Genomic DNA, 72,089 nt, shown 5'->3' with positions numbered 1-72,089 from the left:
ATACTTACTTGTATACACCCTCAAACAATTTTCCAAATTCTTCTCTAGTTTGTTTCTTGTCTTTGATTTCAAGTACCCCAATGCATTGAAAGCTCTCTCATCCTCAACAAATACCAATATCATGGTTTGACATAAATTAGCAAGTTTCACAAATTATGATAGTGCATCAAACAATACTGTGCTTTGAGTTATTTTTCGCCAAACCGTTGTTATTGATCCCGGTCGATGGGGACTTTCCAATGCCTTATCCTGCTCCATCATTGTTGTTGAATATTTGGATGATTGGTGTGAGAGCTTACATTTATCTAAAATTTCTTCTATTTCTATTTCCTTTCCATCGACATTGCATATGGATTTCTTACAAAAATGATCATTCAAGCACTGTAACTTGTTAAAATAATCCATTTTACTTCAATTGAGCCAATAATTAGGATACACAATAGACATGGCATCTAATAGTTCATCTCAAAGGAATTGACTTACAATCTCATCTGAAACCTCTTTTGCAATACTCTTTAAAGTATCTTTTACAGAACTGGCGATTTGGTTAAAAGCGTCCCTAGTAACAGGTACATTTCTCATTCAACTTGAGCATCCACAACCACTACTGGCATACTGGTGCATTGGTATCTCATATACATGTACACATATACATAACTCTCCACTAGTCTTAAACTTTAAAAAATTATCAGGATTTTCTAGATTCGTCATCAAATGCTAGCTAGCAAATTCTTCCTTTATAAAAGACTCTTGTGATAGATGCATATTATCAAGGGTTATTATTAACCTTCTGTGCAGACTAGTATATTCTTGAATATATAAAGTTCTTTCTTGAGCTACTTTCATAAGCTTGCTCATTTCATTCAAAAGGGGGAGAATACCAGCCAATGTTAAGAGTGTCTCGACATCACTTAACCAGTGTAAATTCTCAAAAGCTTTGTCTACTGACCCTTGTTGTTTGTACATTAGTCCAATCAGGGATTTATATTAGAGAAAACTCTTTCTGTTGGTCCTCGCAAGGAGATTCATCTAGTATCAACATCCTTAAGAAGCTTGTTTCCATCTATTATTCCCTCAACAAATTTTTCATATTCTACAAATCATTTGGGACTTCGACAAAAGAATGACTATAGCTCGTGAACCAGATTGTCAACTCTACCTACTCAATCAAATTTACTCACAATTCTAAAAGATAAATTTAGTATGTGGGCCATGCAGTGAATGCCAATCACGTATGGTGAAATAGAAGTTTGTACCTTTGCGTAAAGACCATTCCTATGACCTTGAAACACTGCAACTCCATCAGCTCCTACACATACCAACTTTTTGGTAATTAATGTGTCATTCATACTGGAAAACTATTTTAAATATTTATTAACTAACTCAAATACATTTTGCGTTGTGGAATTCTCCTTCACTTTAACAACAAAGAGTAAATGAGATTGGCGGACATGTTTCATTATGGTATACACATGCATACATATCTAAGAAGTATTATCTATTGTTGTAACTTCATCTAAAGATAATGCAATAAAGTTTGATTGCTTAATATTTTCTTTTAAATCATCTTTTTCCACATCAGCAAGACAACTTGCCCATTCCCATCCAATATTTTTTTACCAATGCGTTTGAGGAAATCTAGGAACATTCAAAAATCTTAATAAAGTAGCAAATTCGGGGTATTCTGACATAGGACAACCATTTTTCAAAAGATGGAAAACAACACTCAACTGAACAATTTTTGACTTGAATGTTTCTGATATCATATGTTTGAATTCGGCCTCAATCTAACCTCGATGTTTAGCATTATTCTCCTCTCTTTGCATATGCTCTTTATACTCTTCTTCATACTTAACATGTTAACATTCTTTCTTTGTTTTCCATCTAATCACAGGTCGTTCTTTTTCATCTATGATTTGTTTTTCATACACTTTACTAATATGCTTCTCTATAGTGTCCAGGTTTAGCTGCAACTTCTTGTCCCTTTTTAGTTTCCAACTACATATCGTACACTTGCAGTATGTTGAAGGCTCATCTTTGTTTGGATTTGGCACTTTTTCAAAGAATGGGTACCTTAACACCCAATCCAACTAAAAATTCCTTGTCATTTCCCACTCACAGCCCAATTTTGATTTTCCTTTTCTTTTTCCCTTTCATGTACTTCCAGGAACATCATCTCCACCTTTCTCAGCAACATCATTTGGGTCATTCACATCAACATTTCCTACAGCATTAACATCAACTTATTCCGACTATTTTGGGAATCCAATTCCATTGGAATAACAAATGTGGCATTGGGATCTATCTCAATTATCTCATTTCGCTCTTTCTTCAACGTTTCTCCTTCAACAATATTTTTGGTGCGTCTACAAGTACGAATGTTGTACCTCCATCTAATGGACTACCAATATTAACATTACTGAAGTATGACCTTACGCTTCTATTTATGCACTTTGACAGCCTCCCTTCAACACTTTCAGGACTTTGGTTGCTTGACATCTCTCAATAAATACAAACTGAAAAAAATAGAATCTAAGAACTAAGAAGATAGACCCTTGTATCCTTATTACTCGGGCAATGAATGAAACCCTACTAAAAAAAAAATTTAAATGAACTAAAATTTGCAAACTCTACGGATAAATAATCTTATAATATTGAAAAAGAAATTTTCTCTCACTTACAGATTGGTTTTGTCGAAGTTCGTTATACAGCAATGTTTGTAGTAGCAAATTTTCTATGATTTGAATCGACTATAGAGAGCTCTGAACAGAACAAATTGTGACAATAAAGTACCAACTTTTGACTGTATTTATACCAATCTAGATTTGGCGAATTTCGTGGGGCATTTTAAAATTAATCTTAAATTTTGGCGAATTTAAGCGAGCTATTGGCATCATTGAGTGAAAATGGGTGAATCTCCCCAGATAAAGAAATGATAAGTTTTGATTTCCAAGACATTCATGGACCTATAATTACCATTAACTTACAACACGGTTGGAAAAAAGGGTCCTCCTAAAGGATAACTTACAAAACGATTGGCGAAATGGGTCCTCCTAAATGATTGTTGTATTGAACTACTTAGCTGGAATTGGCGAATTAATAGGCACATGTAGATTGGACCTTTTTAAGCTGTTGGCAAAAAAAAGCAAAAAGTATGAATGGACCCCAAAAGACGATGGTGAACCACCTTACTTATGGCTAAAAACACAGAAAAATCAAGTGAATGGGAGATAGACCCTTGATCATCATATTCGCCAACATCAAAATCGACTATTCTCCAATTGGCGAAAATTCGTCACTAAAAATTACTCTGGTCCTTAAACAAAGTGTCACTGGGTTACATCAAAGAGCCTTGGTGACACGTTTAGTTTCATCTAAGGGGTACCTAACATTCTTAGACTCTGTACAAGATCTCAAGGGGAGAGGTTGATTAGTGAGTCCCTGATAGGTGTTCACCCGCCTGTCGAAGTGGTTCACTTTTTCCCCTCTACAAAAACACATACCAACAATTTTTCATGATACAAAAGTGGAATTATGAAAGTCACACAACACAACTAAATATAATGAATGCATATAACAACTAATACCAAGATACTCAAGGAATCTGGATTGTTAAATTAATTTATAATTGCACTCGAGGTGTTTAAGGACACTTTCCAAAAGTGTTGGAGATACATGAATTATGCATAATATTGCAAGGAAATGGTACCTTGATCCTAACATGTAATTTGGAATGATGTTTTTTTCTTGTGGAATGAAACTTTTTTCTTGTGTTATGATTAAGTTGAAATCACTGGTATGATGTGGTATTCTCAACATATGATTAGGAGATAAAATCACACTCATTTTTTTTAATATTACATTAGTTGAAAAGGCATATATTTTCTCATGAATAATAATTATAATTTTGGTTAAATAAATTTATGTTTCTATGGGTTTTAGAAATGATAAATTGAATTTTATATCTACTGGAAATTATTGGCTCAAATCATTTTATAACAACATATATATTGAGGCGTTTACATATGACTTGTTTAGTCTTAAAGTTTGTAAGATTGGCATTATCCTATCCATGCTCTTGCATTCTCAATTTTTTATCTTGGTTCATGCCATCAATAATTTAATCCTTGTTGTTAACATTAATTGATTCATTACTCCCATTGAGGAGTCTCTTAATGCCTTGGGAATCAATTTTAATGACTTTAAGAACCTTGCAATGCATTTACGCAATGATCCAAACCCTAAAGTGGCTATTTGTATTGGTTAAAGGGGTGATCCTAAGATAGTGAGCATTTCTCAACCTTTTTCAAAAAATAATTCTATGAAAAAGTTACCTATTGAGGTTTACACATTGTAGACACCTATTTATGTCCACTTGATTAAATGAATTTTACATTTGTTTAATTATCATTTATCCAACTATTAATTAAATTCACATTTAATTAATCATTTCTCCTTTAACAATTATTAATTAAATTACTATTTAATTAATTCATCCCAACCCTCTTCTCCTATTAATTAAATAAATTATTCATTTTTTTATTTAATTCACTTAACCAAATTCAGACCATTAATTAAATAAATAAATCATATTTGTTTAATTAAATCCTCCTTCACATTTAAATAAATTAGTATTTATTTAAAATCCCCAATCCCATCTCTCACATTTAAATAAATTAATGTTTATTTAAATCCCTAAAATCCCCTTTCTCACATTTAAATAAATTAACATTTATTTAAATTCCTAAAATCCCTCCCCCACTTGCACTTTCTAGAAAATGCAAGTTGCAAGTTAACCTTCCTCCTAATCATGTCTAAACCCCTATTATTAGCCTAATTACCCTTTAATGGTTTGCACACTCCTAAACCAAAGGTTAATGCAAAACCCATCAACTCAAACCTTTAATGACTTCCTTTAAAGTCTTAAAACCTTTAATGGTTTCATTTTAGAGACTTCTCAAGCCTTTAATGGTTTCACTCAAAGTCTTCAAACCTTTAATGATTTCATTCTAGAGACTTCTCAAGCCTTTAATGACTCCCTTCAAGTCTTCAAGCATTTAATGCTTCATCCCCCTTTTTCTCATTTAAATAAATTAAGATTTATTTAAATAAAATCCAAAATTCACATTCACATTTACATAAATCAATATTTATCCAAATACAAATTGCACCAATAAATTGAAATAAATAAATTTTATTCCAATTAAAATCCTAAAATACCTCCCCCTTGCATTCTCCTACAAAATCCACTTGCACACTAATCCTCCTTCTAGATTCTTCTAAACCCTTCTAATTAAGCCTAATCCTCTCCTAAACATTTGCACAATCCTAAACAAAGGAATTAGGAATGAGTCACTTCTCAAATCATTAAAGGCTTTATTTCTTCAACAAGTTAACCCTCAAAGTCTTCATAAACCATTAAAGGCTTAAATCTAACTAACCCACCTTTGACCCTTGCTTAGAGACTTTCTCTCTAACTCAACCATCCATTTAACCCTCAAGTCTCTTCAAGCATTCAATGCTTTGACCATGGTTATCCTTAACTCTTGCACATTCTTTTATCCCTTGGATAAAATAATTATCCATTAACTCAACCCTAACCAAACCCCCTAGGGTAACCCTCACGTCTCTTCAAGCATTTAATGTCTCTTCTCTCTCCTCTCAAGCCTCCTCATGGTGACACTTGTCAACATGGGATTGAGTTGAAAGTATCACATGGATTGAGTATCATGCAATCCTAGCCCTTGTTAAGATAATTCAATCTTAACCATCCAATTCCCTATTTCTTCTATAAATAGTACTCACTTCTTCCTTGTGAGGGATCACCAAGTCTTAGTCTTAGAATCCAGATTTTGCTTCTCTTTGTCTCAATCATAAGCTTAAGAATTTAGAAGCATGTTATCATTAGCATAGCATATATCATGTTAGCATAGCATAATATCAATATCATAACATGTTTAGTTTCATTATCATAGCATAATCTTCATCATAGCTAGCTTTGTTACAATCTTATAGATCTAGAATGCATTGCATATAGATCATTTCCATCACATATCACTCGTTCTTGGAGTTGTCATTCTAAAGGTCGGTTGCTTAATGATCTGGGAGCAACCATGAATTGAGAAATCCTATGAGATAGAGAACAATGGGACGTCTTACTAGGATTGTTTATTTAACTTGTGTTATCTATTAGATCCTCTACATATAATGTTTCATTAGAATGCTTGTTATTCTGCTCTTTATTGACCTTAACTACATTTCAGGTATACACACATTATACTTCTATTAACTTGATTCGAAGGTGTTTTATTTTTTTTGTTAGTTATTTTTTTTGTATAGTTTGTGCTTCTCAGCAATAATGACTATTCAATTATATGAATAAGTGAGGTCGTGGATCTCCCATTTGTTCTAACTTGTGAGTGAGTAAGCCTAAAGTTTGGATGTTATTTCCACTTCATTGGGGATGTTGTTTACATTTGTTTTATTCAAGAGATGAAATATTACATCTCTCTCACACACATTATATTCTTTCTATTTGCAAGAGAAGGAAATTGTGACCTAAATATACCCAATCACCAAGTTAGGAGGAAATTATACCCTATTGTATAGTCATTACAGCAAGATTGTCATGCAAAAAGGATAAGATTTTCATTTGTATAGGTATGCTTTGGGCATTGATGTCTCATGCTATGAGTTTCATTATGATGTTTCATGGCGTTTCTAATGCATAGGTGTACATTGTGGTATGCTTAAACTTATCTTAATTTTTCCAAATTTCTTAATATATAATAGTTCAAGGACTAACAAATAGAGTTGAATATACTTTCAAACTCTAAAATTCCCTCTTTTTATCATCATACAACAATTTAGACATATGTCCTCGGATTGGTGATGTTGATGGTGAAACTGTTGTAGGTGTTAATGCTCTGCATAGACCTTCCTTTGCTGGGAAGCATAGCTTTTCTCGTGTGGCCAGGTCTGTTGTCCAGCCTTCCAAGGGGGTTCATCCTCTTCCATGTGCCAAGTCCTCCCCTGTGGTGGTTTGTGGTCAGGACGTTGCGGACAACATCGAGTTCTCCCAACGTTGTGCTTTGGTGTGCAGATTCTTTGGCCTTTGGCCTTCCTTACCTAATCTCTATTGTTGGGTGAGTGACTCTTGGATGCCTCTGGTTGCTGAGATCCTCCCCTGTGCTAAAGAATTTCTCATTTCTTCCTTCACTTCTTCATCTGATCATGACCTAATTTTGGGCAAGATGTGGGCTTCAGGAGTTCACTCCACTCAATGTGCGTCTAGTTTGGGTTCGCCTTCCGAATCTTCCTCTTCATTTTCGGGAGCACTCTAGCTACAAGGCAATCGGCAACTCTATTGGTCGTTTCTTGTTGGTTGATGATGCCACATCTTCCATGGACCACTCCACCTGGGGATGTGGTCCTTATGGTTGAGGATAGGCCTTGGTCTCAACTACTGGATTTTGAGGGCTTCCCCTTTCGCTGCAGAAAATGCTTTGCCACGAGTCATTTATCATTGGATTGCTCCCTCTCGCGTCACAAGGGTGTGGCTACTTGGTGGAAGGATGCCACTTTGGATCACCTGACTATCTATGCTACTGACTCAGGTGGCGAGCCACTCAATGTTGATGATGATGTTGTTGTTGTTGTTACCCATGAGGATTCAACTCCTATTGCTCCTGATTAGCAACCTCACTCCACCCCTACTGAACCTCCTCCTGATGTCGCCACTTCTACTGTCTCTGCTCCTGATGCTATTCCTCTGCAGCAATCTATCGTTGTTTCACAACATGTTGTGGTTCTACAATAACACTCCATTGTTGCTCCTGATTACAACCCTACGAAGTCACTCTCGCTTGATCTCTCTCTTGACAGTCCTAATGATTGTATCGCCTGGGTTGTGGTTCATCGAAGGTGAAAGGGGAAATCCTTCCCCATTGCTCAAACCCATCCTTGTCAAGGCTTGGGTGTCTCTACCCCTCCTTGAGTTGGGCCTAATTAGTTTTTTGGTCTTATAGGCTTTCTGGTTTGCCTCTCTGACCTAGTTGGTGGGGGCTTGTCCCCTTGGTTAATTTTTCTCATTGCCTATGGGTTGTTGTATGAAGGGTGAGCACCCTTGTTTTTGTTGCTATTAATATCAAAATAATTTCGACATATTTATAAACTTTGTAGTTCTTCTTTTTCATCATCATTTAGTAATAAAATAAAGCTCATATTTGAAACTTAGATAGTATTTATTTTGAAATAAAGTTGAATATAATTCCAAACATTATTTCCCCCTTTTCATCATCATACAACATATTTATACACTTTGCAATTCTTCTTTTTTTAATCATATAGTACTAAGCTAGAACCAATATTTTAAACTTGATTAATATTTCTCTTCAATACCTTCAAACAAAAAATTAAGAATTTCTTCCATTTAACAAATTAAATAACATGTCTACATCGTAAGTTTGATCTCCTCAATATGACTTGCCTACAAGTTCTCTCCAATGTCCCATCTTAACACATCTTTAAAATTCTTGATATACTCTTGATAATGATGTTTTAGACAAGCAGCTCTAGCCTTAAAGGCATGTTTTACTATTACCCTCAGAGTGGTTTAGGGCATCGATTAAGGAAATTCCATGTTAAAATTCTAACCATAATGCTAAGACTCGCTCCCTAAGGAAACACTATCACAAATAAGATACTAGGCACTATGAAGGTCCAATGTCGAGTGAAAAAGGGATAGGCACAAAACCCACATATAAGTTGGGATACCCTTGGTTAGATTGGCTAAAGCATTCTTTTGCAGGTAAGAGATCATGAAATCTAGTCTCCCCTAATCTATATGATAGCAGAAGGCATGTCTATACTAGTGTCACTGAACATGAGAAAATTTTAAAGACGCACTAAAAATTACCAAATTATAACACACTCACACCATTACATTCCACCTTGTACTACTACCATTATAAAATACCTCTCAACATTAACAAATCCTCTTTTACCAAAATTCTATTATTAACCATTCCAACCCACAGGAAGACTTGACAAGTAATGTGTCGTTAGCTGTGGAAGAGCATTTCACAGATGTGGGTACAAAGTCACAAGAAACGACAGCAAAGTCTCTGTTGAGTACCATCATTCACCTCTTTCTGTGGAATTTGATAAATAACATTGTTCCACGTCATGCTTTTCCTCCAAACGCCATTAAGGATTGTGTGGAGGCATATTCTCAAGCATGAAAAATCATAAATTTCGTTGAGAAGACAGATCAGAAGCTGACGGTATCACCGGCCAAGCAATATCTTGTGAGGAAAGTGAAGAATGGGTCCCTTTCATTTGCTACGTTCAAAGATAAGAAAGAACAAAGAAAAAAATGCCCATCAAAAAGATGGAAGAGAATTGGACGCAATGATTCCTTGGATTGATAAGCAGCAGCGCCATGGGGCAATGCCGTGTACAAGTTATATAACAGTATTGAGTGCAATGATGGAACAATTGTGCATGAAGTGATGAAAGAATAAGAAAAGTTTTTTGGTAGATATAATCAACGAATAGATGGGGAAAAACCAGTATCTACTAGAGTTCTTGAACTGCAAGAAATGGGCCCAAAACAGAGAATATGAAAGAACTATGCAGAAAAAGCCAAGCTTTCCAATCTGGATAATTTGGATATGGAAGGCAGGAAGAATCATGGGTAAGTTAAATGTGAAAAGGCAAGAGCATTATTGAAGAGAGGAGAGATTCAGGAGTGGTTCCAATATGGTAAATAGTTTATCTTCTTTTGTAATGATGTCATTGCTATCATTTCTTAGGCATGGCTTTCCAATCTAAGAAATTGTTGCGTTCAACTCTCTTCCATTGGTTTGATTGGTATTATTCTTATATGGTGGTTCCAATGAAGTGGATAGCTTTGTCTTCTTTTATCATGGATGTAACAGTTTCCATTTCTTAGGGGTGCCTTGAAAAGAAGGTACCATGCAATTCTGGAATGATTTTGAATTTTGATTAATGAATGAATAACATTAAGTGTACATTCAGAATATTGAATATGGGTGTTTATTTTTCATGGTTTTTCTAATAAAAATTATTTTTCTAAGTATTGGTTTAAGAATTTTATATTCTGCAAGAGTAGGATTTCATGGTGTAGTTAGTGGAGAAAAACTATGATGAATTTTTCAAGTAAGAAAATATAATTAGATTTAACGAAAGTTGTGAATTTGTCTAGATCAAATCATGAAGTTTATATGCAACACATAAAAGATCCATTTAAATTTATCATTTGCAATCATAAAATTAAATTACATGAAAACATCTGTCATTGAATTGTTAGAACATACCAATTGATGTGATGAAGTAATTTGATTAGAAAGATTTGATTAAAAGAAGACAATATCTTTAGAACAACAAAATATTTATTTTAACATTTTATTTTATAAACAAAAAGTTATAAACTACTTTTTGCATGAATACTGATAATATTTAAGTGATACGATATCAATCTCATCTCTTAATTAAATGTTTATAAATATAATATTTATTAAATTCAATAGAGAATATTTTAGGCCTTATCAAACAAAGAATGTTAATATGACAACATGATTAGATATTACATTAATGAGTGAAAAATAGTATGATGTATGAAGTATACAATGATAATAAAAACAATTTAAGATACAATAAATATGTGTTTCTTTTTTTTTGTGTATGTATGGTTTGTAAGCACTATGGCAATTATAAGCATCATCGATATATCTTAGCAATCATTGTAAAATATCATACAAATCAATCTAAGAATATTACCAAATCCATTCTAATGGTATGTTATTTATATATATATAGAGACCAATGTGACAAAACAGGTCCACACCCAATTTAACTCCACAATGCTTGATAGCGCTTGATAGCAGAGATTTACCAACTAGTTCACAAATAGGACAAAACAAATCCCCTTGGCATCCTTACCAAAAACACCAGACTAGAGACACCAAATTTGTTTGTTTGTGTCACTTATTGTTATTGCAAGTCGCAAAACAAATCATTCAATTGTATTGTTGTAAATATTAAGTATTATTTATAAGTGCCAAATACATTTTCTATCCTTTATCCCCAAATGCAAGTAATAGTTGACTAGAAATGATTTCTAAGTTCGTAATAATAGTACAAACAAAAGCTCTAAGAAAACATTAATTGATCACTACATTATTAATCATATTAGGAAAGTATGATGTACAAATAAGAAGAATCTAAGATATCATATTTTTCAACCTAAAATAATATAATATTTTTTATTAAAATAAGCAGCAAAACAAGGGTGTTCGCCCTATATACAAACAGCCTGTAGGCGGAAAAAAAAATAAGGAAAAAAAGAAAGACAACAAAACAAGGGTGATGACCCTAAACAATCTCAAGTTAGACAAGCTTTTAATAGAAAGTCAAAAGACCATTGTTAAAGGCTTGACAAACCAACAATGGCCCAAAAGAACTCCACTAAAGAGTGGGGAGAAACACCCAAAACTCAATTCAAAGGAGTTTAGGGGGAGGGTAGGGTGAGGGAAAGACTTCCCTTCGTGCTTGTGACAAACAACAGTCCAAGCAATACTATTATTGGGAACATCTTAAGAAGGATCAAGCGGTGAGATCCCCTTAGCGTTTCTATTCGCAAAGGGAAGTCTTTAGAGTAATAGTTGTTTTAATCAATTATGAATATAATTACTTGTGTGCATGAACCATGACATTGATAAGGGTTTATAATTGTGTTTCTTCTATTCCATCATAATGGAGTTCCTCATGGGAAAAGGGATATAGCACTGAAACTTATTATAGTTCTATTGATTTTATTGAATACTAAGAAACTTAGTCCCCCTAACAAAGTGTTCTAACAGATTATAGTTCCAACTCATTCAACTATAGATATAGATAGATGTGATATAAATAGTTATTAAAATAGACAATAGTAGTAATGACAGTGTATTAAGTCACAAATCCTCTATTTCATTAAATAAATAAGTTCCTTAAGAAAACATAAGGTTCATTATGAGCTTATAAATATGGTTCTAGCCCCAAACTTTCATAGTTACACCACTCTATGCCATGTACAGTCCATTGTTTATGTGCACTATTCAAAGAAAATGAATTGAAGCATATAAGAAAAACTATTTCTCAACATGCACAATTATTTAAGGTACTTTATGCCCTCATTCAAAGGCTCAATACTTGTCCAAGAGATCACAATATAGAACTTCTATTAGGTTCTTTATAATAACAATGATGTTTAAAACCTTCTCATATTTTCATCTTGAACTACTTATTAGAATTGGGGTTATACATAGAATTTGTAGCTTATTGTCATGTATTATGTATTCATTAATAAGTACCAATAGACAAATATTTGTATTGAAAATATAAAGAGAGGTAGCCATTATCTTGTGGATTGTTCTAGTCTAAAAGATTGAAAAACCTAAGTGTTAACAAACAAAAGAAGGGTGGATTCTTTATCACACCTCTTCACTCCTTGATTCCTTTAACAAGAGCCATCTACCAAAAATCAATAACCTATTATCCGGACACTATTAAGCCTTCATCAACCACATGCACTTCATCTAATAGCCTCTTAAGTTTCAAGTCATTTACCAAACCAACAAAAGAGTTTACATCACCCAAAGCGTAATAGTTGATTGATAATTTTTACCAAATATTCAATTATCTATGCAAAAGAATCATTTCCTTTTACTTAAACTAGCACTTTTCTATGCAAAACCTAAAGAGCTTGCCCTTACCAAATTCTCCCCCTTATATTTAGCATCTTCTACCTAAAAAATACCTTCAAACTAGCTAAAGGTGTGCTTCTTCCTCCACACTCAAAAAATTTATTTTGGAATGGCAAGTGATTACATTTACAACAAATAAAGATGTCTCGACACCTTCCCCAATTAAATTCTAATTTAAAAACATTATTTACAATCATTTTCCTTCTAATTAAATTTTTTTTGTTCCATGGCATGACACATGATGCTAGTTTGAAGGTATTTTTTAAGTAAGGTGTTAGAAAATTTATATCATTCTTTTAAGTGGTGGTAAGGGCAAGCTAGGGGTAGGAGGAAGATGCATCTATATCATTCTTTGTTTCAAGTAAGGTGTTAGAAAATTTAAAACCCCTTCCTCACGTGCTCCTTGTTCATTCATATATTTGTCATGAAGCTTACCATCCAAGACTCAATCTACCTAAACTTATTGTTTTAATTATTACATTCAATAATAATCTTTACTTATCTACCAATGTTTGCAATTTCTTTCAATTGCTTGATTGTATTTGAAAATATTCTACATTCATCTCTTCCTTATTGTTTTGTCTTGCCAAAAGCCTTTACTTCTACCACATTATTGAAGTATCCTACCACTTATGACCTTTAAATACCTCACCCCTTATCATATTCCTTCGACATATAATGTCAAAATCCAACATCATTTTAAAAGATAACCCATTTTAACAAATTTGATAAATTAATTCATTAATATTTATTTTTGAATATAATGTAATATACATTCTACAATACTATTGTTTTTATATTTATGAAAAATTACTACATAAACTATTATACATAAAACAGTCCATATCAGTACCAATTGATACCCCCAATAAGTTTATTTACAGCCTTAAGGCCAAGTAAGTTTGTCTTCCTTAACCCTAACCCTATCTTCCTAAACTCCAATATCCCAACCACACGAATAACCATTTCCTCCCTACCCACCTATTCATTACACCTTCAAAAGGAGATTACTAAAATAGCCAGATAAACCCTTTTAAGCCATACTTTAGAAGCAAATTCAAATTTCACCCTTGTGAAGCAAATCCAATACTACCCTTTTACCGTCAATATCATAATTGACTGATTTTTCAATTAAGTCATACTAAACTCATTTCTTAGTCTAGTTATAACAAGTAGATCCACTACAATATTATTGAAGGATGGATCACCCTATTGCCACTGTCGCTGCCCTCAATGGCTCACCCGTGTAGGGTTTTTTGAAATCTCTTGTCCTTGCAGCATCCGTCGGTGCCCTTCTTGTGCCTCATTCTGTTGTGGAGTCCCCTCCTACTATGGTTCCCCTCCCTGGTGGTGTGGATGTCGTGGTTGTTGTGGGTGGCTTGTGAACACCCTCCCCTGTGGGTTGTGTGGGTGCCTCTAATTTGAGGTGTTCTACTAAGAGTGATGTCGTTGGTACTGGAGCTGCTATGTCTGGTTCCGTTGTTGTTGCCATTGGCGATCATGTTGCAGGTTCTAAGGTCACTTCCAAACGTTTTGCAGGTGGGCTTATTTTTTCTCGTGTAGCCAAATCTGTTGCTCACCCTGCCAAGGGGATTCGCTCTTTTCCTTGTGCTAGGAACTCTCTTGTGGTGGTTTGTGGACTGGAGATTACTAAGAATATTGATTACTACCAACGCTCAACGTTGGTATGTGAATTTACAGGTTTATGGCCTTCTCTCCCAGATCTCCATCATTGAGTGATTCCTGGAAACCTCAGGTTGCTTGTAGCATTGAGTTTTTCTCTTGTGCTAAAGGCTTTTTCATTTTTGTTTCTGCTTCTTCATGCGATCTTGATTTGGTGTTGGGCAAGTTGTGGGCTTGGGGAGATCACTCCCTCTCTATCAAACCCTAGACAACTTCCTTCAACCCCCTTACTAAACCACTTAATGTGCATCTAGTTTGGGTTCGCTTACCTAATCTTCCTCTTCATTTTTGGGAGCACTCATATTATGAGGCCATTGGTAACTCTATTGGCCGATTTTTTTAGATTGATGATGTTACGTCTTCCATGGGTCATTCTACCTTTGCCTGCATTTTAATCGACATTAACATTTCCAAGCCTCTCCATGGGTATGTGTTTCTAATGGTTGGGGACAAGCCATGGACTCAATCATTGGATTATGAGGGCCTTCTTGTCGAAGGTGTTTCTCTCTGAGTCACTTAGCTTCAGATTGTTCTCTCTTGCCACAAAGGCTCTACTACTTGGTGGAAGGATGCTACTATTGATCACTTGACGGTCATTACTGTTGATTCTGACGACTCCTCCCAAGTTGAAGTTGTGTCTCTTACTGTTGTTGAAGCTCCTACTGAACCCCTTGGTGCTACTGACTTGGCCTCCTTTGGCCCTAAGGCTCCTCCACCTGCTGCTCCTATTCTACAACATCGATCTACTCTTGCTGAAACTACTCCTGATGCTGCTATGTTGCAGCAACTTCTTGTTGTTCTGCTGCAACAGCTTCTTCTTGTTCTACTGCAACAACATGCTGTCGATGCTGACTGTAACTCTGCGGGCCCTCCCCGCTCGATTTTTCTTTTGATGGTCTTAATGATAGTATTGCTTGGACCGTGGTTTGTCACAAGCAGAAAGGAAAGTCTTCCCCCCTCCCTCAAACCCCTTTTTTTCTTGGCTCAAATGACTCCCCCCATTCTTGAGTTGGGTTTCAAGTTGTTGTAGGTTTGATAGGTTCTTTTCACCTGTCTGACCTTTGTTTCTCCGAAGTTTGTACCCTGTTTTGTAGTTTCTTTTTACTACCTATAGGTTGTTGTATTAAAGGTCAGCACCCTTGTCTGTTGTTGATGTGTTATTGATAGTCTCTGACTATGTTAAGGGTTAGCGCCCTAATTAACGTTGCTTTTATTATCAAAAACAAGTAGATCCATTATCATTATGACAGCTCAAGAATTGTGGCCCACAAAATTAAGATTCTCTCATATTAGATACCCACAACTTACTTTCATACTCTCTTCAAATAACTATAAACTATAAACGCTTACAATCATTATTAACTGCCAATCATTCAAGTAGTCAAAAAGCTTGTGGACATTTTTTGCAATCTTTAAGTTCATCTCGTCAAAATATCAAACGAATGATGACTACTTGTATCCTAACTTAATGATGTCCATACTGCCACATCCTGTAGCTTTACATTATTTTTAGAGTTCTTTAGGTTAGTGCTAGAGTCCTATAAAGAAAAAACGTTGCAAATGTTGCACCAAAACTCTGACACATGGTTCGTATTTATTTATATATACAAAACAGCTGAGTAATAGCAATGGTTCAATACATTCAGAGCAATTCTTCGTATTAAAGAAAAAATAAATATCAATGCACGTGTATATCAATAAAAAATAAACGTAATGATATCGACCTTTTGACTTCTCGAATATTGTCCAATATGCATGTTGCCAATTATTCATGACTGCTAACAAACCTAGCAGGGCATTTGGAGTGTAAGGAAACAACTAAGAGACAAGTGTTGACGACAAAAGGGAGAAGGTTAAATGAGCTGCAAGTTATTGCGAATGTGCTGATTCAAAATCTTATGGTATTAAGAAGAAATTCAACAAATGCAGATTTATAAATCTTAACTTCAATAGTGACAGACATGCCTCCCATGTTAATAGTCACTCTTTAGAAAATTACCATTTTTATCGGACAAGTGCACTACAAATCAGATTTATCTGAATGAGGGTAAAAGTCATCATCCTTTGAGATCAAAAGAGCAAACGTTTTCAATAAATCAATCCATAAAGCTTTCTATTCTCATAATGGTCATGGTCAATGCAGATTCTTTCTCACTGCCTCTTTTAATTAGCAGCAGATTTACAAATCAGATTTATCTGAATGAGGGCAAAAGTCATCATCCTTTGAGATCAAACGAAACAAAGGTTTTCAATAAATCAATCCATAAAGCTTTCTATCCCCATAATGGTCAATGCAGATTCTTTCTCACTGCCTCTTTTGATTAGCAGCAGATCATGTCACCATATAACTGCTATGTTTATGTCATGTGGGCTGGATCTAAAAGTTCATCTTTGAATGATATTCATTTGCTTATTTCCCAGAAGCAAACCTTCATCGATATAATCTTTCCCTCCCACAGTGCAACAAGAAAATATTGACAGAGAAGTGAAAATGCTTATTTAGAATACAATGATACCTAAAAGCTTACAAAATTTGCAAAACCTTCTATGAATGGTAACTTCAAGTGCATTACACTTAAATTTTATATTGGCACGTAATTAGAATTTTGCACAATAATTCACCAAAATTGATTTCATTAAAACCAACTGCCATGATTGTGTCACAGAGAAATGAGTATTATCAACAAATTTGTAGAGGACATTTATGAGAAACACGGGAGTTCCACATTAGACTTTTTTCATTATTAGAGACTTGTATACAGAAGCAGAGAATTTGTTAAGAAGCTCAACAGCCCGACAGGAGGGGCTAAGGCATACAATCAATTTCTTATGCAAAATAATACCAAGTAAAGAATAACAACAGAAGACAAAATCTAAAAAAAACTATTGTACATGGCCGCAAACCCATAAATTAAAACATTCTACACATCTCCTCAAGTAGCCTCAACTTCAGGATATCCAGAACTGAATACCGCGTATAGCCAGAAATAGCTTACAGCAGTGTCTAGGTGGTTGCATTACCAAAAATAATCCTTGACAATAGCCAAAATCTTTTGAGAAACTACAACACAGTCAATATCTAATCAATTCCCTGCATGACTACCTTAGAAACATACATGCAAAATCCATCAAGCTCGAAGCAAAATTGGACCAACCCATGAACTCAACATCTCACTCAATGCTGATAGTACTTCTCCCGAACCATGCTCGCAACTGATTAAACTTGCCAATAATGGGAAAAATCGAGATAAGGATTTATCAAATGATGAGTCCTTCAGTCCACTGATGACTTGTAAAGTTGCAACTACTAAAGGAGCACGGGATGCTAATTCTCTTCTCCTTGCAGAGCCCAATGGTATTATCCAATGAGGCTTCAAATGTCCATTATGAGATTCAGGAATAGATACAGAGCTTGCAGTGTCAATATACACGTGCAAAACTTCTTCACACAACTGTACAAGACAAGCCTCTACATCTACCTCTTTACTGAGTACAGACTTATCAACAATTACATTCTGCAGCAAATTCAGACATGCCTGGTATGACTCACTTTCAAGTCTCAGTAAAGGGGGATCCGGCATCTGTGTCAATGAACCAACTTCTTGCAGCTTTGAACGTAATGTGTGGTCACTATTAACTTTGTGTGCATGGACTGCCACAGCATGAAGTGTCTCAACAAGAACCATCATGTTAGATGCTGACAGCTGTTCTCTGTGCATATTATAAATCTCCATCATAGCCTACAAGGAATGTAATAAATCTCAGAATTTTGAGAAAAATCATACAAAAATCAAATTAAATCTTAACATATATGTAACTGGCGCAAACTTAGAATTTAATCAGTAAGCAAAGAATCTTCTTGGACAATCTCCTACCATAGACAACACATAATTGCATGTGGCTGTGTAATAACATTATTGCACTGCCTTTCTATTTTTATATTTCAATAATCCTATGTTTAAAGCGCCTCTACTTTAAAAATAACAAAACAATATGGGAAACTTATACTTGAAAAAACCACCTTTCATTTCTCAAATCTTGAGATTTGAGAGGCAAATCACTATGAACAATCATATGGGTTGCCCAATTGTATTAAATTTATAATACTGATACGAATATTTGATCAAGTTGACTTGGCTACATTATTTAGGATTTGTGATATTTCTGCCCTCTTTAGATGTGCTTCCCTACAAAGCATGGTCTGATAAAAAGTTGGAATGATTTTGCATAACTTGATCATTCTTAAATGTATATTCTTCAATGAATAGATCTGCAATAAATGCATATACACAACTCCTGGGTGGAGTTTTTCTATAAGTTCAAAAAGATGGATTGTGTCTGAATTTTATATTATTTCAGTTAATCCTCTTTGTGACATGCTTCACCAAAAAGCATGGTCTGATAATTTAAATAACTTTGCATAAATTGTTCTTTCTTGCATGTAGATTCTCCAATGGGTTAAGTATTTAACAACTTTGGCATTCGTTTTTTTGATATGTTTATCGAAAACAGATTTTGTCTCTTAAGTACACTCTTCATCAGAAGATATAACTGTGACCTTTCCAACCATAGTTTTTCAAACATTATACATGAAAAACTTCCCAATCTTTGCGGCACTTTATAGGACCAATCAAATCTTGGTGACAGCTTTTTGCTATCTTCCATCTTGAGAGAAGTTTTCTTTTAGGGTTGCAATATTTAATCTCCTGGTGCACACTCCATTTCACTTTTCTTATGGTCCGCTTCTTGCTTCATACTATTTTCAGGGATCTACAGATTGCCCATAAGTAATTGGACAACATCTTGCATCCAAGTCTCATCAAGCAATTCTACCTTGTGAGGTCAGGAACGTATCACTTCCTACTAGAAAGAGTGTATCCTTTAGTTTCTTGCATATTGTAGACCATGTGGAGCAATTACAATACCCAGACACTGTGTTGCAGGTCTGTCTGTGCATTGGGAGTATGGTGATTAATATAGCATCGATTGGGAATGCAAGAGGGTTTTGTGTGGGCTCCATCGGCATATCAGGGTGTATTCTGAAGAGTGCTGAGACTGATTCTGAATCATTTGTAAACCAAGACCATTGGTGCGATCTATCTCTGCACATTAAGGACAGTTTCTAAAATTGCTTCCAAAGTCTGATACATATTGTTATTGTTCCATTTCTGCCAAATATTGTTGTATTGTCTGGGTTCTTTCTGGCAGTATTGATAACAGACACAGTGTAGTGTATACTTGAACTGAATTTCAGAAATTTCAAGTTGTATGTCTGAAATTGAGACTGTAAGTTTGAGAATTAATTACTTTTGGGTTTGCAATCACCATTGACCTTATTATTTGAGGGAAATTTGGTTATAAATATCTAGTATCCCTGGTTTAAGATACTTCATATACAGAGAAGGAAGAGGTGTTTAGCAAATGGATTTAACTGGAATATGTGCAAAATACAAGGAACAAATGGTAATGCTGTTTGAAGTTCAAATAGGACTCAAGTAATCTCAAATACACCATTTTAACTGATTCTGTTTCAAGGACAGAATCTAAGGAATAAAAATAATGAACTGTGATTTTGGTCAAAGGTAGCTATCAAACTTGACATTAGAGAGCAGTGATGAGAACCTAGTTGGTATAGATTTGATCTAATGGGGAAAGAAATTGATAGATATACTCATGCAATGCAATGGACCGTAACTCATTATCTACTAAATACAAAAAAAAATCATTTTATGCATATGCCTCTGAAATTATTCTGCAGGTAAACTACAAGAAGAATACTTAATTATTTAAATCAAGAGAATGAAAGCTCAGCTTGATTAAATTCACTTCCTCAAAAATCTAAATAAAATATAAATATGCTTGACCCTTCAGACAAAAGAAGATACTAAACAAATGAGGGAGTAAAGATAACAATGCTCTTGATGTGAACAAAATAAATGATACCTGGATCAGAAGAAGTTGCACTGCAGTGCGACATTTGGTATCGGAGATCGCAAGTTCTAACTTGCTATGCCTCTGTGCTTCCATTTCTTCAGTAGTAATTGATGCATCAGACGAAGCTCCATAAGTTGGTGTTAGAGAATCTGCAGCACTTCCAATATCAATATCCTCCATGCTATGGACAATTGTAGCAAAGTCAGGTAGTGTTTCTATAGCTGCTTCTTTTAATGATAATACAACTTCCTGCCATTTTTCGTCTGAGAATAAGCCTCCAGCATTGCTCATCAAACGAACAAAGGCAGCAACACCAATTCCTGCCAAACTTTGATGAGGTCGCTTTATAAAACTGATCAGGAGTGTCAATACTTTCTTTAGTATAGGATTTACTGTATTGTAAAACTTGACAAAGAGATCTACAGCAAGTTGCAGAGCTACTGTGCATGTTTCATAAAGCCAAGCATCTTCTTCTATATCTTTGAGTTCATGTTCTGATCCATCTCCATGTACTTTGAATCCAGCCGGATCAATGGCATGCCGAACGTAATCAAATAATGGAAAGAGAACTGAGTCATACACACGCTCCCAAAGAGCTGGTGAGAATAAATGCCCATGATAGCGAAGTGTGTCAAAAAGCACCTGCAATGCACTTTTTCTAATATCCGCCCTGGGATCAAATGTAAGTTCTGATAATCCTGTCATACGTAAAAATAAACAATGAGTGTTATTAGGAAATTTTATTTGCCAGAGTAATATGGTTTCCTCGGTGCATCAAACCAAGACTGCAAAAACAAACTATTTAAAGTGTTTTTCTATAATGTAATAAGGACACTGTAGTAAACTCAATACCTGCCAATAAAGGGAACCAAAAATACAAATGATCTTCTCTATCAGTAAATGTTGGACCAACTGAATTTTCATCCTTTGCTGTACTAGATGATGAGGAAACTGGCTTCCCAGCCTTTTCTTTTTCCTTGTTCTTTGCAGAACAGCCAAGTTCCCCTTCAGCAAGTTTTAGAGCACAGAATCGAAGGAATGCAATTGCATTCAAGCTAACATCTTTGTTGAACCTGCTGTTCGTAAACGCAATCAAACAGTTAACACAATCTGTAAAGGTTGTTGTCTCTGTCTCAGTTATATAAGGAAAGTAGTCTCGCACTATCTTTTCAATGGTCTCAAAGGCTAAAAGCACAATATTCTTGTGCTCATCCGATGCTGCTGTTGTGAAAACCTGAAACATGAGTTAAGATTAGGCAACATAACAGAAGAAATAACATAAGAGTATATTATTGTTTCTCAACTAAAAATTTAATTCTGGATAACAATTCTTAAACACCAAAGTATTTTTTAGTGATCACAAATGAATCCATGAAATTGAAGGTAATAGTAAAAGATGCATACCATGAACATAATTTTCCAACCTGACTTCACATTATTGACACGAGCAAAAACCATTTGAGAAACACATCTAATGATCAGCTCTCTAATTTCAACAGAATTTGTCTTCCGCATGACAATGACAAATGGCTTCATGAATTCATTCTGGAAATTATAATTAACCAACTCTTCACGTTCTAAGAACTTCATAGCAAGTTGTCGCAGAGAATCCATTGCAAAAATAGCAATGGATAAATTTTCAGAGCATCCAATTGTAACAAAGAAATCAGAAAGCACACTCCAAATCCGAGACCAGATTAGTCTGATTCGGTTCATGTTGTAATGTCTGCATAATCAAAATGCAGTATTACTCACCATTTATCACAATATCTCAACATACACCTAAAAGTAAGCAGAAAGAATTTGACAATTCACATAACACTATAGCCTTACGCAATCTCCACAATTTTAGTGAGGCTAAAAACTCGAGGATCTGCAGGAGAGCGGAGCTCCTCCATAGAAACTTTACAAAGAGCCTTTACAAAATCAACTATTGCCTCACTGTTCAGCTTTTGGCTTCGTGTGAATATGCGATTCATTTCGAAGCTTCCAACCTGTTCAAGCATGTTCAAATTGGTAACCAGATTATTCATCTGCTCTGTTGTAACTACTCCTGAAGCATGACCCCCAACACCAGCACTGTCATATGAACCGCGCCGAGCAGCAGCAGCTGCATATTGCAACCGACCAGGGCCCTTCTTCTTTAGGACAGGAAGAATACTCGACTTTGACTGTTTTGCCTTTTCCAATTCATTCTGAGGTAAAGCAAAGAAGGTTGCATCTGGAGGAGCGCCCTCACCTAGCAGATGCAAATGTTCAAATCGTGAAACACATGTTAAAATGTGTTCCCATGCTTCTTGCAAATAGTTACCATCTTCATCGGCTATTGAGACAATTGCCTACAAAGCAAATCATTTCCAAATGAAATGAGACATAATTATCACATCTATGTGTGAAAAATACCCAATATATTGAGAGCTATGCATAGAACAGAATCCTTCTCACATAATGTTGGATCAAAATTACATTGATAAACAAGGGAAGATATTATTACATGCATTCCATATATCTTTATGTGAGCATATGTGTATGTAAAATGTATATGCATGTCTATGTACATATGCATAGATGTACCTCTATGTGTGTGCCTTGCATGTCTAGGTACCTACCTGTATCTATATGTGTGTGTGTTGGTGCCTGTGTGTGCAAGCCCATGTGTAAGTGTGTGCACCTGCATGCATGTGTGTGTGGGTGCATGTGTATGCTTCTGTGTTAATGTGCATATGCATATACATTTGTATGTATGTGTACACAAATGTGCATGTATAAACACATACATACATAAATTATTAAATATATATACACCTATATGCAAATGTAAAATAAAATATACATGTACATATATGTGTGTGTGTACAGAGGAAGAGGGAAGAGGGAAGGGGAGGGGGGGAGAGAGAGAGAGAGAGAGAGAGAGAGAGAGAGAGAGAATATATACACTTTATGTACATGTAAAATAATATATACATGTATACATATATGTGTGTGTACACAGGGCGAGGGAGAGAGGGAGAGAGAGAGGATATCATTAACAGAAACAGGAGAGGTCTTTGCAAAGGATACTAACACTCATATTTTCAAGCAAAATAGATAAAAAGGAACTTGCCAAGCCAACTAACCAAGATGAGCTTTTCCTACAAAGATTATAACCTGGATATGTTTGGTATGCTTTCTAAGGCAAAGGCACCCAAAAAAACATTAAAGCAACGAGTGGTTGGAGCAAGGAGTCAGCAATAGTTGACCTTAACACTAACTATGGTATATTAAAGAACAAAGTCAACATTTGCTTTAAATGCCATGATTATGAGATCTCTGTATTTCTGTAGGAATGGATTTTCTTTAATCAACAAATAAATAATAGCTGTTCTATGTTTTTATGTTCATCTTGTACATAATCATCAATTAAAGAATCTGGAAGGTCAATTCGATATAGCATAGCACTTCTTTAAGTGGGAAAGTTGGGCTATTATTATGTATCACACAATGAAGCAGTGTATACAATGTAATCCATGAGCAGGGAATGGATGTCAAACTGAGAAAGTGTTAGACAAATAACCTATATGAGGACCCTTGAAGAAAATAAAACAGCAGTTTCAATATCAGTAAAAAGCCCCAATGCACAAAAATCTCTTACATTTCGTGCAGATTTATGACTCTTGTTCATCAATTATATCATACAAGTCTAATAGGTAAATTTCACCATATTTGCGATACTCTTAAAGAGTTCTTGCCAAAAACTGTGTCATGTACCAATACTCTTACAGAGTTCAGCTTGTTGAGTTATTGATTTCAATTTAATTATTATACGCTCCATAGACCAATCAAATAAAGAAAGCAAATGCCTTTATATTGCTGATGAGCATTGAATCTTAATGACTTTAATCATTTTAAATTTTACATATCTGGATTTTATCTTTTTAATTTCCATCTAGAATCTAATCCATGGTCAAACCTCATAAGGCAACAGTAATGATAATTGGGAAATTGAACTGAAAACTGGTCCACCAAGAGGGAGGGAGACCACATTATCCAAAGCTTTTGCAATGTTGTATGGGATATGTAAGCAAGGAAAAAAACCAGGACCCTCAATTTCCCAACTCATAATAGTACCATTAACACATACTTCAGGCTTAGTAGGCTTAGCACTATACATTTCAATTTTACATCAGCATATTTTTACCATAGAATTTGTGCTTAGTAGTACTTAGCAGTGGCTTTAGCAGTCTAGACTCTAGAGAATGCAAATTCTCAAGTCTCGACATTTATAGAATCTTGGAATTGCTATTTGATTAAAAAGCTAAGCGTGCACATATGGTATATGATGGCTATGCATTTTACTAAAATGTTGTGTCATATCTCAGTTACCGGTTCTTGCCAAAAATGTCCGGGTCCTGGTCCTGGTTCATGCCCAGTCCTGGTCCGAGCCGCTTGGGCAGGACCCGAGTGGGACCCAGGTCGAACCAAGGGGGACCCGGGTGAACCCAAGCCTGTGGGTTCCCAAAAACGGGGCCCACGGGTTAGAAAACAAAGAAAAACAATTAAAAACAAATTTTTTAATCTCATTTTAACATTTTGAAACTTGAATATTATCTTTTTTGCAAATTATGAATATGATATTACATTTATGATTTATGATATATCAATATCAGAATATTTATTGGCATTGGCAATTATGGATTTATGATTTATGATTTATGATTTATCTGTTATCATTTATGTATCATTGTATGGGAAAGTTACATTGTATGTTTCATATTTGTATGTTTGAACTGTGAACAAATATAATTTTGATGTTTGAAGTTTGAACATATATATATAAAAAACAAACTAAAATATATATATATGTGTGTGTGTGTGAGTGTGTACAGACGAACCCGTACCCTTACCCAAAAAAAAGAAAAAAATTTGCTGAATCTGCGAATCCGAACCTGAATCCGAACCGGAACTGGTAACTTAGTGTCATATCCCTCTCATAGCTTTTTGGGTTAATCATAAAAGTTGAGGATGAATTTGATGATTATGTTGATTTGTTGGAGATCTAGACATCAGATTCCATTTAATTATTATATTATTTTGTTGGAGAACAGATGTGCCAGTGCCATCTGTGGTTTCAGGTATAGGTGATGCAAATGAAGGCTAGTTGAGGTCATGAGATGATGGGGAAGATGTCAACTGGAAGTTGACACCATTCCAATCCAACACTCAGGTGACAACAGTGTTATATTCTCTTTAGCAACAAATACCCTCGCATTCAATGTTGTGTGTCATGTAGGTTTATGTGATCAATTGATTAATGTCCCTCCATCTGACAGTAATTTTGGATCTTTAATACAGAATGGTCATTATCATGTTGATTTCTTGTTGGCATCAGTTGGGTCATTGGCCACTGTTTTGATAAAGGATTTATCATAGAAGCAAATATTTTCTTGGGAATATCTCAGCCATAGCTTAAAAACCCTCGGAGTGCTCACAGGACTTGAAAGTACTTGAGCAGGAAACTGGTGGACCAGTAATCACCTGAAAAGCTCACGGCCAACTTATTGTTGAAAACAAGTCATTTTTTTTTCCAAAAAGATCACCCAAAATCACTACAACTCACAGAAAATTGCAATGGAAAAATACTCTTGCCAGAATTAGAGGAAAAAAAAGGTAACTAAAAATTTTTGTTTTTCATTCATTTTTGTGTGATGAACTCTTCAAGCAAATGGAAAAAAAAATTGGTGGCTAGAACACAATTTTGACTGCGTTTGCTTTGGATTTTCATGAATGTACTTGGCTTCACAGGTCTAGTGTCTACTGTCTACAGATGCGAAGGTATGTATAAATCATATACTGTATGTGTTAAGCTTGACTGTCAAATATGGTGAAAGTATAAAGCTCAAGACTTAAACCTTGATGATGGTAGGTGAGCATTTGATGCCTTTTCAGTTTTTTTGAGCCACATCATCTATTCAGCTCGTAGATGTAGATAAGGACACCATGAGTGTTATTTATTATTTATGATAAGAACTTTGTTGTAATCACTGTTGCAATCGTTGCAAATTTTGTAGCGGTTATCATAGTTCCTCACATGGTAGTATTTGCTGATGATCTGTATAAATTTTCCCCATGTTTTGACCAGTGAATCCTTCTAAATCTAGTATTAGATCATCTTCATCCTTTGCTTTACTCTTTCCAAGGCAGTATGATTAGCATCATAAGATAAACAGCAAACAAGACAGATAACAATAATAATATAGCAAGATCCTTAGACACATTTTGCAATTTAGCAAAGAACATTCTCATGAAAAAAATGTAAAATATAAAAAGAGCACCCAATTGCATCTTCTAGCGCTTTCAATAAATCCTAAATTTTATATAGTTGATATACACGAAATACAAGGTAAGCAGCTAGTCTATGAGAACACAAAAAGTTGAAGATAGATATAATAAGGCATTGAGAAAAATACTTTCAGATGTGCATACAACATCTAAGGTTTGTAATAAATTTAGGATTTTGTAGCTTCACAAGGTTGCATGAGGGATTTTGAAGCTTTTATTAGAAGAGTCTGGATCTTGTGTTGTGGTAACACTTAAATGATCAAATATCTGCATGCCCCTAACTTGTAACCATTCATGTATTTCCACAATTATGTGATGCCATAACTTCTACATTTCTTCTTTTTTAGACTGCCAATTTTAATTTAAAATTTTTGACCACCTTTCCCTCCAAAAGAGTTCATAATTGACATAAGATCAGTATTACTTTGGAACAATTATACCACAAAATCAGCCATCTTTGGAAGACAAAACCTGCCATTATTTAGAAAAAAAGCCTTGCAGTTTGTAACTGAAAACCACCATTTTGAGAGGGCGCTTACACAAGTTAGTAATTATTGTTTTCTGTTTTTTTGGCAGGCTTTATTTTTAATTTTTCAAAAAGAATGTGGCATCCATGACTACGAGTAAAAAAGGTAGCAAGCCTAAGGACCCTTGTTGGAAAACACGGGACAGATGGTCCAAAAAAGGGAATGCTTATTTGCAACCATCGTACTAAGGATATGAGAGGAGGTATAAATCATCTGAAATATCATCTTGCAGAGGTCATTTGCCGAGATGTTATGCCATGTAATGAAGCACCTCCAGAGGCTTAGAATGAAATGAGAGCTCTCTTTTCTGTATTTGAGCTGAACTAAGCAAAGAAAAATAGGACAACATAGGCAGTGGGAGACTCAACCACATTTCACAATTCAACAAAGTCAAACATTGGGGGAGATATGGGGGGCTTTTCTTCCATTGGACTGGAATACAAGAATTAGACAGTGTGAGCAGCCACAATTCCATTTTCTTTTGTTCCTCATAACACTCCCGGTGCGCAACCTTCATAGGAAGGTACTTGTGGAATAGGGAATTGCACCATGAGGCAAAGTTGGCATGTGTGAATTTTTGGTACTATAATAGTATTCCCTTAATGTTGTTTCAAATCCTCATTGGAAGCAGCTACACCACATTGAACATGGCAGGTAAGGATTTCAAGACTCCACAAAGTTAAAAAATGAGTGACCCATTATTGGACGATGCGATCCAAAAACCATATAATCTAATACATAAACAAAAATAGGTTTGAATAAGCAATGGTTGCAACATTCATCTGATAGGTTTGGATAAGAAGAGGGCACTTGTTAATTTTTTAGTGGCTTCAAAAGGATAAATGGTCTTTTTGAAGTCAATTGGTGCCTCCAATGATGTAAAAAAAATTGTAAAGACTACGTGTAGCTTGTTGGATGAGATGGTGATGGAGGTGAACTTGGATGAAGTTATCCAAATAGTGATGGTCCATGCATTTACATATGTGGCAACTAGTATGTTAAAGTTTGGATCAGATTAGATATGTGAGTAGTTTTAATTTATTTCTAATACTTGGTTCACAACTATACTATATGACAATGAACTCTTAAGTGCAGGTTGCTGCTTATATGAAGGGAACACAACTTAATTCATAAAGTATTTGCAGGACTGCAAATGAAGGAGATCAATATCTAATGGCTTGCACTTTCGATTACTGTACTTACCTATTAGAATCGAACTCCATCATAATATATATCTTACGGTATAGGCATGTCAATGAACAGACATGCCTCCACGTCTTAGTTACCAGAAACGAGAAACGAGAAACGAAAAACGCAACCGCAATGGCAACGTGACGAGAAACGGAATATTTAAAGGTTGCATATAAGAAACGTATATATATATATAAAATTATAAAAAATTATTTTACATAAATGAAAAAACATGGAGTTTTATATATATTTTCATTAAAAAAATTTATTTCACATAAATAAAAAATATGAAGTTAAAGTTTCTAAAATAAAAAACAATAGATATATACGCATGCAAGTTTAAAACATGACATAGAAAACTATAATCTGCATCTACTAGTTAATCCAAAGTTAAGCCATGAAACATGCAATTTCACATGCCAAAAAAAATCAGTATGTCAATGTTAAATCAATAAAAAACAATTACTTTACTGTCAAATCTGTTTAAAACATTTACTTTACTATCAAACCTGTTAAAAACAATTACTTTACCATTTAAAACATTTACTTTACTGTTAAAAACAATTACTTTACCCCACTTATAATGGAAAACAATTATTTGACTGACAAATCAAAACAATGGAAAACATATTACAAACAAATTTCGCTGCAGAAACGGCCGTTAGAAACGAGAAACGCGTTTCTCCCGTTGAAACGCGAAACGACGGGAGACCGTCGCGTTTCTGGCAACTAAGCTCCACGTACATGGAGACATGTCTCTTCATTGAGATGCCTCTCAACATACCGAAACAATTAACCGATTTGCAAGACAACGATTCTCCTAATCGTTTGTTATCGATTAACAATAGTTAACGATTCTCATAATCATTGGTTATCATTGTTATCTGCAAGTAACGATTCACATAATCGTTTTTGGAAGGAGATCGACTATTGCCGATATACACAGCAATAAATGATATCGAACTATTAATGTGGAGAATCGATTTATATTGATCATTCCATTTGATCAATATAATCGATACTTATGATAATATAGATACGGTGCTCATATTCGATTTGGTATAAACAATGTGATTAATATAAATCGATATTACTTATCGATTTAACATGAATTTAATCTTAATGATTTATCAACAGCATGATTAATGATTTAATATTTCAATCATAAATTATGTATATATATAAATATTCATATATATAATAATAATAAGAACACTTACTATTATTTACATATATTAATATGTATATGTTCATATCAACAAATCATAATCATACTAATGATATAATCAGCATTACTTATACATATGATTTTATGAGAAAACTCCGACCGAAGCTATAAATCATCAACATAGTAGACTATTAAAAGCAAGACACCCTACATTGCTTTGGAGCCCTCGTGCCACTCATTATCTTGACCTTCTCCTTGAGGAAATAGGGAAAATTCAAAATAAGTTCAATGAAGAATGCAATGGAAGATGTAAGGAATATTATCAAATACATCTAAAATCACGTGTTCTGAATTTTTATGAGAGAGTAAACAATGGCAAGGAGATCATGCATACAAGAGTCACATGCTTTGATACTAATTTTCTCACCTTGTAGAGTATAGCAATTGCATTGCTCAACATTAAGCCCATGTTTGTGAGCAAAAGGTGTTTGGAGAGTCCTAACAAGAAGGTTAAGTAAAGTATCATGAACGCCATTTTTGATGATCCATGTGTCAAAACAGTGGAGGAGATCGTCGAGGTAAGCTTTTTATCCAAACTTTCTCTCCTTAATTTGGCAATGTTAAAAGTAGTTATTTTTCTTAAAAAATTAATATTTTATTTGTTGATTTCAATACATTCCTTAATTTTTATTTACGTTAAGTTTAGTTAAGTGTCAAATGTGTTTGTTAGAGTTCTACGATTTGGAGGATGGAGATAAAAACTCTATTGGTCTATAAGAGGTCATGGATAAGGCCATAGAAACGATTTAGCATTTGTATTGGTCAAATAGAACCAAATATGAACTCACATAGCACATTATTGTTCATAGTTGAAACCAACAACTTCACCAATACATATTCATGTTATTGCCTACTATTTGAGCCCCAAGTTTTCCTTCTCTCCTTCATTTAGAGTAGATGTGAAGGTTAGGCTTGGCCTCGACACATATATCGAGAGATTGGTTCCAAATGACAACCTTCAAGACCTTCTCCATGATGAGTTTTAGGGTTTTACGAGGGTGGAGTGGGGCATTATTTTCTTGAATTTTATGCATTCATAGGAGAGCCAATCTGCCACCAAGTAAAAAGAAACATTTTTGTTTAATTTTAGTTACAATTTATTTCAGCTTTTAAGTTTACAAAAGTTCTTACAAGATTATAAACATTGTCCTTGCATATTTGTGGTTGGAAAATTTTGGTGCCATAACATCTAATCTTCAATAGCTTTCCATTTACATTCTATTCCAGCCCTACAATGTTTTTGGTTGTGATTACAAGTGGAGTGCTTATTAGGTCATTCATACAAAAATGCAGAAAAGATTGACTCATAAGCACTTGAATGATCTTGTCTTTGTGCAATGCATGCTTCAACTACATGAAAAGAACATAAAAGGATAGGATAGACATCAATGCTTGACTTCAATGATATTGATCCATATTTAAATTGGGTTGCTGAGGATGCAAATACATTGTTTACTATTGATAAAATTGTTCATTTGGAGAAGGATGCAGCCAAATGGCAAACAAATGTGGCAGCATATGAGTAGGTATATGGTGAGTTTGGTGAGACATCAAGGGCAGATTCACCACATACACAACTTGAGCCTATGCTTGAGGCTTCTATTGAGGATACTACAATTATACCATTAAACTCCACGATACCCCCACAAAAGCAAGACTTTTCTAAGCTTTAGTCGTAGAAGAAAATTATCATTTGTTACTTTTGTTGATGTTGAAAAACAAAGTTTATATGTATTGAAACATTGAAAGTTTGAACACATTTTTTGGTCTATGAAGTATATTAAACACTAGTTTTAATCTATATATGAAGGAAATAAGTAATATGGTCCATAAAGTCAAAATATGCATGTTTTTAGAGCATATTTTTAAAAATTAAAACATCCTTTGATGTTCAATAAATTTGTTGAGTTCTTGCAAAGTCTTGAGTTTTTTTAAATTGCTAGTCCAAATTTTTAAACTATGATCTCAGCAAACCAAAGATAAAGATATTTTCAATCTCTTAGCACATTTCTAGGAAATTTCTCAAAAGCCTACCTATTTTATTGCAGAATAAAATCTAAATGAGCAAATAAATCACAATTTACAACCTAAAAAGAGAAAAAAATAGATAATATCAAAAAATACAGGAAACAAGTAACATTGTCCAATATATCAATTAATCTCAATTAAAATAGCAGTTAATGAGATTTTCCAAAAAAAATGCAATCTACTTCAATGGGTTTTATCAAGATTGTTTTTTGCAACAAGCTCTTCTTCAAACATGGCTCATCATCTCTATGACCACGTTTCAACAAAACCTTGCATATTATTAAGTTCTATTCAACCCCAAGCCTAGTGTTCTATGCCATTTCAACCTTGTGGTCGTGCACTTGACTCTTTCAAATCCTAGTTGTCTTTTAACTTCAAGTATCTTTTTGGCTCACTGATCGAGTGAACCAACTCTTCTAAATTTGAGACTCCAACATAGCATGGGAGATCAATTCTCAACTTACAACTGAAATGACCCTTACAAGATCACCTTCAAATTCAACAATTTTCAGTTCTAATTATTGTGTAATATCATACCACTGCTAGGTTTGTTTATCAGTCTTATTGTTGTCTATGCTAAGTTTCAAATTGCAAATTAAATGCACAAATGAATAACCAGAAAGAAGTTGTATCCATATGCCACATGTTTCTGTTGATTGTAATTAGGGAATGGTGGATTCCAATTGCCTTGGGCAACATTGGAATCCGCCCAAAGGGCTGGCCCCTTTCTTCAACGTGTAGGGCTGGGCCCTATACCTCACGGCAACTTAAACCTCATGCCTATACCTCACGGCAACTTAAACCTCACGCCACACTCAACGTGTTCCTAAATAGGGCCAACCCTACCCTATTCAACAAGGCAATTCGCTAAAAAGGGAAAATAATAAATAAAGTTAATTATAAAGTAAAGCTGACCTAACTAAGACTTCGCTCCACATATAAATAAATGTCAACCTCACATTATTATTCACTCACAAGATCTCTCCATGCGAAATATACATCTGCTCTATGCGAAGGTTAAAGAAGCAATTACATTCATACTTCGGTATCCTACAGCAAAGCATCTCTGTGTTTAGCGAATCATATTCAGAAGACAGCAAATCATCATTAGAAGTCAGCAAACCTTAGTAGATGCACAGTGAATCCCTTGAAAGCACAGCAAACTCTCTTGAAGGACTGTGAACTAGTTTAAAGGGGCAGCGAACATCATCCAAGTGGCAGCAATCATCATCTCTGTGACAGAGAGCTAATCTTGAAGACAACTACCTCAATCTGCCATCCTTCTTGTGACAGCAACATCTGCATCTTCAAGTACTTGAGATAAGTGTTGTAATGATTATATGACTATAATCCATAATCAGATCTGAGGATCTTTTCTGGCTGGGTTTTTCCTCCTAGGAGGTTTTCTCAGGGTAACCGTGTCTTGTTCTCATTTTTGTTCATTTCTATGTTATCACTAAATCTAGAAATCTCTAAATCTTTTAGCTAATCAAACTAGTTAGAAACTAAATTCTGATTTCTGAGTTTATATCAATCTGAAAGTATTAAAAATAACAGTTTCAAGTTTGTCAACACCATCATATCCGATTATAAATAGTTCAAGTAATTACACAGTTTATTCAAAGATAGCGAACAAAGTAGTCAACTTGCACCTGAACCAATCTGCACAGCAACAATAGGGGATTGCTCTTCAATGAATGCTGATATAAATATATGTAGCATGCATTGGAAGCGAAGAACCGGTCACCAAACAATCCACCCAAATCAGATACAAAGTTCACAATCCTTCACAGCACCTAGTTCTTCTTGCAGATGTGATTTAATACCAGCCACGACACACCAAACAGAAGAGTTGTACCAAAACGACGCCACTCCCAATCTCAATTGATCAACAGATGCCTCATGGTAGTATTGCAGGTTTACTCTCTCAGATCATAATATGAATCCATGTGAATTTAGCTGCTTCTCAAAGTCCTTGGATAGACATACTCCAAGCATTAAGATGATCAAAAATCTTCTATAGTTGCTCCGTTAAAATGATCATTATCAAACTCTCATGTCTATGTGGTGTTTAAAAGGAAACATATGCTTATTTTCTCCACCTGCTAAAATATATTGCTTCTGCTGCCATCAAGCTACTTTAGAAATCAATGGTATATTTCAATGATTTAAATCTTCATTAGGTTGCGCTCATAATATAAGTGTTCACGGAAATATTATTTATTTTTTACCTACCCTCTATGAAACATTCCAATCTTTATTGATTCGACAACTTAGAGACCTGCAAGCATAACCAATCTACAGTTCCGTCATATCAATCGCTAAGACCCACTGCCCCTATTTGCCTTCATAATGAATTCATAGAATAAGCATGAACCACCAATGATATAATATCAAACCTCCAAAATCTGTAAAATTTTTATTCTGAGACTTATCTAATATCAAAAAGACAACATCCCTTGACTTACAAACCTGTCAACAGAACTTATGTACAAATTTGTCTCCAATAGAGACTTCACAAATTGATCCCAGCTGTGAACTCCATTACGAATCCACCCCTTTGGAAGTGCTAGGTTATCGTCCAAATCTTCTATGGAACTCCTGAAGGTTTCCGTCTTGAGAAAGCATAAATCGCTATATTGAATCCATAAGATTGCCAAACTTTCTCCCAACCAGCTTCCTTATAAAGAGCTCCAAGAAAAATCTAGAAGATTAGGCCACCTTACATATTTGACATAATTGGAGAACTTTACTTAATAAAGTGACCATAAATATTATTTTAAAATTTTCACTTTATTTTATAACTAAACTAATTAATTAAAGTTGTCCTTTAGAAATAACATTAATTTTTTAACAACTTAATCAATTAATTCAATTAAGCCACTTTATTAAAACTTGGGGACATTACAGTCCTCCTGACCCAAACATTGCTTGCCCTCAAGCAATTCTCTGTTACACCACTAGGATCCCAGACCAGACGTATGAAGAGCACTACATCACTCTGTTGCCCACTCTAATGCAATCAGCACTACTGAAACCTGCAACTTTGTCATGTTGAAGTATACCCACCATTATACAGTTATACTGAACAATGGTTCCCAATTGTTGGAACTATCATGACTCCTGATAGGAAAAGGATGATTGTCCCTTATCCATTCTCCTTACAACAATGTCTCATCATAATTCCACCACTCCATACTCATGCTATAGACTGAAATTTGATTAACAACATGCTGCATACTCATGAGTGTTTGTATACTCATCCATTCTACATACTCCAAATTACCCACCATAGATGCAAATGAGATGGAAACTCGTCATGAAATGTCATACCTGAAAAATCTCTTGCATTAATGTCATATCCATACGTTGGAAAATCTACTCATAAGGTTGTTTCCTCATTCACATCATGATTGTTTATCGTTGTAATCATCCTTACTACTGCTATCTATGGTGCTTCATCCACCAATGCCATGAGTATTATCTTCTTTCCATCCACCATGAACTCCAACTCCATCTGCTAGAGGTCCTAAATGTATTGTCCAAGAGAATGCAACCATTGAATTCCTAATATGATATCAAAATCAACAATCTCGATCATGTAGAAATCATCAATGATTGTGTAATCATCAAACTCAATGCTCATTTGTGGTACTCTCTTGTTGCATTTCCTCTTAAATACATCAGCCATCATGACACGAAATCTTGAAAAATCATCTAATGGCAAACCTCCTTTTCCTATCGAGCTATCACTCACAGAATTGTGAGTTGCACCACTATCAACCAAACATGTCACTTGTTGTCCATTAACAATTCCTCTTACTCTAAATAGTTGATATTTGGGGGTACCTAGAAGTAAAACTGTAGCACCATGTACTAAGGCCTAAGTCACCGCGTTCGAATTCGAGTTCACCAACAATAAAATTCGGATGAAATTCGGCAAGAGGAAAAAATTCGAAAAAAAAATTCGTCATTAAATTCGCTTATATAAATTTGATTGTTTAAAAAATATGAATAATATATCTATAAAAAAATTAGAATAAACAATATTAAATTTGCTTAATTTAATTTATACAGCCTAAGTTGGCCTAGTGGTGGAGAACTTGTACTCTTAAAAGAGAGGTCACAAGTTCAAATACCACAAGGGGGTAGGGTATGTACACCTTATTGGCTTCGGCCCATTACCTATCAAAAAAAAAAAATTGCTTAATTTAATTTATATATTTTAATTTAAATTTGTCAAAGTTTATATATAAATATTTAAAATTTAAATTAATTATTCTAAAATATTTAATTTTTAATATATTAAATGTTAAATCCTACGAATTTAATGTTAATTCTCATTTAAGTTTTGCTTTAATTTTTTTATTTTAGTTAACATATATATTGCACAACAACTTTACATTTATCGTTCAACTTTATAAAGTATATCGTGCAATTTATATCGGGCAACAACTTTAATATTAATCTATGTTAAGTTCTAGCAGAGTGTTTCTATTATTTATTTTAATATATCCCATTCTCATTCAACTTTATAAAGTATGGTTTATGAAGTCTTTATAAAGTATCTATTGGAGAAAAGCACGACAAATTATTTATATCGAGCAACTCTTATATCCTGTCTCCTAACACGACACGGCTATCTACAAACCCTACCGGTGGCCAGGCATTGTGTCAACCTGCAACCCTTATGCAGCCCTCATTCTTCAATGGCAACTTCGAACTGGTCATTCGTTGAAGGAAAAAACCTGCCTATTATCCTGCGAATTTTAGATGAATTTTTATGAATTTCATTCCGATTTTATGGGTTCGCCGAATTTCAAACTTGAAGCCGAAAATTCGGCAAACGCGGTGACTAAGACTAAGGCTATAGTGTCTTGCTCCTCATTGTCACATTCTAAGGTATCGTCAATTGCATCATCAGCATCGGATGTAACTTCAATATAATATTATAATGCAATTGAACTTTCCCACAACATCTATGACTGTACCTTTTCCACAACATCTATGACCAAGCACCCATGGCTCCTTACAAATGAAGCACAATTTCTTCCTATGCAGCTCATTCTTGCTCTCAAAATCCAGCTTCTTATCATCTTCCTTACTTAGCTTGGATGGGACTTTGGGCTCCTCTTGTGATACCTTCTTGTGCTTGGTACTAGTGTCCTCATGATTGTGCTTTAACTTAGAGGTATAGCTGTTCCTAGTCACTGACTCCTCCAAATTAAGGGCTCTTCTGATGGCATCCTGCAAGGTATTTGGATTAAATGCCCTTAGTAAACCCTTGAGAGGTTCAACCAAGCCTTCAACAAATAGTACAATGAGTCTTCTTTATGTTACATCTGGAACCATTACCGCAAGCCTTTGAAATTCTGCTACAAAGTCCTCCACTTTACCTTCTTGTTTCAGCTGTGATAAATCCCTGAAGTGAATTTTTGTGTCCTTCCTATCAAATCTTTAAGTCAACATTTTGTTGAAGTCCTCCATTGTGGTTATAGAATCATCCCCTTGAGTTATCATGCCATGATACCACCATTCATGGGCTATCCCTTCAAGGTGTAAAGTAGCAAACTTGATGATCTCCTCTTCAAACATAGGATTCAATGAAAAGTAGGTGTCTAATTTATGTAGCCATGACCTTGCTGATGTACTGCTTGTCCCACCAATGTTGGGTGTTTGTAATCTTCCCCATACGATGCTGCACATCCTTTCTTTCATCATAACTCTTCCTATGCCCACTTTTTGTTTTCAGCTCATAGAACTCCGTGAAAGTCATATATTTGTGAATTGCAGCACTCAAAGCATTGTATTCATCATGAAATTTGTCCATTTCATTAACCTGGTCAGACTACTCTTCGTCTATATCTTTTTGCAAGAACTTGACCGTAAAGGATCTGGTGTTTACTAAGGCTCTTTCTCCATCAGCAGAAGTTTTATCCCCATTAGAAGTACTACCTTCAGTCCTATTATGTGCAGGCTTGTCAACACTTGGTTGCTGATTTAAGCCTCTCAATAGCTAAACCATTTCCCTCAATGTCTCAGACATATTACTGTGGAATTCTTCAGTCCTTTTGAAGAATGCTTCAGCAGCATCACCTTCTTTATCTCCCATGGCAGTTCCCTTCTTCTTTTCACACAAATGGCATCGCTGCTCTCTGTCACTCATCAATTTCTCCCCTCAGGCTGGCATGTTCATTGCTCTGATACCACTGAAATGACCCTTACAAGATCTCCCTCAAATTTAACAATTTTCAGTTCTGATTATTGTATAATATCATAACACTGCTAGGTTTGTTTATTAGTCTTATTTTTGTCTATGCTAGGTTAATTTGCAAATTGAATACACAAATGAATAACCAGAAATAAGTTCTATCAATATGCCACATGTTTCAGATTTGTCAACACCATTATATCCGATTATAAATAGTTCAAGTAATCACACAGTTTTATCAAAGATAAAAAAACAAAATAGTCAACTTGCACCTGAACCAATCAGCACAACGGCAATAGGAGATTGCTCTTCAAAAAATGCTGATATAAATTGATGTAGCCTACGTTGGAAATCACAATGCACAACCAATCACCAAACAATACGCCCAAATCAGATACGAAGTTCACAATCCTTCACAGCTCCTACTTCTGCTTGCAAATGCGATTTAATACCAGCCATAGCACACCTAACAAAAGAGTTGTATCACACAGACACCACTCCCAATCTCAATTGATCAACAGATGCCTCACGGTAGTAACACAGGTTTACTCTCTCAGTATGATAATATGAATCCATGTGAATTTACCTGCTTCTCAAAGTCCTTCGCTGGAAATACTCCATGCATTAAGATGATTGAAAATCTTCTATAGTTGCTCCATTGAAATTATCATTATCCGACTCTCCTGTCTATGCGGCGTGCAAAGGAACCATATGTTTATTTTCTCCACCGGCTAAAATATATTGCTTCCGTCGCCATCAAGCTACTTTAAAAGTCAATGGTATATTTCAAGGATTCCAATCTTCTTTAGGTTGCGCTCATCATAGAAGTGTTCACAAAAAAATTATTTATTTTTTACTTATCATCTATGAAACATTCCAATATTTATTGATTCGGCATCTTAAAGACCCGCAAGCATAACCAATCTACAATTCCGTCATATTAATCGTTGAGACCCACCACCACTATTTGCCTTCATTATGAATTCATAGAATAAATATGACCCACCAAAGATATAATATTGAACCTCCAAAATCTGTAATAATTTTATTCTGAGACTTATCTAATATCAAGAAGACAACATCCCTTGACTTACAAATCTGTCAATAGAACTTATCTCCAAAATTGTCTCCAATGGAGACTCCGCAAATTTGGCCCAGCTGTGAACTCCGTCGCAAATACACCCCTTTGGAAGAGCTTGGTTTTTGTCCAACCCTTCTGTAGAACTCCTGAAGGTTTCCATCTCGAGAAAGCATAAATTGTTATATTGAATCCATAAGCATGCCTTACTTTCCACCAGCCAGCCTCCTTAAAAAGAGCTCTAGTAAACATCTAGAAGATTAGGCCGACTTAAATATTTGACATAATTGGAGAGCTTTATTTTATAATTAAATCTAAGTTACCGGTTCGGGTTCGGGTACCGGTTCGGGTTCGAAGAACCCGGTACGCCGGTACGGCAAAATTTTGAAAAGGGGTTTGGGTTCGTTTGGGTTCGTTAGTACAAAAACATGTAAATTATATATATATGCAACCTATAAGCATGAATTAAGATTAGCATGTCACATAGCATCATATAAACAACAAAACCAACATAAACTTGTAATCGTAGCATCATGATCATACCATAACAGCATCATATACATCAAGTCTAATATCAAAATGATAAAATATTCAAGTATCATTGTTTCAACTTTCAACAATTTAAAGTTTGATCATTAAATGGATTCAAACTAAGAACATCCAAGTTTAATTTTTCAAACTGAGGACCTGGATTTTGCCGGCAACGCCCCCAACGGGGTCAAGGGGCAGCGCCCCTTGCGGGGGTCTGGGGGTAGCGCCCCCAACGGGGTCAAGGGGCAGCGCCCCTTGCGGGGGTCTGGGGGCAGCACCCCCAGCGGGGTCAAGGGGCAGAGCCCCTTGCGGGGTCGAGGGGCAGCGCCCCTCGCAGGGTCCATTGAACTTATATATATAATATATAATTTACATGTTTTTGACCATTGAACTTAAAAGTGACATTCACTTAGATTTTGCATGGGTCTCATATTAAGAAAAATGATGATTTGAATGTATTGTGTTTAAATGATGTATTGTACAAGGTCAACAAATAATACGATCTAAAGTTTATGTTCAATGTTTGTTGGGATATTTATGATGTAATGTAATTTTGCATGTCTTGTATGAATGCACACAAAGTATATTGCATGCATTATTTAAGATTGTTCAGACTCATTTACAAATTATGTACTTGCATAAAAATGTCAATGCTCTCATACACGACATTATGGAAAGTCATCTACACAATGTTTGGTAATAAGTTGTGATCATGTGGCTTAAGTGAATGTTCGTATCCTCACCTCCTTGGATCTTGATGATTGCCTCTTTCAGTTTGCACCCTTAGGTGGGGTCTAGGCAATACAACTCATTGCTTGGGCCCATCTTACCCTAGACCTAAGTTCAAGGATTTGATGGATCATCTGTGTACCAGAAGCTGTCATTCATGATTGAGCTTGTCATGTTTTGTTGAAACCTGACAAGACAACCTGCTATGAAAGTTCTAACCTTCACTTATCAATGTTGAAATCATTCTTGTTGGAACCTGAATTCAGATCACTGTTATAACAGAATCTTGAAGAGTGAACTTACGCAGTATGCACTTGTTAGTATCTTCAATGAAGATACATAAGCTGTAAGGTAAGAGACAACCCAATGTATTGTTAGTAATAAGGATACATATTGTTGATGTCTCGGAGTTTTCAGATTTACATAAAGATATGTTTGTAGATTCAAAAGATACATAAATGTGTCTCAATAATGTATTCACATAAAATTTGAAGAAATTCTGATTGGGAAATTTCAAATTTCCTAGACTGATTTGACAGTTTTCCTAGTTCTACAATTGCTGTTTAACAATTACAAAGCACACAACTAAGGTTAGAATGCGGTAATTGTTTAAAGAAATTTATGTTTTGATTCAAGTTCTAGTCAAACCTATGCTCTTATCTTTTGTTTTGCTAAATGCACATTGCTTACTCAAATACAGTGAGGATACACAATTCAACGTCATATTGTGAGGTTGAGTTATCAAAGTAAGTATGTATTTATCATGGATACATAAGTCAGTTAAATCTGAAATATGCTTGCCAAAGTGTAACAATGAATGTGAGAACAATGTGAACTCCATAATACCAACACTTTTTTATAAGTCATGAAATGAGAGTATGGGAAACGATTAGCAATACTATGTAAATGACCCAGGAGACCTAACAATTCAATTCTTTTTTTATTTGCATCCAACTTTTTTACTGTATTCAAGCATTTTAAATCATGAAACAAAACGATTTGCAAAAAATCATAAGGAAAAAGAATAGTAAAAGATTCATCTTTTTTATTCTCATTAGGTAATGAACGAATAGTTCCCTTACTCAGTAATTTACTTTGATCATTCAAATTAGTGTGACCTAATTTGTTATGAAACAAAAATGGAGAACTTGCTATATTTTCCCTTTTTGCGATATTGAAAAAAGGGTATTTCAGCAAGCTAATTTGAATCATATTGATAATGATCTCATTTGTTCCTACTGAAATAAGAGAAGCATAAAGTCTTTTTTATTTTTAATCTGGGCCCTCCGTCTAATTGATTTTCAAGAGAATTCCTTTTTTTTTCAATTGAATAACCTCCGAGAATATTCCCATATTTTATCATTTTTGAACGGGGGTCATTCAAAAAAGCAAAAATGTGCTTTTTATTTAGTAAAATACCTTGTCCTCTGGGTATTCTAAAAATGAAATCAGGACAAGGAATTCTTCGCTTTCCCCATTGTTTATCACACCATAATGGTACGATGAGTTTATTTTTTTCCTTTTTTACACTCATATGGGTATTTTCAAAAAGAATGGCGGAATAGATAGAGTCTTTATGTTCGTTAGGTATGGTTCGATCAGTTTCGAAATAATTCAAGATTTTTTTTCCTTCTTCAAAACAGTTTGAGTCAACTGATTCGTGTTCCACAGCATGGAAGAAAAAAAAATTGGTTAGGTTTGGGGGTGTTTACATGTTATTGGAGAGGTGTTAACAATATCTATTAAATACATGTTAGATATTTTCTTTGGAATCTATGAACCCTATGTGTAGGTGATAACTACTATGCTTCTCACAAAAGCAATAGGCAAAGAAAGAGGTAATCGTGAAATTAAGCAAGTGCGGAGCTGTAAACCAATTGATGAAGTTGTTGCCATTCGTTTGTAGATTCAAGAAAATAGCATTTTACTTCTGGAAAAAGAAGTTTTACAATCCATCTTATCCAGCTCACACTGAATTCACTTTTAAAAGTTTAATAAATTTTCCTTAATCTATCGGCTGCTTTTAACTTAATTTGGGTATCACAAATAACTTACAATAAAAGGTAAAAAATATTTGGCTCTGTTCAAAACTCATCCTTTTCAAACTCTGCTACAAAATAAACACAGCACCATTGTCAAACGTAGGGTCATCTATAAATAAAAGTGACTTGCTAACCTTGATTGCATCAATGTTTTTCTGTCTTATGTCCGCAGCAGAGTGAAGGGATGTAAATTTTGCTAATGAGGTCACAAAAGCATCTCGTTGCGTTTGCATACACATGACAGAGGTGACATGAACTGCATAACGAAAACCTTGAAGACATTGATAAGTAATAACTTCATCGTCACTTTGGTCAAGAGGAACACTGAATGCTGCCAGCATCGGAGCCCAGCACACCTCCACCATGAATTTTAAGATCACCACATCTGTAGCAGCATAATAGACAGACCTGAACAGATCAAGGCAAGAAACTTAGTAACAATAGATTATAAAAGAACTGCATCTAGAATATTGCATTCAAATAATGTAAATAACACTTACTCAGATTTGCTAGCCTTTGCCTTGAACTGCTCTTGCATATGCCTAATAAGATCATCACTAGTTTCCAGATCTTTTCCTTCACCTCGTTTGCGAATTACAATATTGAGTATGCTATCTAAACCTAAAATTTTGTTTGAATTTGTCGGAAGTTTACTTTGAGGAATCAAAGTATCATCTTTCATCTTAATTTCTATTTTCACAATACGATCATACAAGGATCCCAGATAGTCTTCAGGTAAATCTTGCCCATCATCAATACCTCGATTATTTCGTATGAAATCTGCCTTTGACATCTGAAATAAAATCGTATGTTACAAAAGACGCAGCTGGTACAAAACTGTCTGAAACTACTTAGTGATCTGCCAATGCATGAGAATTGGCAATAAGCCTAGAAGACCAATAAAAAACTAGGAAACAAACCTTATTTTTCACCATTGGATTGTGTGCATCTGTATTGAGCATTATTACAGAATAAGCAAGTACATAAGCTGTGTCTGCACTAGTAAATGCCTTTGGGTTGCATTTGCAATAGCGCTCTGCAAACTTTTCTGTAATGCGATCAATTTTCTGGGCCTCTCCAGGCAATCTGAACCCTTGTAAGAAGAGCCTAAGTGCCTCATCAAATTGCATATCTTGAAAATTAAAAGAGTCAACATATGCATGCATGACCCTGAGTGAAAAATCATCCCTTTCCCCCAAATAGTCACCAATCAAAGTCTTGTCCAAACCAGATACATTTTTAAGAAATGCAGCTATCTCCTCTGGCGAGTCTCCCACCTTCTTTGCATTAACAAGGAACTCAATGCCTTTGCGAGGCTTCCGATTGAAAAGAGAGATTCCTTCCTGTTTCCAGTCAATTCATTAGTTTCTAAGATGAGAAAAAATTCAACAAAGTATAGGAGGATTTTTGGAAGAGATGAAACAAGTAAAAAGAGAGCAGATAGGATAAAGACATTTACCTGAAGTTCTAGCTTATATGCACGTCGTTGCTCAAATGAAGCAGCTTCAGATGTTTCCGTCCCTGTTTCAGGATGGGAATCCCCACCATCCACAGATTCCTCCCCTACTTCATTGGATAAATGTGAATTATTAGCATACTCTGTATTTCCATCATCAACTTCAACATTTTTCAAAAGATGAGAATCTGGAATACGCAATTGTCTGTTCATCCAATCTCCCATTGATCTCAACACCCCTACCAGACACTTGAGGGCTTCAAGTTTCATGGTGGCATCCTGGGCAGGCAACAATGTAGTGGCAGCACCAGGGGGAACTCCTTGAGCAGTTTTTAACAGCCCATTGACCATCCTGTAATAATCTAGCGTGTCAGTTGATGAGTTACATTGTTTGTCATAACTTCAAAAACACATCCAATAACTTCAAGATAGACATGAGCTAACAAATACACCATAAAACAGAATGTGTGAGCATGTGCTGACATTCACATATATAATACAAGATCAGTGTGAAATACAGTATTATTTATCTGGAAAGAAGAAACTCAACAAGTTGATGGATTGAAAGAAATGGCCAACAAATGATATAAAGGTGAAAATGCATACCTCTCAAATATATTAGATGACTCCACATCGCAATCATAATTGATAAAAACATCCACTAAAATTTGTGAATCAACACAGAGTTTCTCCAAGAAACGAAGAACTATCATTTTCTGCTGGAAATTTGGCTGGGCCACATTTTCCAGAACCCGAAGTACAATCATCGGAAAGAAAACACCAATCTCAGCCTTTAATCCTGCCCTAAATCTTGACACCAAGCTCATGAAAATAGAGCATGAAAGTTGAAAAATGTTCATGAGAGATGACGCACTGTTTTTCAAAAGTGATAGACAAAGATACTGTTTGATGGCACCAAGAAACCTGTGCAGTTCAAAAGTGAACAGAGAAAACAACAAGCAGTGTCATTGATTAGAGAACATAAAAATAATTCCTAATAAGATCTCATATTGACCACCAAAAAGGCAGAAGCAAATGCATAATTCTATGAAGAAAATGATGGCATCAACCAAAACTGATAACTCACATTGTTTAACTGTAAAAAGATTTCTGTCTTTAAGTTGAGATTTCTTAAAGTGTAGTATCCATAAAATGTTTAATTGGCATGACACAGGACTCTTAATTCATATATTGAACGTTAACTGATCAGATTCTATATTATAAGACAAATGCATACAAAAAATGCAATGTAAATAATCATAAAAACGACCTAAGTTACCGGTCCTGGGGTTTGGGTTTGGGTTTGGGATTTGGTTTGGGTTTGCATGTTCGGTCAAAAAATAATTTAGGGGTCGGGTTTGTTTTAGGTTTGTCCATACAAAATATATAAAAAAACAGAAACGTACACATATTTACAGCAGTAATTAAGTTCAAAATATCACATATAGCACCATATATTGTATAATAAACAAAAGCGAGATGAAAATAAAAAATATTACAATGTCAATTTGTCAAACTCAAATGTCATGATATTATTATTATATATTAAAATTAAAAAATAATAACGTCAAGTGTTAACAATCAGCCATCATTGATCAAGCATCATCATATGGATCTTCAAAAAATATCATCATCAGCATCCATATTAAATGATATGGATATTGGCGAATTAAAATAACCACAAAAAGTGCAACTTGCATTAGTAGTGGCACTAGCAAATACATAGTCGAATAAACAATATAATATAAAAATAATAAAAGGTATTGTATGTAGATTTTTACCGTCACACCAAAAGTACATGATTTTGGTGTGATGGCAAAATCGACATGGTATCAGAGTGAAGGTCATAGGTTCAAGTCCCTCAAGCCTTGGACCCTTTGTCCGCGTAAGCTTGGCTTATCGACGTGGTATGTAGTGGGTACAAATCCTACATGGTACGTGGTTGTATCCGGCTCTATCGTGTGAGGGGGTGTTGGCGTAGCGACTATATCAACGATGAGATCGCTCTCCACCACTAGTCTGTGCTTTTGGTGTGACGGCAAAAATCTACATTGTACACTAACTACATCAATCCACCCAAAAGAAAAAGTCATCTTCTAGAGAACAAGGAAAAATGTAAGCATCAAGTAACATTAGGGAAGATTGTCCAATCTAATGATGATAATGTAGAATTTGCAAACTCAGACTTGAAGAGTACTTGGCAAATCAAACAAGTTTAGTGGGGGGCCTAGGGTGTGGAGGGGGCTTTTTAGTCAAACTTAGAATTCAAAAAAAATTAATTAATTAAACCAAGCAAATTCACCACTTGGGTGATGGTCCCTGCTATTAAAGTAATATTGTAATATTTAGCTTATAATGGTCATTTAAATCGTTTAGTTCATTTTATTAACTTTCTATTATGTGAGTCATTTAGTTAGTATTTAGAATCCTTCTATTATGTCTTTAGTTCTCGATCATTTTCATTATAGAAAGATCTTTTGAAATTGCTTATATAAGGAGTATTCCTCTCCTTTGTTAAATAACAATCAATTGTCATTTCCTGGTATCAAAGCATAGGTTCTAATTTGGCAAATTTTATAAAAAAAAATTGTGGTCCATTTCCCAAAAAATTCCAGGGAAATTTCTGTAAGTTTTTAGATCGATTTTTTTAAAACAAAAATCGTGGGTTTTTTGGCAGATTTTTTTATAGAATAATATTCATGGTTTTTTGGCAGATTTTTTTATAGAATAATATTCATGGTTTTTTGTGCTAGAGATCGAGGATTTTTAGCAGCAAAGTTTTTTGAACAATTTTTTTATTAAAATTGTGGTTTTCTGGTTCACGTTACTTTTTCCAAAATCATTTCAAGGGTTTAACGATTTTGTGGTTTTCCACAAAATTGTGGTGTTAGTTTGCAGCACCTTTTTGACGATTTTTGGTGTTTGTTTTTGCAAAAAAAATTATTTTTAATCAAACTTGGGCTAGCTTTAGCATGTGTTTTTGCATGATTTTTTCATCAAAATCGTGCGTATCAATTTTTTGCAGTATTTTGGGGTCGTGCCTAGGGTTTCGAGGACGAACGGTGTTACTAAAAACTACTGAGATTTTGCACAAGTTGCTGCTTTTCTCCAAAGCAGTGGAGAGTTTTTGACCTAGTTTTTTTAACAATTTTCAGAACTGTGAAGGTAAAGATATCTTCCAGAGAATTGTGGGTATTCAAAAATTTTGCACAATTTTTTTAAAAACACATCATGGGTTTCATTTTTTTCCTGATTTTTTATCAACAAAAATTGAAGGCAAGGCATCTGAGAAGCTGTTTTTTAATCTCATTTTTTGTTGGCTGATCAAAAATCCAGCTAGGGAGGGTCTCAACAGCAAGCTCATGTCGCACAGCATTCAGAGAAGGGATCGGCCTTCTATGGGATCATGGCCAAAATACCAGCAGATCATGACAAATCTTCTACATGGTATTTAGTAGAATGACCATTAAGGGAGAATATTAACGTAATATTGTAAAATTTAACTTATAAATTTATAATGGTCATTTAAGTCATTTAGTTCGTTTTTAGTAACCTTCTATTCTGTCAGTCAGTATTTAGAATATATCTATTCTGTATTTAGTTCTCAATCGTTTCCATTATGGAAAGATCTTCTATAATTGCATATATAGGCAATATTCCTCTCCTTTGTTAAATAACAATCAATTATCATTTCACCCACCAAAGTCACTGCAGGTATGCCCAAGTTCGTGAATGAATCCACAAGACTCTGGTGGTACCCTAGATGATCCCTGGAGTGGACTGGATCCACACCTAAATCCAGGCCAGACTAGACCCAAATCAATGGGCCAATACCAAAAAACCAATAACATAGAGAACAACATATGCCTAGCAATCAGATATTGTATCGGAAGAGAGATAAAATGCTACAACTGTAGAAATAGAAAGAAAGTCATCAATCTCAGAGAAACAGAACACCAACATAAAATTTGTTAATAAGACATCATTTTAAATAAAAAATATATTCATCTCACACATCAGCATGATTCTACAACAAAGCGTTATCATACAGTAAGTTCAACGATAATATAAATATTCTCCAAACCACGATAGCAGGTTACTTGGCAGCTGTTCTAGTGTGTAAGATGATATCTCCAAATGTGCCTAAGACTTAGCATTTCTGATAATGAATGTAATTTAGTCCATAAACCAGTTTTGAAACTTGGTTTTGAAACTTGTAACCCATGTTGGGAACACCGTTTCAGCTGTTATGAATTGCACAAATAAGTTTTATGGCTTCCACACCTCTACCCCCACCTCCAGCTAGCTGACTAGGCATATGCCATGTGGCATCATCCTTTTAGTACCACTTCCCTTATTCAAACCTAAATAGAGTAACAGATTTACATCAAAAATAATTCTTGGGGGTATGAGATCTTTAAGTGACCAAATCTTATAAGAATAACTCTCTGTATTGGGATGCGGATGCCATGGGTATGCCATATGCTTGAAAGTGTAAAATCTTTTAAAATCATTTTCAAGAGTTAATGTATATTTATTCAATATGATGGTATTCACTATTTTCTGGTAATATTTTAGCAACTTGCATTCTCTGCTAACAAAACTAGTATATTTCAACCTGCAGCAAGTAATTAGAATGCCAAGTCTAACATATACTACCACTGAAGGAAGTAACACATCATATTAAACTATCCATCAGACCCTATATCAAACTGCAAATGCAATCAACAGAGACCCTATATCAAACTGCAAATGCAATCAAAACCACCATATGCAGAAATTTGAGGGAACAGGAATAGTCAATAATAGATATGACAATGAAGTTTGTTAATGCTAGTAATGAAAAAAGAGGCAGAATACAATGCTAAGATATGCAAAATGGCTAAATCGAATGCAATGCACAGGTAGCTCAATAATTTTTGAGCTCCTATACCAAAAAATTGTTTAGTATTTGGATGATAATTCTAATTAACAGCTATGCTCTATGTTACTTCAGACAATTAGTATGTTAATTTCTGGGGGTTTTCATTTGCAGTGTCGTATCATTGCAGACTTTTCACAGGCAACAACCATGAGGAGATTTTTTGGTCCCATTTATATGTTGGGTATATTCCAGGTTGCAGGTTATGTATGAGTTGTTGCTCAATATTTCAGCTCTGTGGTAGGATAGGTGACATATATATATATATATATATAGGCACTTTTCAACTAATGTAGTAGGATGTAATGTTCCCTTATTAAATGGGATTTATTCAGATATATGTAATTATCAGGTGCTGCTGTGCGGAGCTGCTTCTGCCGATAATATATTATATTTCATGATATTTACCCAGTAAATAATATATTATTCCATTATATCTTCTGATAATTCATTTGAAAACATTGTATCTTAATATATTAAGTCATCGCAGTAGTTTAATATTAATACATGTGCTCAAATGAATGACTGGTACCAATTGGTGCATTATTTCTTTATGTTGCCAGGGGTACACTTTCATAAAGAAACGCACATGTTTAGAGGGCACAATTTCTGACACAAATATATTTGTCTGGCTTTTCCTCTAACTTCCGTAAATGTTCTAAAGAAAAAATATCAGTATATCATGTCATGCCTTGCCAAGTTAGTCACAGCCTTATTGGGATCACTAAGATAATAAAGGCATTTAAATACAGTTGAATTAAGAATTCATTGGCAGCAATTACTAAAGACATGAAATTAAAAAGAAAAAGGGGCTCGAGACTGTTGATTTTATGATCAGACTGATAACAAAGAACATAAAACAATAAACGCAATACATATAACACAGTAGTACCCTGGGAAAACCTCCCTATTGGAGGTAAAAAACCCAGCAACAATTGTCTCAGTTTATTAAACACAGTAGCACACTTATTACATTCCCATGCTAGGGTAGACTTATCCGAAATGCTATGACCTTGACAATCCTTCAAATGCAGATCGTTGTCACTGTAACTTCATTCGGCAGCACTGAAGGATGTTCGCTCAGCTTGGAATACAAGTTCGCCAGCCTTTAGACAGATTCAGAAACCCTCTGTGATTTGCTGATTGCAGAGATAGGAAATTCGCTGATTGTATTAATGTTAGAATGATCACAAATCATCTTGTATATATATGAATTAATGCCTCCAATAGATCATAGTCGGCCTTGTAGTTTTGGTGCCAAGAATAGGATCAGACCTTTAATTACAAGTTACATATAGTTACAAGTTACACATAGGTCGGCCCTAATTACAAGTTACATAATTGCACAAGGCGGGCGTTCGCCCATTTAGGGTCAGACCTAAATGCTTTACAAGTTGCACAAATTACATGCTGCCGCCCATGATTACATAAATAACTTAAATTAGAATCCGATGCTAGCTACATATTTCAACTCTCCCTCTTAGCTAGAGAGGATTTTATGAATAATCAAGTCACATAGAGGCTACCACCATGGCTACTCCCATGGATGAAACACATGATACGTTCAACATAGCTACTCCTAGAGGGTGAACGAACTCATCATGGAATTTCTTCCATGATACCCACCATGCCTACTCGCAGAGGGTGGAATTTCTTCCATGATACCCACCATGCCTACTCGCAGAGGGTGGAATTTCTTCCATGATACCCACCATGCCTACTCGCAGAGGTTGGAATTTCTTCCATGATACCCACCATGCCTACTCGCAGAGGGTGGGACCACCATGCCTACTCACAGAGGGTGGAATTTCTTCAATGATGCCCACCATACCTACTCGCAGAGGGTGGGTCCACCATGCCTACTCGCAGAGGGTGGAACGAGGGCTTTCACCTCAAACTTCTCCTAGAGAAGAATGCATCACCACCATGGCCACTCGCAGAGGGTGGATCCACCTTACCTACTCGCAAAGGGAGGAACGAAAACTATTACACAAAAGATGAGTCTTCCTCTGAAGCTGAAAGAAACTGGCTCCCTCTGAGCCTAACAAGCTCCCTCTAAATGTTATAGCCTTCTTTTTCCGAGAAAACATCTTCAGCCACCAACTTAGTCTCATGGCAGCAAGTTGCATCTCCATTCTTTAACCTGTGTAACTTTCCCATAGAATGTATCAAGCTCGTCCACCCTAGAATGCAATCTCCGTCCTAAAAACATTCAAGAGAGGTTACCAATAGTTTAAGACTATCATACATGATTCGCTATCGAATAAATTGATAACAACATGAAAAGTTCAAAAAATACTTCTCTTTATAAGTTAGTTTTCAACATAACCATCCACTTAGATCACACTGAATCATCTGATGATGGCTGCATGGCCTTCGGCCCTCGCCATCACTCAAAATCCATTCTCATCTATAAGCACTTCATAAATACCCTTGCCATAGGAGTGTGAATTTAGTTTGAAGTCTAGACACTGCCCTGATCTCTCGGTCTGCAAAAAGGATACGGAATCTACCTTCAAGCTGTTAGGCTTTATAGAAAGAACCCGCTCTGATACCATGTTGATTTTATGATCAGACTGATAACAAAGAACATAAAACAATAAACGCAATACATATAACACAGTAGTACCCTGGGAAAACCTCCCTCTTGAAGGTGAAAAACCCAACAACAATTGTCTCAGTTTATATTAGATTAAACACAGTAGCACACTTATTACATTCCCATGCTAGGGCAGACTTATCTGAAATGGTACGACCTTGACAATCCTTCAAATGCAGATTGTTCTCACTGTAACTTCATTCGGCAGCACTGAAGAATGCTCGCTCAGCTTGGAATACAAGTTCGCCAACCTTTAAACAGATTCAAAAACCCTCGGTGATTTGCCGATTGCAGAGATAGGATATTCACTAATTGTATTGATGTTAGAATGATCACAAATCATCTTGTATATATATGAATTAATGCCTCCAATAGATCATAGTCGGCCTTGTAGTTTTGGCACCAAGAATAGGATCAGACCTTTAATTACATGTTACATATAGGTCGGCCCTAATTACAAGTTACATATAGGACGGCCCTAATTACAAGTTACATAATTGCACAAGGGGTTCGCCCATTTAGGGTCAGACCTAAATGCTTTACAAGTTACACAAATTACATGCTACCGCCCATGATTACATAGATAACTTAAACTAGAATCCGATTCTAGCTACATATTTCAACACTCCCTCTTAGCTAGAGAGGATTTTATGAATAATCAAGTCACATAGAGGCTACCACCATGGCTACTCCCATGGATGAAACACATGATACGTTCACCATAGCTACTCCCCGAGGGTGAACGAACTCATCATGGGATTTCTTCCATGATACCCACCATACCTACTCGCAGAGGGTGGGACCATCATGCCTACTCGCAAAGGGTGGAATTTCTTCAATGATGCCCACCATACCTACTTGCAGAGGGTGGGTCCACCATGCCTACTCGCAGAGGGTGAGAGGGTGGAACGAGGGCTTTCACCTCAAACTTCTCCCAGACAAGAATGTATCACCACCATACCTACTCGTAGAGGGTGGATCCACCTTACCTACTCGCAGAGGGTGGAATGAAAACTATCACACAAAAGAAGAGTCTTCCTCTGAAGCTGAAAGAAACTGGCTCCCTCTAATCCTAACAAGCTCCCTCTGAATGTTATAGCCTTCTTTTTTCGAGAAAACATCTTCAGCCACCAACTTAGTCTCATGGCAGCAAGCTACATCTCCATTCTTCAGCCCGCGTGACTTTCCCACAGGATGTATCAAGCTCGTCCACCCTAGAATGCAATCTCCGTCCTAAATACATTCAAGAGAGGTTACCAATAGTTTAAGACTATCATACATGATTCACTATCCAATGAATTGATAACAGCATGAAAAATTCAAAAAATACTTATCTCTTTATAAGTTAGTTTTCAACATAACCATCCACTTAGATCACACTGAACCATCTGATGATGGCTACGTGGCCTTCGGCCCTCGCCATCACTCAAAATCCATCTATAAGCACTTCATAAATACCCTCGCCACAGGAGTGTGAATTTAGTTTGAAGTCTGGACACTGCCCTGATCTCTCAGTCTGCAAAAAGGATACGTAATCTACCTTCAAGCTGTTAGGCTTTATATAAGGAACCCGCTCTGATACCATGTTGATTTTATGATCAGACTGATAACAATGAACATAAAACAATAAATGCAATACATATAACACAGTAGTACCCTGGGAAAACCTCCCTCTTGGAGGTGAAAAACCCAACAACAATTGTCTCAGTTTATATTAGATTAAACACAGTAGCACACTTATTACATTCCCATGCTAGGGCAGACTTCTCTAAAATGCTATGATCTTGACAATCCTTCAAATGCAGATCGTTGTCACTGTAACTTCATTCGGCAGCACTGAAGGATGTTCGCTCAACTTGGAATACAAGTTCGCCAGCCTTTAGACAGATTCAGAAACCCTCTATGATTTGCTGATTGCAGAGATAGGAAAATCGTTGATTGTATTGATGTTAGAATGATCACAAATCATCTTGTATATATATGAATTAATGTCTCCAATAGATCATAGTCGGCCTTATAGTTTTGGTGCCAAGAATAGGATCAGACCTTTAATTACAAGTTACATATAGGTCGGTCCTAATTACAAGTTACATATAGGTCGGCCCTAATTACAAGTTACATAATTGCACAGGGGTTCGCCCATTTAGGGTCAAACCTAAATGCTTTACAAGTTACACAAATTACATGCTACCACCCATGATTACATAAATAACTTAAACTAGAATCCGCTCCTAGCTACATATTTCAACACTCCCTTTTAGCAAGAGAGGATTTTATGAATAATCAAGTCACGTAGAGGCTACCACCATGACTACTCCCATGGATGAAACACATGATACGTTCACCATAACTACTCCCAGAGGGTGAACGAACTCATCATGGAATTTCTTCCATGATACCCACCATACCTACTCGCAAAGGGTGGAATTTCTTCCATGATACCCACCATGCCTTCTCGCAGAGGGTGGAATTTCTTCCATGATACCCACCATACCTACTCGCAGAGGGTGCGACCACCATGCCTACTCGCAGAGGGTGGAATTTCTTCAATGATGCCCACCATACCTATTCGCAGAGGGTGGGTCCACCATGCCTACTCGTAGAGGGTGGAACGAGGGCTTTCACCTCAAACTTCTCCTAGAGAAGAATGCATCACCACCATGCCTACTCGTAGAGGGTGGATCCACCTTACCTACTCGCAGAGGGTGGAACGAAAACTATAACACAAAAGATGAGTCTTCCTCTGAAGCTAAAAGAAACTGGCTCCCTCTAATCCTAACAAGCTCCCTCTGAATGTTATAGCCTTCTTTTTCCGAGAAAACATCTTCAGCCACCAACTTAGTCTCATGGCAGCAAGCTGCATCTCCATTCTTCAGCCTGCGTGACTTTCCCACAGGATGTATCAAGCTCGTCCACCCTAGAATGCAATCTCCGTCCTAAAAACATTCAAGAGAGGTTACCAATAGTTTAAGACTATCAAACATGATTCACTATCCAATGAATTGATAACAGCATGAAAAATTCAAAAAATACTTATCTCTTTATAAGTTAGTTTTCAACATAACCATCCACTTAGATCACACTGAACCATCTGATGATGGCTACGTGGCCTTCGGCCCTCGCCATCACTCAAAATCCATCTATAAGCACTTCATAAATACCCTTGCCACAGGAGTGTGAATTTAGTTTGAAGTCTGGACACTGCTCTGATCTCTCAGTCTGCAAAAAGGATACGGAATCTACCTTCAAGCTGTTAGGCTTTATAGAAGGAACCCGCTTGATACCATGTTGATTTTATGATCAGACTGATAACAAAGAACATAAAACAATAAACGCAATACATATAACACAGTAGTACCCTGGGAAAACCTCCCTCTTGGAGGTGAAAAACCCAGCAACAATTGTCTCAGTTTATATTAGATTAAACACAGTAGCACACTTATTACATTCCCATGCTAGGGCAGACTTATCTAAAATGGTATGACCTTGACAATCCTTCAAATGCAGATCGTTGTCACTGTAACTTCATTCGGCAGCACTGAAGGATGTTCGCTCAGCTTGGAATACAAGTTCGCCAGCCTTTAGACAGATTCAGAAACCCTCGGTGATTTGCTGATTGCAAAGATAGGAAATTCGCTAATTGTATTGATGTTAGAATGATCACAAATCATCTTGTATATATATGAATTAATGCCTCCAAGAGATCATAATCGGCCTTGTAGTTTTGGCGCCAAGAATAGGATCAGACCTTTAATTACAAGTTACATATAGGTCGGCCCTAATTACAAGTTACATATAGGTCGGCCAGAATTACAAGTTACACATAGGTCGGCCCTAATTACAAGTTACATAATTGCACAAGGGGTTCGCCCATTTAGGGTCAGACCTAAATGCTTTACAAGTTACACAATTTACATGCTGCCGCCCATGATTACATAAATAACTTAAACTAGAATCCGATTCTAGCTACATATTTCAACAAAGCCCAGCGATCAAGGATGAGGGTTACACCCTTTCAGAAGGTAACATTTATGAAAGGGTGTGTGACTCCCTCAATGATTAGGTATAAAAGGGAGATCAACTCATTTGAGATAGGGTATCAGTTGATCAATGGACTAAGAATCAGGAAATCAGAAAATTAAAAATCTGATATTGATTAAGAGCATTTGATTTGAAATCGGGAAATAGCAAATAAGAGCAGAAACCTGATTTATGGTTATCAGATTAGAATTAATAAGCTTGTGTGTGGAAGTATGATATGAATTTAGGAAAGAAATAATTATTCTTTGCTGAAATTATATAAGGATAATTGTAGGTAATTGCATTATTTTCCAATTTGAGTATTGTTTCCCAATTTAAGTGAATTAATTATATTTCTATTTTAAATTGGGTAGAAATGGTTGCAAAACAGGAAGGCTGATCAATCTTTCGAGTTCACAAGAGGTGAAAAACCAACCTATCTTTCACCAAGTATGCCACACTAAGATGGAGCGCTCATGGATCAAGAGGCGTATGTGTGCTCCCGGGCTTGGTGGAGAGGGTAGTCTCATGCTCTTATCAAGCACGCCACTCCGAGATGGAGCACTCGTTGGCTGGGAGGCTGATTAGTGCTCCTAGTCTTGATCAAGGAGGATGGAGTGCCTCCAAGGTGGACTGAAGGATGGAGTGGACCATTTTCCACCCATGCTCTCACAATACAAGAATAACTATCCTTGATTAGGGTTTGCAAAGTTTCTAATCTAATTCCTAATACGGTTACTATAGGAATATGCTTTAGGATAATTATTAATGCTGTTGGTTATATAAGCAATTATATGTTATTGGATTCCTAACCCATATGAAAGTGGTCGGTCTCATGAATTACATTTCAAGTGTTGGCTAACATGATTGCAGGACCTAAACCGAGATTAATCTTGTCAAAGACATTTGAAATGATAAATGTATATTCTTAACTGTATTATATCTTTTATTTTTAATTGAACTTGTGATTTTAGATCAAAATATAGTAATATCCCCAAATGGGACATTACATAGGAACATCAAATCTTCGCTTTCTGGTTGAACAATGAATACTGGGCAGTATGCGATTACTTTTAACAAATCTGGAAAGATCCCTTATCAATAGATTTCTGATGCATAAAAAACAAAAAAAAAATAATAAAATCTGTTTTTCAACTAATGCAGGAGAGATTCATGTCAAATGTTCCATTACCGAAAACAGAAAAATGCAAGATGAGAGCACTTACAACAAAATCATACCTATCGCTCGTGCGGAAAACAGCTCCAGCATTTTCCAGCAGAATTTTCAACAGCTCCAACGCAACGATCTTCCCTCTCATAAGCAATGGATCTGACGAAGCCTCCTGGGGCAGACTCTTCATGGACAGCTTACACAATGCTCTAAAAACCAAAAAGGCATCCCTTCTAAGCTTATTACTTATCTTCACTTCCAAATCCCCGTCCCGATCCAGCTCCCCATCAACAAGCTCCCCCTTCCTGCCCTCCAATGCAGTCTTGTACATACTAATTTCCCAATACTTGGCATCCAGCATATCCTTATCAGTACTCTCAAGCAGATCAGTGGGATTTGTTGTCTCCACCGCAGTGGAGTCAAATGCACCATCATGTCCCCCAATGGATTTCAACGGTGAAGGGTTCAAAACCACATCGATATCCTGCATAATCTTGGTGATAAAGGTCTGCACATTTTGAGTCATATTTACATCAGTACCGGACTTCTCAGCAGGTTCCATGAGATCGGCAACCACAATGGGCTGAACCGGCACAGTCGACGAATCAGCCTCCATTCTGCGGAAAACTATGACAAGCATTTGTATAAGCGAAGCCTTAGCCGTCGTCTGATTGACCACATTTTTGCTACCCAAATAAACATTATAACAAGTCCTCACAATCTGCAAAAGGCAGTCACCATGAATCCTTAAAGTTACAGAAGTAACCCCCAAAAGTAGGGTTTTGAGCACCATGAGCTCAATGTTCTCGTCTCCTGAATCATGGACCTTGCAGATGGATTCAATCAGGTTAAATAGTAACTTACTCTCAGGACCCCCGGTCGTATCGGCCTCGCCCCTGATGTGACCGTGGACTATCAATTTCTGTATGCAGTCTAGCGCAGGCTCCGCAATTTTCAGGTTCCCAGATTCGCAAGCCACAATTAAGGGTTTCAGTATGGTCTCTGAGTCAGATAAATTGAAGGAAATGGGGCCATCTACAATCGGACTGACAGTGAGGTTTTCAGTCTCTTGTTCCTGTGTTTCGACCGATGGTTCTGTGGCCGAGAGCTTTTCGAGCACTACTTTGCATTCCTGAACGAGCTTGGAGTGCTTGCGCCATGACGCGTTTTTTATGATCTTGTCCAGAGCAGGGCTTATTATGGGCCCTAGGCGAGAGGAATCGGGGGCTGGGGTTTCCGACGTAGCCATTTGATTAGTCGCAGAGATTTTGCCTTCTATTGGCGAAATCTCAAATCATCAGCAGATCCCCCAATTTTTCCTGTTTCTTCGGATCTCAAGTTTACGTGCATTGCTTTGAATTTGAGATCTACTCATAAAAAGATCTGTTTACAGCAGAAACATTGATGTAAATGAATTTCATGCTTACCAGAGTGTACGCTTATACAGCATCTTCCCCTGTGAGGACATGCGGCTCGTTATTCTTCATTTTTTTCTTCTGTGCACCTTACCTGATTATGAACTGTTTGTAAATGATACAATTTTGACTTCAATCGACATATTCGCTTTTATTGTATTTTTATATTCGTTTATTTTTTGTTCCCAACAAAGGTTGAAGAGAGAGATCATACGCAAAAGCAGTAATAGTGGGGCTTCGAGATATCATTTCATTTTGAGTGTCTTCTACCCACTACCCTGAATTTTAATACATATGTACTTGTTCAAAAGTGATCAAGAATTTGTCTGCTATTGTATTTTAGGAGGGTCTAACATTGATATTAAGTTTGAAGTGTCTATATTGAATTTGTTATTATTATTTATTTATTATAAGTAAATACTGTATGAAATTTTCTGATTTCTTTAGATAGATGTAAGGGAAGTGTATAGCTAATTTCGGTATTCATAAATTCTAAACCGTACACCAAATTTTGAAAAAAAAATTATCTTTGCATGTAACTTAATTACTTATTGCTATCTGTTATACGTAAGGATCAAAAAGTACACATTTCAAAGTGTCGCTCAATACCTCCTTAACCATGCACTTGAAAATTGCCAATACTTATGCACAAATGCCCACAAGTCATGCAATATGGGTACCAATAAATGTGCACAAATGGGCCAATTAGGATCCAAAAATGTTAAAAAATGAGCAGCTATTAATAAGTGTGAAATTTATTAATGAACTTTTAGTTATTTATTTTTTGGTTTTTATAAAGTTGGAATTGGAGGGTTGGGTGTGCAAGGAGTGAACGGTTATTACAACATGAATAGTAGTTGGTGCTCTTTCTCTCTATAAGATATATAGGTATGTTAGTTTATGTAGATTACAATTTCTCACACTCATTTTAAGATTAGAGTTTTACTCCTCTTCTAATTTTATAAACTAACAAACATAAAAAAATTAAAATAGTTAAATACAACATATTGTTAATGATGTCATCTCTATTATAGGTCTTATATATTTTAAGTTATTATTCATTGAATTTGCTTTCAAATAGTTTAACCAACGAATGTATACCAACGAATGTATAGAATTAAAAAATTACATCAGATTCTCTATAGTTTGAATTCAAATTTTATTTTATATGATTTTAAAAATATCATTTATTTGTATTCTTATTGATATGTGTGGATGAAAAATTCAATTTTTTCAAAAAAAAAAATCATAAATTTATATTGAGACATTATGATGAAATGACATCAAAAAAGAGTGTTGACATCATTTTCGGCTCTTGTACAACATATAATTATAGCATATTTAATATGCATATTAATATTTTTATTTAAATTTTATTTTTATTTTTTTATGATAAAATTATATTTTGTAAATAAGAACTTTTGTAAAAGTTAGTATAGTTGTGAATTTGAAAGTTGATTATATGTATTTTTAATGTAGATATTAATATTGTTCATTATTATGCCCTTGAATAACTAAGATATTTGATCAAAATTAAAGGTCAAACAAAAATAAATTAAATAACTTATATTTAATTTTAAACTTTAATAGAATATTGTTTAGGATTTCTTATTAAGTTGGTAGCATTTAAAATTATTTTCAAACAAGTACATTCATATCATACTCCCATAAACTCACTAGCCATTCTAATGGAACCCCTTTAGATATTTATAATTTAATTTTTTTATTAATTTCAATGACATTAAAAATATTTATTATTATTATAATATCTTAAAAATTATTCATTATTATTATATTTTTTTAATTTTACCTTTCATATATATATTTTTTAATCAATTTTAATAATCTATTACATTAAAAATGTGACAATTTCATGGTCTACAATATCAAAAGGTGGAAAACAAATCACATAATCAAAATTAAAAAATATATACCTTTTTAAAATATTTTATTTTAAACTAACAATTTTTGTATAGTTCATCTTTATTTTTAATAGTTTATTTGAAGTATAGTTTTACTTTTTAAAATTTAATTTATTTTTTATTATATTTTTTATTTTTAATATTGAGTTTACTATTTTTTATATATATTTTCTCAATATTTTGATTCTAATTAATTAAAAAAATTATTTTACTTTTTCATTTAATTATTAATTAATTTAATAAGTTTAATATGTGCTTTAAATTTTTAAAATTATTATTTGGATTTTGATATATTCTAAGTTTGGATTTAATTTATTTTATTTTAATTTTTAATTTATATTCGCTTTATAAAAAAAAAAAAAAAAAATCTTCCATTATGTTTCTGTAATTGATATGTTTCATTACTTGTAAATCCTAATAAATTATAAAATTCACATTAATTTTTTATCATTACATAATTTAATATTTAAGTTAAGATTATGCTTGCTTAAATGAATGTGTTTTTATAAATGATTATAATTAGAATATAATACAAAATATGTTACTTCAGGAGCTCCCTCTCTATATATATATATATCTCTCTCACTATCTCTCTTTATATCACATTTATATCTTCATCTATCTCTCCAACTCCCCCTCTATCTCTCTATATATCTCTGCAACCTATACCACTCCCTCTCTCCACGTTCTATCCATTTATTTGCCTCTTCCTCTCTACCTCCATCTTCCTCTATATCTAGACTTAGTTCATCAATGTCTCTCCCTCTCCCTCTTTTTGGACTCCTATACGTATTTCTTTTTTCCCCTCTATCCCCATCCTTCCATATTTCTTCTTTAATCTCCTCCCTATCTCTATCTCTACATCTTTGCCTCTCTCTACATCTTTGCATCTCTCTTTATTGCTATATATCTCTCTCTACCTATCTCCATATATCAATTTTCAACTCTATCTTTATCTTTTTACCTACTATGAACTAACTACACTATTGACAAAAACTTGACGCATTATGTCTCTTATCTTTTACATAACTTAAATTTTCCAACCTATATTATATAAAAAATTAAAGTTGAACTTTATAATAACATTTGTAAGACGCAATTAACATATAAAATAATATATTTATATATTATACAATATAAATATCTATCCTCCTTCTTTAGTATATGGCCTTAGAATAAATCCACTTCTTATGTTTTTTTCTTTCATTCATACAAATGAAAATGTTAAAGAGGGATGAAATATTAATTATGATTCATTTTAAATAGAAAATTTAGTTTTTAGAATAAACTTTTTTCTTTTGCCTTCAAATATTTTTTATATTATAGATTTAAGTAAAATAAATATTTCATTATATATAGTTTATCCTAAATCATAAAAATTAATCATATAATCATTTCAAAAGTATTATCTATTATTATATTTGTTAAACTGGATGGTCATTTATTATTTTTATTTATTAAAACATATAGTTATCATGTTCAAATAATTTTATTCATTATAAAAAAAAAATCACATATACAAATATAAAATTTAGTGATGAGTGTAGGCTATACATTTTATTTGTTTTATATTTTTATTATTAGATATGTTAGTTATTTAATATTTTTTGTTATTACACTTGTGTTAAGTTGTTGTTGATTGTCTAGCATATTTGCAAAAGTCCAAAAGTGTTTGTGGTGGATTTGTGAGGTTTGTTTCTCAAAAACCATATGTGCACCTAGTTGCATTGTTATGATGATTGGTATCATATTTTAGTGTAGTGAGGGTTGATGGCTTGCAATTTGGAAGAGAAGGCTACATACGAAGATAAATATATTCAAGTTTCAAAGGTGGAGATCAATAAGATGGAAAGTTATAGTCAAAATTTTGTTCACAATGCTAGCTCACTGATTGTGATGGTGTTCCTAATGGATATGCCAGAGACAAGTAACATGCTCAAGCTGGAGGAAGTGTGTGAAGGTATTGTGGGACCAATTTTGTGTTGGGTAACACATAGTGTGTCCCTACTTGTGGTGTAAGTTGTGGGCTTTTGGACCAAGCCGACCACATAATTGATTTAAGGAATATGATATTGTGGTTGGCTTGTGAATGTTGTAAATATATTCTAGGCTAGCTCAAGGATGTGAAATCTATTGAAATGCATATATAATGTCAATCAAATTCATTTCAATGTTTTTGTTGTCTGTAGCAAAAGATAAATTTTGTGCAAGTTGTATACTCAATTTTAGAAATATAGATGTGAAGAACTATGTGAATTGAAATGTAGATCTCTTACACACTGAGAGTGCTCGGGAGAAGATTAGACCTAAGAGATGTTGATGGCTAAGCTTTGAAGGTCTACATGACATGTCTATTTTATATATTATTTTTTGATTGATATTGGTGTCATATAATCTAAGTTGGTGCTCGGCTCTTTGGATTAGAGGGTTGGTGTCTCTTGTAGGTTAGTGCCTACAAATATAACTGGGGATTGGTGTCTCCATCTTGAGTTATAATTCCTATGGGTTGGTGCCTACAAAATATGTGAATTTTTTTTTTATATCTTTTTGAGGTTGGATTTGCACAGTAGATCCAAGTAGTTATTCTCATTGTGTTTTTTCCCTTATGAGTTTCCACACATATTTAGCATTCTCATATGTTGATGTGTGATTGTGTTGATCATTTGAATAATCATTGTAATATTAAAGTGAGATCTAATAATGATCTTAATGTTACATTGGATTTGAACTTAAAATTGGTATATATTGATCCCCCCCCCCTCTTAATATATGTGTTCTTAGCATACCATTCCTCCCCCGTAATAAAATTATTTCATAGATAATATAATTTTAGTTAAATAATAATTAAAATGGTTAGTTAAAAATGCATATTATATGATACTTTTTTTCTTGGTAAGTTGTGGACAATGGGTCCACTCCCATGTAGCTATAAATCTAAAATTTATAAATAAAAAATCACATGGCCCAAATAAGGTGTGCAAACAAATATCATAATTTGCACTCCACTGCCACCAACCCAGCATAGAGACATGCAAAGAAATAGCTCCAACGAGCAAGAAGGAAATACAACCAACGTGAATAAGTAGAGAGCACCAAACAAACAAGCTCATGCCAAGCCAAGTGAATAAACATGCCCAAAGGCATTGTTACAAATTGGCACCAAAAGGTAGTGGGACACACCAATACCATGGTAATGAAACTAAGACACCTAGCCCTACCTACCAACACATCCACAAGAGAACATCGACTAAGACACACATTTGGAATTCACCTCCTTTGATCATGCTCACAAATGTTCTATAAAACAATCTAATAATCCACCGAACTAGAGATTCTATCCTCTATCACCAGTGCGACCCTTGAGTTTGCTAAGTAATCTACCACCTTATTTGCCCCTTAAAACACATGCTTCACAGAGAAATCCTCAAGAAATTCAAGGCATGACCAATTCGAGTGGATCCAACCATTCAACTTCTAATTATCACAACCTCTCTTCCTGATGGCATTGATGCAAACTAAAGAATCTCCCTCGATATTGATTATATCAATCTCTTTTGATCTACATAAATACAAACCTCTTACAAGAGCTTCAAAGTCCACTTCATTGTTAGTGGCAGTCCTAATACCCTTAGTACACATCGAAAAAACCTCACCTTTATTACTTTTGATTACACAACCTATACTAGTTGACCTCGGATTCCCTTTCAAGGCACCATCAAAATTAACTTTGAATTTGTCAAATAGAGGAGCCAACCACCTAGCATCCTTGCACCCACCCAACGCCTTATCCAGTAGCATAGTCTTGATTGATACCTTAAGATCTCTTCGTTTCTTTCTTATTTCATTGTCAAAAGAGGTGAAGGAACCAAAAACCAAAGACTTCATCCTAGCATTCATTAGCTCAATAATGACCTCCTCAATTTTCCTTAACACCACATCCATATCATGCTCTTCTTCAGAAAATATCCTCTTGTTCCTCTCTTTCCATAATTACCACATCACCATTGAAGGAGTCACAAACTATAAGTCAACCCAAACCATATTTCAGTGAAGCTTTTACCAACTTGAAATAAACTCCTTGATTTAACTATGCCTTAGACCACCCCTACCCAACTTTAATTAAATATCATCCCAAAAAGACAAAGCATAAGGAAAACTAATCAATAAATGTTCCACCAAAGACATCGACCTGAATCCTACCAGCCCAAGCATTGCAATCCTCTACTAGTGAGGTTCTTTTCATGAATAGTGGTCTACAGGAAAGCATTGTCTTTTAACAAAATTAAAAACCATTCTACCAAGCCCACGATGGCCAATCAAAACTAGCAGGCAACACCTACAGAATGAGATATCCTAGTTTAGTTGAGTAGTTGTGGGACATATGAACCACTCCAAAAGCTTGTATCCTCCTTCCCATTCAAGTAGACACACTTCTTGCCAAGTTTGGTGGAAAAATCCATCTTGAAGGTGTTATAAATAGGAAGTGTCCTCACATCTACCCACTTGCAAACTCCACCCAAGAGAGAATTTGAATTAATACTATAGCCATCAACCTTCTCTCCAAATGTGTGAATAAAAAGTTTCCAACCTTACTTCAAACCATCCACCCCCCTCAAAGGAGTATGCCATAAACCAGGAAAGGAAATTACCAAAAAAAGAAAAGAGAAAAATCTAAATGGAATGCACATGAACACCACTCAAGTTCCTCAAAGATAACTATGAATGATGAAAGGTAGTAGACACAAAAGACACACATATCACAATTTTTTTGCCCATGAGTGATAATTTAAAAGAATAAGGAATAATCCCCTCCAAACATATAAGTAGATGTAAAATATTCAAAACTCGCATATTCCATATAACAAACATGTCCATAACCTAATATAACAAAGAAAGCATCAAAGAATGATTGCAAATTTACATGAAAAAACTTGCAATAAAAGAAAGACAAATAAATATATAGATTTAAAATGTCTCTTTAATTCTTGATAAAAAGAGAGCTCACAAACACCCATATCCCTATAAAAAAGACTATGCTTGAAAAGAAATTCGCTATCGTCTTCCCCTTCCCAAAACTGAAATTCCCTCATTCAATTTGAAAAGATTTCAACAGATAACTCCCAAATACCTTTTGGTTCTCGTAATATTTATTTAAAATCAATCACAAAAATAAATTATATGATCCTTCATTTTCCCATAAACATGTTTAACTCATTAAAATGAATTAAAACATTATAAGCATAAACCTTATAATAAAATTAAAATGCCTCATCTTGAAATTGATAGGTGGAAGATGATTGTCGAGGCATTTTGTCTAGTAATTTGTTCATGAGGAACCCATTGATCATGTTTTTTACATTCAAATTTGCATACTTCGGATAAGGTAAAGACATCATTAGGAATTTAATACTGGAGTCATTCTTTTCTATCATCCACAACTTCTTTGATGACAAACTTGGGCCATTGTGCCTCAATTTGTTCATTTTTTCCATGTCCTAAGAGACACATCATAGCAATTGCTTTGATAGGAAAGCTACATGTTTTCACTAGAAGAACCTTGTGGAGGACCAAAGCTTTTAGTTTGAATTTACTTGTGACATGGGTCTTTAGATCCTCTCTATTTGTTTCCATTTAACTTTGAAGTATTGCCAGCCCATAAAGCACTACCAGAATTACAAAGAGCCCAACTAGGATCTGAATACTTTTCCAATCCCATAACTCTATATCTCTCCTCTTGTGTTTGTAATGCATAAAGTGCTCTCAGACCTCCCAATATTTTCTTCCTTCTATGAGTTTCCCAACTAAGCTTGTTGTTGAAGCCAATCCCAAACCATTTGTACTCTATTACTTCTTCCAAAATACTTCCTTCGAGGTAAAAGCTAAGCTAATTGCTCCTTTCATAATTTACTCTTGGGAAAAACATCAAAACATTTAATGCAGTCTTAATAAAACAACAAAAAGGATTTATGATATAAGTCGAGTAACTTTTTTATTCCAATGTGTAGGAACCAAAAAAACAAACAATCAAATAATTCATTCCAAGCTTGTCTGGTAGAATCAAAAGCAACCAATGGTTTCATTCCAAAAGTAATTAAAGTTGTTACAAAACATTCCTTCAATTGATTATAAACACATATGTAATACAGACATAATTCAAATGTCCTAAAGGATACTATATGCATTTCAAAGTTGTATAATTTCTAAATTGTAAAACAAATAGCAACTTGAGACATGTTTCTCATTATTGTTGATGTAATCTACAAAATAAAAGTAAACTTACAAAAAAAATGTTCTATACTAAAAAAATCTTTAAATATTATTTTATTAAAAATGTTCTATACTCAAAAAATCTTTAAATATTATTTTATATACAGATAATGGAAATTGAAAAATAAAAAATAATGTATCTTCTTTGCACAACATAACCGTACTTTCTAACATATTAATTTAAATATATTTTTCTATCAGCATGATTGTTGCACTTCCTTTAGGTGAAAGTGCTAGTCTTTATGCATCTCAAGCATTTTTACGATTATTTTGTATATTTATATAAATTGTTTTATTTGTTGAGTCTCCAGTTGGACAAAAAAAATTGGGTTGCTTACTTTTCCCCATATTTGAGTTTTCAATCTATGGTGCCAATATCTAATGGACCAACATTTTAAGAGAAAGACAAACCATGAGAGTCATATGTATTTCTTGGAACAATGATTACTATGATAGGAGCAACAAAAATGGATTACCAAGATGTTCAAATATGATTTCAAAATTATTTGGTACAAAAAAGGAAAGGAGAATGTAGTAGTCGACACTCCATCTCGACTAGAAGCTACCATAATTCTATCTCTTTATTCCAGCCTAAATGGGTGGATTCAACAAGGATAGAATGGTAACACGACTCCACAACAAGGAATCTCATATTTTGGACTGACCTATTTGTGGCATGGGAAACAAAACTAACCACCAATTCATCTCATCATCCACACTCACATGTACAAATAGATATACCACTGTTAAAACATAGGAAAAATAATTTTCTTATGAAATATGTAAGTCAATTTTATTTGTCACCGTATTTCAAACCCCCATGCCAAGGGCATTGCCCCTCGACCCTGGAATGGGTGCTGCCCCTCGACCCCACTTAGGGTGTTGTCCACTCCTAGCCTCCACTAGTTATTGGGATCTCTTGTTACATAAGAAACTTGATTACAATCGGACTGACAACTTAGATAATTACCTTTATGACTATCATAATATCATTGATCAATGATAAAGTATCATGTATCAAAGATTCACATGTCATTATAAAAAAACTTACACACACACACACAAATTAAGTTTTGACATATGCTAATTTGTTTGACTCTCATGTGAACTCTCAATTCAATACAAATGTTATGTATTAAGGATCTATGTCGTATATGATGGATGCTTTATCAATGTTATCATATTAATATTTGAAATTTCTCTATAAATTTTAAATTTTTCCTATTTTTATATAGTTGTCCCCTACCATCCCCAAAACTCATTCCCCATCCCTTCCATTTGCGTCCTAGAAACATGGGGTAACATAGATTAATGTCCATTTTTATGGACCTAATTACCTGCCCATTGCAACTTCACATTTAACTTATTCACGTGAGTTAATAACTACTAACATCCTTAAAAATATAAATAACTAAAAAGTATGGGTGTATTACATACAAGAAGCATGCCATAGATTTATTAAAATAAAATTATATAAACAAATACATATTTAGATCACTAAACATAACGTTATGTCCCTAATATTCTATCTTCTGAAGTATACTAGGCATAGTTGCATGAAGACCCATCCCAGACCCCCTGGGATGCGTTACAAAGACCAAGACATATCCCAGTACCGAAGACCTTGCCTAAGACATCTCTAATTGTAGGAGACTTTCAATCATTGTCTCTTAAAGACTCCCGCAATCTCCCGTGTAAAAGGCACCGACTCCCACACAAATAAAACAAAATTCCCTAAAATTTAAAAGATCAATGCACCAGGAAGCTAGAAAAAAGAACACACCATAGAAGGGAAAACAAGAGACAACACAAGGCAGGAGTCAACACAAGCTAACAAAATCACAAGTATTTGCCTTTTGGCTATTTGCAGTTTGATGTAAAACTCGGGATATTTTCATTATTTCTATATTCTTGTTGTTGTTCTTTTATTTCCTTTATGTAGATTTTGTGGTATACATAATGGGGGTGAGTTTTATTAGATCCTTGAGAGTCGAGAATTTTCCTACGATATAAACTTTCTTTTTTCATTCTTGTGAGTATGTCTACATTCATATTCTCATATATATAATCTATATTCACATTCTCATACATATAATCACATAGAATAGCAAAAGGATTAGCAATGTTGAAAGATTCAACTTGTTGGTTTGGGCCATTTTACAAATATACACCTATATTCAATTTTTTTTATAAATTATTAAATTATTTTGAAAAAGGTAGCGTCTCCAAGTACCCCCATCTCCTCTAAGATTCCAAACTGAAATATTTTACAATCTGTTGATTTGTTTCAATTATTTGTCTTTGGCCAGCGAAGAGGTTTTTGCTGATTTTTGTTTTGTTTTAAAGTTTTGTGATTTTTTTTTTGTGATTTTTAGCTTGGAATGAATAATGAATGCAAAATACAAGGAAATAAATTAACTGGAAATTAACAACAAACTATAATCTTAATAAATATGCTTATTTCACCACAAAGAGATAATTTCCATACCAGGAGTCCAAACGCTTAACTTGGAAGTGCACCTTTTATTGAAGAATCTCTCTAGGAATGACAACATGGAGCTATCCAGCTATGACTATACCTTCAATGAAGTTTATTTGCTTCCATTAGAATTATCAAAAATAATTATTGAACAATCACGTAATTCTGCTACCAATTTCCTCCAGTCTCCCAGGCAAGATCACTGAATTTGCCCTATAATCCTCAATGAAATGCTCACACTGCTCATATAAGCCTGAGAAAGTTTGAAAGAACAACTTATTTGTTGGTTACTATCACTAACAACAAATTTCCTTCAATTTTCAAACCCTATTTATTGTTGATTTATTTATTTGACATCCCAGGAGTCTTCAAAGTGTATGGCCAGCCCCAGGAAGCCACGTGGGAGCTAAAGGAGATTATTTCTGCCTCTGAATGCTTCAAAGATGTGACTGATTTGTTGCTACAGGCCTACCATTTGCAAAGAAGTCTAAATTTATTGCCCATTGTGGAATTTTTGAATGAAAATTCCTCTGAATTATGGCTTGGGGTATCATCCAAGCTTGTCTGGAATTGAAGAGTTTTCATCCTCCAACACCAATTTTTGTTGATCTGATCTTAGAGCTGCAATTCCTAAAGAGATGAAAAAAATGAATAATGAGTGCCAAAATCATTCACATACACTTCCCTTTAAGCTTCTCCAAGTCCAATGCCCAAATTAGGGCTCCAATATGCTATATGCCAAAAGAATATTCCCTCACTTGGGTACCTAGCTTGAGGGTTACATTTCATCATGGATGGGGCCACCTTTTTAAAACAAAGAGTTTATTTAACTTTTGCCTAGAAAGGTGTGCATAAGGGGAAAACTTTATATTTCATCATTGACATTTAATTAAACCCCTTTTATAAAGTTACTTTATAACATATGTCTAGTTTTAGAAAAAATAACTTTATAATAAAATATTATAAAGTTTCCATAATTTAAGCTCACCAAGGCCAAGAAAATGACTAAGTATAAATCCCCTTGGTTAGCCAATCATCTCCTAACCCCTGAATTGCCTGCGGAGATGGCTAATAGGCAAATCTATGCTCATAAGTGATCACTAGCAAAGAGGGGACATTGCAATCTCCTATTTTGAAAAATAGTTGTACTAGTACCGGTACTAGCCTCCAGAGTCTCCAAGTACCCCTATTTCGGTGCAACCTTGGTACTAAGTTTTTGTTGCAACTTACTTATGTTATGCATAACCTTTATATTTTCATTCATTAGTTTTAAACATTTCTTTAGGCCAACCTCATTAGGATGAAGGGTTGTGACTTTACCCAAATATTTCTATATATAAGGAGAGCAAGATTCTCACAAATCATTATAAGTTCCATTACCAAATTCATTTCTATGTTCTTCTTTCTAATAATCATCCCCTTGAAGTGGCATTGTGTCTAATCAATTCTTCCATCACTTGTGCACCATTATCTCTGGGTTTGTGTTTAATTTTTGCATTCAAGTGTATCTACTATAACTGTAGCATCCACTACAAAGAAATGCCCTAACAAAGTATTATATATCAAGTATCACACTACCGTCTTGGTGCATTTTAGAGTACTCTTCAATTTGCTCTATATACTTACATATTCACACATCTACATGCATGAATATGATGAAACAAATCCAAGTAACAAAAAATCATCCATAACAAAAACAAATCACCACAAATCCATTCAATGGGGGATAGAAACTCCTTTCAATTAAATATTCAAATTCAAAAGCTCAAAAAGGAAGAATATACACAATCAATGAATGTCTTCTATGTGTTTCAAAACTCAAACTAATATCTACAATAATCAAAACTGGGAAGAAGATACAAACGGTAAACTGATCATACATGTACATTTTTTTGTAAAAGAAGTGTTTTAATATTTATCAGCAAAATGAATTAAATTATTTAATTCCATATTTTTATTTCTTCATAGTCTTGTCAATCATAGAGTTATCCTCACAACAAACACGTATTTGATCCATTATTGATTCTTGTCTAACATGCAATGCCATTCCAAGTCAACTTTTGCTAATTTTGCTTGGGAAAAAATAATTTGTTTTATAAATTTATCCATCTCAAATTTATTTTTGGTATACATATCCTATCATAACACATAGCCTTCACAAATACAGTTGCAACAAGCCTCTACATGGATCAAAAACTACTGGTCAAACTCATTTTTATCTAAATATGAAAATTAACTCCACCAATGATGTCTTTACCTTATCCTTTTCATTTTGGGTCACCTATTATTTATATTATGTGCATGAGGAACTCCTCCCTGTTAGTTGTCGCCTTTAATTTCTCCTCACTCCTCAACCTAAGTTTTTTTTATTTTTCATACTTGGCCTTATATGTATCCTTTTCTTGGACCAAGTGTTTTGTTTGTGCCTTGTTGAACTGAGCAACATTAACATTCAAATCTGTAGTATCCATGTGATCTGCTTCTCCAACTCTTTGCACTAGGATGCTACCAAAGATTTTATCAATATCAATGAGGATGGACATTTTATCTTTTGGATACAAGGCCCATTGCAACAAGACCTTTTGGTCAAGGTCAAATCCTGATGTAGAGTAAATATTATCTACATCTTTGGGTAACATTTTCCCTCTTACATTTTGATTTTTAACAAAACTATCAAAGACAATAGAGGAACTCATATCCCATCCTGGAACAATTATAATTCTCGCCTCCTGCAAAAGTTGCCTTCCCCTCACATGGGTCATGTTACTCATCTCTCTATCCACTTCATCCTGAAGTTTTTGCAGTAGGTCATCCTCATTTTCTGCAGCGATCTCATTCACATTTATCCTTAGCAACCTTCCTTTGTAGTGATACAAGAAAGTTATGAATTTAGGGGTGTGTATGAATTCATTATCAACAATGAAATGCTTCCCTGCCAATTCTCTTATGTCATCACTCATATCCTCCAGAGGTTATTCCTCTATAATCATTATGTTTTGAGAGGTATGACCAGTGTCTGCTATTTCTTCTTCTTCTCTGTGCGAGTCAGTTGCAGACTATGGTGATAGCTAAGCAAAGGGTGTCACAACTCTAATATTGCTTTCTTAGGGTCTTTTGAAACCTTTCTTGAAAAAATAGGATGGTACCCCTTTAATGAATTCATTCATATGTGCAATCATATTGTTTATCCAGTCTATAGGATTCTAAATATCTTAAAAAGAATAAGTACTAGGCACATTGTGATTTTTTCTCCATTCCTCCGCTCTAATAACTTTATCATATGCCTCTAATTTGTCTTGGGCTGATGTTTCCTCCATATTTCTAATGAGGTCATCTTGCTCAAATGAGATATGCTCAATGGCCTATAACTTTTGTCATTGTCTTGCCTGGCTGATATATTCTTTAGGGTCAAAGTTACTTCTTGGCTCTCCATGTGGCAAACCACAATGAGCTAGTTTTGATTCAATAAGAGCATACCCTTTGGTTGCACGATAAATTACCCAAAGTATAGGTTTCTAAGCATGACAGATTGCTTTCCATGTGAGCCCAATTGTATGGTATTTGTAGCA

General features: G+C 34.8%; 1 protein-coding gene across 2 annotated transcripts; it reads right to left on the bottom strand.

The window, feature by feature from the left end:
* Positions 1-17,173: 17,173 nt before the first annotated feature.
* LOC131068341 (brefeldin A-inhibited guanine nucleotide-exchange protein 2) lies at positions 17,174-58,099 on the bottom strand. Of its 2 annotated transcripts, none has more exons than XM_058003523.2 (11): positions 56,506-58,099; positions 44,333-44,650; positions 43,730-44,078; positions 43,191-43,613; positions 42,771-43,063; positions 42,405-42,678; positions 22,221-22,726; positions 21,792-22,113; positions 21,240-21,621; positions 20,397-21,085; positions 17,174-18,193 (listed from the first exon to the last, which is right to left on the bottom strand). In XM_058003523.2, exons 1-11 carry the CDS (start codon positions 57,684-57,686, stop codon positions 17,582-17,584), a joined length of 5,349 nt encoding a protein of 1,782 aa, XP_057859506.1. In that variant the 5' UTR covers positions 57,687-58,099; the 3' UTR covers positions 17,174-17,581. The 2 variants fall into 2 exon arrangements, with proteins under 2 accessions (XP_057859506.1, XP_057859507.1); XM_058003524.2 differs by having other exon boundaries at positions 56,493-56,688.
* Between the last annotated feature and the right edge of the window lie 13,990 nt (positions 58,100-72,089).

This window comes from Cryptomeria japonica, chromosome 11 (assembly GCF_030272615.1).
Source record: "Cryptomeria japonica chromosome 11, Sugi_1.0, whole genome shotgun sequence".
NCBI classification, from domain to species: domain Eukaryota; kingdom Viridiplantae; phylum Streptophyta; class Pinopsida; order Cupressales; family Cupressaceae; genus Cryptomeria; species Cryptomeria japonica.
The sequence above is the reverse complement of the archived record's forward strand: the minus strand, read 5'-3'. Positions and strand labels throughout refer to the sequence as shown.

What these genes read in the sequence shown, in the direction of transcription:
- LOC131068341 (XM_058003523.2), bottom strand. Translation starts at nt 57,686, where the DNA reads ATGGCTACGTCGGAAACCCCAGCCCCCGATTCCTCTCGCCTAGGGCCC. An exon ending in TCATCTAATATATTTGAGAG is followed by an intron (nt 44,079 to 44,332) that starts GTATGCATTTTC and finishes AGATTATTACAG; the next exon opens with GATGGTCAATGGGCTGTTAA. An exon ending in AAAACATTGATGCAATCAAG is followed by an intron (nt 22,727 to 42,404) that starts GTTAGCAAGTCA and finishes TTTGCTTTGTAG; the next exon opens with GCAATTGTCTCAATAGCCGA.